Source organism: Mytilus galloprovincialis, chromosome 6 (genome assembly GCF_965363235.1).
Source record: "Mytilus galloprovincialis chromosome 6, xbMytGall1.hap1.1, whole genome shotgun sequence".
NCBI lineage: Eukaryota > Metazoa > Mollusca > Bivalvia > Mytilida > Mytilidae > Mytilus > Mytilus galloprovincialis.
This window is the reverse complement of record NC_134843.1, coordinates 69,737,064-69,809,152: the sequence shown is the minus strand read 5'-3', so window position 1 is coordinate 69,809,152 and position 72,089 is coordinate 69,737,064. Positions and strand designations below refer to the sequence as shown.

Below are 72,089 nucleotides of genomic sequence, written 5' to 3'. Positions count from 1 at the left end.
CGGTTGTTTACTTTTCCATTGTGACGTCAGATATTTTTTATGACAACGTCAAAATTTACGGGAACGTTTGTGGTGATAGCTTAGTACTTGCTAACAAATGCCGTGGACAATTATGAATCATTTTATAGTACAACAAACATGGAGTAATAATGATCATAAAACTTTTCGAATTTTTCAAAATGCTTCTATAGGAAATGTTACCATACATATATATGGAGGTAGTGATGCTGTTGTTGGACAAGTATAGTATATTTGATTCATAATTTAACTTCTTTATAAAGTTTTTGACTGTTTTAGTTATTGCATTTGTTTATTTGCCTTACACAAAACTATTGTCGGAAGTATATGATAAAGCGATTAATACATGGCCTTTTCCATATCAGCCTGGGTATCATCCCTCGACCCATATCAGCACCTCGACTCCGCCTCGGTCTGATATGGGGGTCTCGGGATGATACCTAGGCTGAAATGGAAAAGGCCATGTATTAATCTCTATGTATTTCACTTGGAAATCATTGTAATCAACAGTGTATCATGATATACATTGATGTTTAAACAGAAATAAATCTGAATATACTAATGTTACAAATAAAAAAGAACATTTTTCATTATGGAATTATCTCTCTTTGTTCAGTTGCATGTCAACGAAGAAATTTTCGTAGCCGAAAATGTTACACTGGCTACCAAAACACAAATAGTAAGGTCATAAATTTATTAAATATATGTAGGATTCTAATCGTTGGTTGGGTCCAGATCTATGGCACGTATAACGCCACAAACGACTTTCTTCTGAGTCTAGTTTTTGTTTTCTCCAAAACTATGATGGCAGATTTTTAAATTGCATTATAATCCAGGCCAAGGGTAAATTATAGCGTCATAATTGAAAATCGTCATATGGAATTACCCAGGACTCAAAAACTAATACATTTGAAATACTTTCTGCTTTCTTTCTTTCTTTATGGTTTATACAAACATGTGACCTTTTATCTAGGGAAGGGTCAATATGATCTGCATCGTCCATATCCCACGATGGATAAAGCAACGCTGTTTAGAAGAAAATCTTGCAAGAAAGTAATTATAGTTAATATTGTTGCTACGGTTTGCTAAGTATATACAATTAGGGATGAAATCACAGGATACCAATTTGATTGAAATAGCATCAGTTATTAGAGATTGATCGTCACCAAAAGAAATATCATATAAAAAGGCAAACGGTTAAAATCTGTTCATTTACACTGCAGTTTGGTTTGTTAAAAAAAATCTTTTTTGAATAGTTAAAAATCAAGACAAGACGCTTAATAGTTCCATGCGTCCGATGCGTTGTTTTCAATTTAAATTCAACAAGAACGCTCAAAGCGGAACATTTGAAAGCCGATGATGTATAAGGACGGAACAGGAAAAGAGCTGTTTGACCAAAAAATACGTAAACGGTAGCCAAATCTATCTAGAATCAACTTTGCCTGAGTTACTTGAAACCTTAGTTTTCTTATAATGACTGGGTAAAACAGTTTTCATGCAGAGTAAGAAATTCTTATTTATGTTATCCTGTAGGCACATCATTCACTCGTAGAGTTTGTTTCAGTGTAATCCATTTCCTCACTTAAGAATCCTTATAGCTGCCTTTCCGATTCGGTTTACCATAATGAAAGTCCATTTCACAAATGGTTATAGATATGCACCCATTACAGACCTTTATATGTTTACTTACTAAGGTTTTGTCTGTAAATTGGGACGGGTGCCGAATTCAGATCATGCCATAAATTTCAAATCTAGAAAATCCGCCATAGAATAGGTTTAGAAAGTAGTACATATTCAAGCCAAAATAGTTCCTACGCATAGCTGTATATTTGTCAATAAGTCAAATATTCGGGTAGTATTGGTATTAAATTCAAAGCTAGGGGCTTTTTTATCACTGTAGAAGTTTATTAAATTATTATAGAAAGGCACATTTTCCCTGTTTTTCAGATCTGAAGTGCAGGTTTTTGTACTATCCAACTTCCGGGAACCTGTACTCTAATTTTTAATTAAATGTATGTTGATTTTTTTTTACCTCTTGTCAGGACATTGTATAGTTTTGACATGAATTGACTGCCATTTTATTTGAACTTTAGACAAAGAAGCCATTCATGCTTGAAATTGCAGAATTCAACATAGAATGCAAAAGGGCTATAAATTAATGGTTTTGTACCTATTGAACATTTGCCATAATTTTGGATTTACACACATCTTTCATAGATTTGTTATGGTATGATATATCCCAAAGTTATATTGCATACAGAAAACATGTTTGCACGGAGAATCCTTTTCTTTAGTTGTTCACAATAAATACAAGTATGGGTAACAATTATGACCCTTATTACAAATCTAATAGGCAGATATAAACATTTCATGTTTTAACTATATATAATAAATCTATAAATGATGACGCCTGTATTGAATTCGCGATACAAGGTAACAAAATATTATACAAATGTCATGACTTTAATAATCTCGTTTATTTTGACCTTGGTTAATAAAGTATCTATGGAATATATATATATAGACGCGTGTGTGTTTCTAATATGATAAATACTAAGTACAAAGCATATATAACACTTACATATTGCATGTGATTCAAGTGTTTGAATTGTCACATTGTCTGTATTATCACTCTTTCCTATGACATTAAGTGCATACATGTAAACTAAATACTTCATATTTTCTAGGAGACCTTGAACCTTTTTGTGACGTTCATTAGATGAAATTGCAATTGTTGTCCAGTTTTGATCCATTATTGAACGATAGTTTATGGTAAAACTTTGAGGATATCTACCATTGAATCCTGCATTCCAAGTGACTTCAAAACTAACTAGTAATGGTTTAACGGTTAAATTGCTCGGTTTATCTGGTACAGCTTTAAAATATGACACATTATATTAGTAATTGCAACCATTAAAAATTAAGCAATAAGGATGTCTTAAAGTCTGTTCTTATATTTTCTTCTTTGGCAGTAGTGAAGATTAAATTCCTTAATCAATTTAAATTTTAAATTATCTATAATAGACGTCTTTTCGTCATGATAAGAAATCTCGTCGTATGAATTTCTGCTATTGGCTTTGAATATATTAGTTAAACCTACAATGTATGAGGATGGGTGCATCTAATTGCGCCAAAATAGTATTTTTAATGCAGAATGATAGTTTTCCATAATTTCGAAGGGTTTCTCTCAGTGATTTTACTATTTCATTGAAAAGCATAATAAATGCAGGGTGTTTCATTTAACGACATTTTTGGTGTAAAAATTATTGGAACAAATTTAAGTTAAATAAAAATTCATTGATATGCAAACTAAATATAAAATATATATATGAATACTCACTGCCTTCTAGTAAGTCTTTTGAACAACTTGAATTTCCGTGTTTATTGGACAAATAAACTGTGTAAACAGTATCAAAGTCTGTGTCTGTTAGATTATATATTAGCAGACCCACAGTTAATGTTGTTAGATTTACTAATATCCCATGTATTTTAACGGGTGTACTTGTTTGCTTTTTCTGATATTCGTATTTTGGAGAACCCTTCAACTGTAATCGACCTTTCTGCCATGTATAATTTACAGGTGTTCTGCTATACACAATAAATGTAATCGTAACCGGTTCTGTTCTTTCCCTAATCTCTGTGCTTTCATTTTGAGGAATACAATAGGGCTTTCCTACAAATATAGAAAACAAACATACAAAAATACACATTAAACTGTGCTTTTTTTAAATAACTGGCACTTTATTATACAATACCAATGAAACATTCTCCATAAGACTTCTATCATTTGATGTGTTCTTGTGATTGAACTTCTCTCCTTTGATTGTAGATTTAAAGTACTTAAATATATTTACGGAAAAGGCGTGTCTTTAAAATAACTAAGTTGTTTTTGAAAATTTCCTTTTGCGTTAATTTTCAAAATGTGTATGTCATTCTGATAAATTGCCTTATTGTGTAATATTTACCAATCAATTATTAGGTTTTTTAAATTCTTTGGCTGAAAAATCCGAAAACTGATGGGTTGATAGTTATTTACCTTAAAAGCTACATTTGTGTATTCTACAATGATTTTCTTTAAATATAGTCCGATCTTTAAAAACCTCATCTTGTATTCATGTTCATGAAATTTTGTTCTTAATCTATCAGTTATGCTATATATACAGTTTTAAACTTAAAATGCTGGAAATTTCCAAATAACTTGTACAGGAACAGATTGTAAATTACGTTTAAAACTTACCTTATGCAGACAAGTTGTTGATGATAATTACGAATTGGAAATATTTACAGATATACTTTACGTGCATGCACAATTCAATTGAAATGGATGTAGCTAAGGAAGAGTCAATATTACCTTATGCAAATAAGAACAGTAAAAAGTGTTGCTCTACGTATTATTATATATAATCATGATAATGTATTACAAGTATAAACATTAGACATATTTTGGGATATTGATCGACAAAGCTGTATGGCCATACATAGCATATTCTGATATAATTTTTACTAATAGTGTAACATTCAGCCTACCAAGGCCGGTGCCACGTACTTGTAGGAACAGATTACCCGTATGGACAACTGAAATTATCCCTGTATTTGGTTGGGTTAAAGATCTCATTCTTTGATTTTCTATCTTGTGTTTGTATACTATTGTTTGTCTTTTTACCGTTTTTATTTGATTTTTTTATTTGCAGTTTTGATTATCCTTTCGTATTTCTGGTTTCTCTTCTATATAGATAGGTAGCATAACGTAATTATTGATTATGTCTGGAAAAATCAATATGTTATCAGGATCAAACTGGAATTATTACGAAATTGCTAGACGGAATATTTCCCAATACGTTGAATGTAAACATTCATCAGGTAAATATATTTATACGAAAAATTACAAATTGTATTAAGTTTAAACGAAAGAAGTTCGAAGAAGAGCTTTGGAATGAACACCATCTCATCTCATTTGAATCACAATCACCTATAGATATATTATGTTATTCAAGTCTCAGACAGATTGTGACGTGGTATGATGGTTTATATAGCACTCATGGACACAATAAACGTAAATAGCATACATGGTTTATTTTTCATAGGAAGTAAGTATATTAAACTCTTCAATGTATAGCCCTTTATAAAAGGAGTACTTATTTGAATAAGCGTTATAAATTTTTACCTTTTAACTTTTTGATATTCAACTGTTCGTGATCTAAGCTGGCAATGGCTTTTAAGCTCTAGGTCTACCACATTCTAATTATTTTGACATAAAAAAAATCATTCCTGCAGTGATTCATTATGTCATAAGTGCATATATAGCTAGATCACATGCGATTTTCCTCAGGAAAAAAAAATCGAGATATCTATTTATACAGGAAATTTTGTTTCTGAGATATCCGAGATAAATGCTTGTGAACTAGATGGCGTTTAATATTATAATTTTAAAATAAGTCAAGTTTAAAACAGTGGCAATACATTTAACAATTATACCAAAACCATTGCTTCTTTACAGTCTTACCAGGGAAATACACATCTGTATATCCACGTTGCATTGTAATGTTATGTTCATCGGGAATGCCATTGCTGACTTTACAAACGTAACGGCCATCAAATGTGTAGATTGGATTATCACTCCCATCGATTTCAAAATTAAGTAAATTCGTTGCATTGTTTATTAACCTTAAACTGTGTCTATCTATCGACAAATGTTCCCAGTTTGAAAACGTGTAATTATTCGGAAGTCCAGTGGCATTACAAAAGAGTGAGGAATTTGGAAGTAGTTCAACATGGACTTCAGGGGCATCTGCAAATACAAAATCGAAAGCCATTGGAAACATTCTACCTTGCATTACATAAAATAATAATGTTTGCTTTTTAACTGCTACAATTAAAGTGCCATAATGATTAACAATTAAATGGATAAATTAGCAATAAGTTTACACTCAAAGAATAATTTTTAATCATCGACCAATAAAAGATCGCTCTCTTGTAAAAGTACAATCAGAAAGAATAATTATAATATTCTTCCAGGAGTTGATGTTAGGAATAGAACGTTTTTTCGACGTTTTTCGTTTTATTTTCATTGCAGTAACAGTTATTCTTCTACTTTTCAGTTTGCAAATTTCTTTAATATCTTCAACCTCTCTATGACTGGACGTGCATCGCCTTCGGTTAAACTATGAAACTGTTTCACAATGAAACAAGGAAAGAGTGATTTTTTTTCATCACGACATTTGTGTATTTTTTTTTATCCTTGATTACCTTATAGGATACGTCATCTTCATAACTTGTAGAGGTTTGTATTCTACCAAATGACACAATGTCGGTAAACAAACTACTTCATTTCAGTGAAATAATCTTGACGTTAGATTCAAGAATCGGTCATCCGTGTAATTACTCTGTCCAACTAATTGATAATTTATTGTACAACAAACAGTGATAAGATTTATTTCCATAACTTAACTTAACTTTGGTGAGGTTCGTGTTGTTTATTCTTTAGTTTTCTATGTTGTGTCATGTTTACTATTGTTTTTCTGTTTTTCTGTTTGTCTTTTTCATTTTTAGCCATGGCGTTGTCAGTTTGTTTTAGATTTATGAGTTTGACTGTCCCTTTGGTATCTTTCGTCCCTCTTTTAAAATTCTTGATATCTTCAATCTGTAATAACTAAGCTATAAATGTATATTTAGTCCGATTCCAATGAAGCATCAAAATTAATAGAAAGCCTGCACAAATACCTGTTCAGTTGTCCGTTGAAAGTTCCTAAAGTCGATTTCACAAAAAAAAAATTACGACTAAGATTAATCGTAAGTATACTGATTTGTTCATGACTTAAGACCAATCTTAGTCGTAAGTTTTTTTTTTGAAACCGACCCCAGGATTTTTCTAACTAAATCACTAGAAATAATATTATTTTTTTATAAATTTTGTTTATTATTATGTTTTTATTTTATTTTTTTTCCATAAGGTTTAACAACACTGACAATGAATTTCAGAGTTGATGTTAATGTAAAACATATTAATTTTTTTTATCTTTGAAAGAAAAATAAGACAAACAAAGAAATGAATTTGCTAGTGCATGTAGTGACCAAATGGTTTCAATGTAAGATAACTTACAATATCACTGTCGATTATAAATACTAATTATTTGCATTTCAATGAAAGATACTGTTTGTGACAATATGTTATCTGCTAATATTATTAATTCGTATATTTTAACAAATTTGATTCGTTTAGGGATCGTCACAAGTTAGCCTATATCTTCGAAGGTAGAGAGAAAACGGCGGATAGCAAAAAGCATATTGCACGGTTATTTTTAGAATATCTAAAAACCGATATACTTTGTGACGTCATGTAAGTTACGATCTTAAACGTTTTGAAACAAATGATATATGTGATCGATTATTTGATGAAAAAAAAATTCAAATACATAAGATGAAAAACAAAAACAAAAAAGCAATTGAAATAACAACTAATATTTTGTTATTGTCAAGGAGACAATATGATATCTATAAATTTCCAACAAAATCAAATGATGATTTTGATACACATATGGTCGGGAATTAGTAATATAAAAAATATAGCCTTTGTATGAGGTCAATACAGGATATATCGACCCAAAGAAGTATTTCGACCTCGGACTTCGTCCTCAGTCAATATACTTCTTTCAGGTCAATTTATCCTTGTGTCGACCTTATACAAACGATATATTTGTATATGATCATTTATAATATACCTCCCTCAAATATCAGTTTTTAAAGGGGCACTAGTTACAAGATAAATAAACATTTTAAATATGATTTTTGTTATTTTAATCATTAAAAAAAGATATATAATAAAATAAAAATTTGCTTTTAGCGGCTGGTATTTATTCAGTTTTGTCAAAAAAAAGCAAAGAAACATTGACTTGTAAGTGAAGAATTCGACCTCATTGAATCCGTATGCACGTTAACTTTAATTTAACCCCTAAGCTAGTGATGTATAAGGCTTGAATTGTGCGTGTTCGGTTATTTAAAGGAAAAGAATGTCAACATTAAAAGTGAAAGAAAAATACTTAAATCATTTGCTTGACTCATTCGATCCACAAAATGTTATTCTTATACAGCTAAAAACGATGATTATGATTAATTATATATTTTAAATCTTTTATATGAAATTATACAGATATAGAAAAATCCAATTGCACGAGATTTTCTATCTATACTTTTATATCGCTTATATGACCATCGGAGGTCTTCGGAATCATTCCGATATATATACTTAGATAGCGTAAAATACACACGTATCGAAACTACATATACTCGAGTCCATGACCTGTAAATTATTTATTTTAGACTTTTTATACTTTTGATAAATGTTTTACATTGTAATTAATCAAATATGAGAGTTGGAGTCACATTTTTGACATCCATTTGACAGCTAGTGTCCTTTTAAAGCATAAAGAATGATTTTTGAAATCAATAAAGATCTGAATAAAATATGTCATTGTCTGTGCATGCAATCAATTACTTTGATAAGGAAACAACGTTCTGTTAATAAAGGCCAATACAAATAAGCAGACTTCTAGCTTGTTATCTTTTTCGTTCTCTTTTTTATGTAATCCCTCAAATGTTAGAGCACATACATCTAGTGATGTTTACTCAAAGGACAAGTTTAAAGTTAACATATTTACAGAAAAGTTATTCCAAAGTTGCTCAAAAACTATTTTCAGGAATGTTCATATTATATACACGTATCGTTCACTCTACATCAAGGGATATGGTAAATTTATCGTTTCTTTTGTTGGCTAGTATACAGTTATTTTGTATGTAAGATAATACAAATAAAATGGTAAGTGATAAAGGCTTACAGGGAATACTTAGCTTTATTTCATCATCTCCAGATCCAATTGAATTTTCGACCTTGCACTGATACACTCCATTGTTTCTTCTTGATATATTATATATGTAATATTCAGAGTCACGTTTTACAACTATGTCATTGTGTATCCATATGATAGTTTTTGGTGTAGGGTTTGATTCAAACAGACAGGTAAGGCTAACTTGGTCAAATTCATTCAATTGTGATGATGGGATCCTTTTCACTTTTACCTTTGGCGGGTCTGAAAGAATGTTTGTCATTAATTGAGATAATAAAAAGAGCGAGAATTCTTAATATTTAATAGTTTTAAACATTATTGTTTTCATCTATTAGCCAATCAAGGTAATATCCATCTTTGCTAGCCAAGGGTTACGATACACTTCCCTTCTCTCCACCCTTGGCAGATTAAGCCAACATTTGTGATAACAATGTGGCGCAATCTATCGGTAGATTAAAGTCACGACCATTCCAAATACATTATTTTTGACCAAACGAAAATATACGTTGACAGTCATGCATTTGTGCAAGAAACATACACAAGAACTTCTATTAGTTGATTAAAAACATTCAAATTGGCACTATATATAGTCGTATGTTTAGGGATGTAAAGACTTATTGCACAATAAGCACGTGGCACGTGTTTACATACGCTTTCTACATTTACACGTGATCATGTTATAGGCGCTTTTTGATTAGATGCAACGAGTTTCGACTGCAACCAATGAAAATCATTACCTTGTGCCTCCGAAATTCTATCTCAATCCGCCAAGGAAGTCGTAAAGGGAAGTGGATCATAACCCCTGGCCAGCGAAGATGGGCAATATCATACTACGGTTCCCTTTCTTCAAATTATATGATGAAGCTTGGAATGATTTTTTAATCACCAATACTATGTCAATAGAAACTGATTCTTCAATATTAAATAAAGGACGACACCAATAAAATTACTGAATAAAAGACAAGGATTTGCGTTAAGCTGAATATGATATCATGTTTTCAATAATCCTATTCATGAGGGTCTGAATGGGATTTACAGAGTAGAAAAATAATAGCAGGTCATTTTTACAGAAAAATAGGCCAAACAACCCATTAGGGAACAATAAGTCTAAAACTAAGGATCGGATGGAGGATAATCAGTTTAAATTCTGTCATACTTTGTTATTTTGGGGCAGGCTTTTCATGCGATATGAGTTTTGCTCATTGTACAGATTGTACAATGACCAGTTACCTATAGCTATTTACATTCATATATAATGGGCTTTGCTGGATAGTTGATAATTGACAAACATGGCACTTCCAATGTTTTTTTTACAGTAAAAAAAACAAATATTCAAATTGTAGCTGTAAAATTAAATTAACAAAATCTCCGAAGAAAATTAAAAACGGGAAGTCCTGATTTATGTCTAATCAAAATTAACGACAAAATCAAAAGCTCAAATATATCAAACGAATGGATAACAACTGTCATATTCCTTACTTGGTACAGGCATTCTCTTATGTAGCAACTCTTTAAAATTATATTATTTTCATAATTTGTGTACTGTTTCGTAGGGGACTTTTGTCCCCTACGAAACTGCTTCTAAACACACATATTTTTGCAATTTTAAATGTTTCCTATAGACATTCCAGTTTGTTTACTTTATATACTAGAAAATCTAATTTTTTTCTGAATTGGAGAACCATTTTTTATCGATAAAGATTAGACAGTACTTCACATATGAAGGTACAACTCATGTTACGTAGTGGACATTTTGATGCGTTTCGTAGTTAACAAAACCGTTTCGTAGTGGACAAAAAGTTTCGTAGTTGACATCAACCCTATTCTATGTTAATAAAAACATAATAAAAATTACATGAAACTAACCTTTGTTATTTGCTTTGCACGAATATAATTGAAAAAAGAGTAAAAAAAGACTGCATGGTAGTGGTAGTGTCCACTACGAAACGTTTTTCTCCCAAACTTGTTTCGTAGGTGACCGTTTCGTAGGGTACGTATTCACATGTTTTATTTTTTTCTCACAACCCCTATATTACAATAGTAACAAGACGGACTGTATTCATCAAAGCGTTATTAAGCTGTACACTGATATTTTTTTCATAATTTTAAAACCAGTTACTGAAGGAGATTTTACCCGTTTCGTAGTGGACATTTACAAAAATACGGTATCACTCTGGTCCATTTGATGTGCTCAATTTTTCTTACCAACAGTTTAATTGCCGTTATAAAAGCATCACTTCTTTTGTAAGACCCTAATGTTTATATCTCTTGCAAACAAAAAATTACATTGATTTTATAAAACTGTTTATAAGCAATTTTTAATGACTTCGTTTCGTAGTGGACATTGTGTTAGGGACACACCTTCTAAAATAAAAAATCCTATGTTAAAAGCTGTTTATTAAAATATGTTGGCTCTAAACATACTTTTGAATTATTAAAGAACTTATATTAAGTAAAATTAATATTTATTTCTACATTTTTTTTACGATATTTGAGAGTATGAATGTTGAACAGGCGGTCTAGGGACATGCCATTTTGGTTGTTTTGGACCATTCAGGAATCAATATCTTATCAATCCCTCTAAAAAATAAACTGTTTTTTTTTGCTTAAAAATGTTATATATCTAATTCAATGTACTGACTGCACAAAAAATTACTTGCAAAGATCAAACACATTTTTTTTTAAAGTGGCTGGGACAAGAAAGTACGTTTTTATTGAAAAACGCCCAGCTATGTCGTTATAACGACAAAGTGATGTCGTTTTATGACATGTTATGTCGAAATTACGACATAGTGATGTCGAAATTACGACATAGTGATGTCGTTATAACGCCATTTTATGTCGAAATTACGACATGCTATGTCGTAATTACGACATAATTTTTACGACATTTTTTAAGGCCCTTATCGGCTTCCGTAACTATATATACTCTCTACTTCCTGAAAAAGTTTTTGCCTCCTTTTTTTCTAAAATTTGACATTTTAAAGCAAAATGATATTAATCTTCTACCTCCTTTTAACAGAGGGGACATCATCTTTTTCAAAAAGTAATTAACGGTGTCTACCCTGTTTAATATTTAGACAACTATCACTTTTTCTTATTTTAATAAAATTTTGATATCATGTATCGGTCTTAATTTTCTTTATGTTCTTAGTCTGTTTTCATTTTGGTTATTCTGGTCCTAAAAAAGACTTTTTTCAGAAATCTGTATATATCTTTCAGCTATTTGTTTTACCAACAGCATTAATAAGACATGTTTTTTAGAAAGTATTTTGATTTTCTAATACATGATGGAACCCTTTTCTGAATTTTTTTTTAATTTGACAGCAAAACCATTATTTAAATTTAAACTACGTTTATAGGCATTTGAAGCATAACTTTCCTTTTTTTTTGCATTCATCAAATGGCACCAACACCCTCCAGAAGCCTTCATAGCATCAATAGCAATAGGTAACATAACTGTTTCTGTTAGAACTGCTGTGTTAACTGCAGCTTTATTCACAACAACAAGACATTCACCAAATTTTGTTTGAAAAAATTTGATGGCAAAAAAGATAAATATCTACATTTTAGACTTGCATTGTCTTTATAAAGTAACATATAAAGTGCCCATATGTCACTGCAATTCTAAATGTGGATAATATTAAGTTTATCAGAGAATAAGATCTTTCTAATGCAAAACATTGGCGTTGAAGCTTTTTTAAACCGATGATTAAAAGCAAAAAAGAAAGTTCCTGCAGGCTTAAATAAAATACCCAAATATTTATATTCATTGGTCAAATCAGCTGTCTATTCATTAAATTTAAAGTTATATTTTTTTTATAATTCTATCTGATTTATTAAATATCATAACATTAGTTTTGATTAGATTTACAGTATAATTACACCTTATGTAAGAATCCTGGGTTTTGATTAGTTGAAAGCCAATGTATTTTCACCAATTTGCTGTTATCAAATGAGTATCGTTCATTTTTAACGCCGCCAGGGTATATGCAAAAAGGACATAAATTATATGCCTTTTTACCCTCTCTGTCGTGGTATTTGCCGAAAAATACTCTATCCGACTGGACGCTTGTAACGTCACGACCATCAATGCGTTTTTGAACGTTAACATTCAGTGTAATTAAACAGATATAACATGTTCTTGAGGAGTATTTGCGAAAAAATTACAGTCTTGAGAATGGATTTCCCTTACCTTACGGCTCGCGAAATTTAACATTCTCTCGACTGATATTTTTCGCAAATATCCCTCCTTAACATGATATATCTGTTCAAAATTCCAGTTATCGAAGTAAGTGTTAAGTGTGTCTAAACATCGTGGTAAGCCAGACTCTGATTCAGAAATGAACACCAGGTCATCTGCATTTATAAGCACGATACATTTTATCATTTAATATAGTAGGGTCACAAGATTTATTAAATATGTTAACTAAGTCATTTGTGTTACCTTAATTAAATTACCATTAAAATGCACCCTTGCTCTACACCAACAGTTGAGCTGAAGGATTCTGTTAATCCTTCACTAAACTTTACAGAAAATAGAACCTCCTTAAACATGTTTTGTAAAAAATTATAAAGTGATCCATTTATATTATAAGAATACAGATTGTGAAAAAGTGCATTTCGATTAATTGTACCAAAAGCTTTTTTTACGGTGGCATGGGTGTTTTTCACCATCTTGGATTTTTTTTTAAAAACAGAGAATCTAAGGACCAGATTTTCAATCAAGTTAGCAAAATTTGATGCAAGAATGCAGATAACTAATGTGAATTTGCATTTAAAAGAACAAATTTATTAAATTATAACTTATAAATCTTAATATTTTTACCAGTGTTTATTTTTTTTTTTGCTTGATTTTTATTATTTCAAATTGGCAATTTAAGGGGAGGTAACTTTGAAATAGAGCTTTTTCTGAAGGAATCTACATGGAATTGTGCTATTTTGTATTTAAGCCGGAAAAAACGCACGGTGACCCTATCTTTTCTTTTGATATTCTCAAAGCATTTTCTAAAAGGTATCTTCTCGTATTTTATTTTACGATTCTATCATTTAGTTTAGCTTCTAATCACATAATGATGCTTTTTCCTACAGTTTTATCCATACAAAATGTGTCATTTTGTCACAACATGTAGCTTGAGAAAATGCGCGGTGACCTATCACTTTTGTTATATTTTTGAACATAATTATACCAATAAGTACTACGTTTTGACAAGTATGAACAAATTCTATCATTTTTAATTTAGACTCCCATACCCACCTTAAAGTCTACAAAACAGACAAAAAATATTGATGATTTAAAAGCTTTGTCAATAATTGAGTATTAAAATATGATCACTCGTTCTGCAACCACTTCTAAATCCAATTTGTTCATTGCAAACTATATTATTCATTTCAAAAACTGTTCTAATTTATTCTGTAAAATTCTGCTAAAATATTTCCCAAAAAGCTTGATAGGGCTTCTCCTCTATAATTTGAGGGATCATTGAAGCACCCTCCTTTAACAATTGGCGTAATAAAAATATTTCCCAACCAGCGAGATAAATCCCAGATTTTTAAAATATAAGATTAAATAACTTCACTTACATATCTGTATCAACTGAACATGATATTTTTATCATCTCATTTGTAACACCATCAGCTCCACAAGATTTATTATTCTTTATTGGTTTTAATGCAAGTGTCACCTCCTCAGTTGTCATGTCATAATTGAGAATATCAGAGTTAAATTGATCAATAACCCTATTATCTTTTGCATGTGTCCAATATGATATATAAGTACAAGTGGGCTAATCAATCGCTAAAAGTATATGTACACAACTGTCAATAACAACGGTATTTCATGTGACTACTTTATAATGATATTTGTAATTTGTCATACAGTCATATATACGTATAAATATGTGTTTGCTCTTTGAAATCCTTGTATAATACTTACATGTAACATTGAATTGTATGATTCTTTCAAAAGACATGTTCATACAATGAACAAATCCTCTGCATGTATGGTTTTGTCCATGGAGATCCAATGTTACCAATACTGTCAGATTTAAGATGTTCGTGTCTTTTGCATTTTGAATAGTACTATTTGAAATCCAAGAAATCGTCTTCAATCCTGGAACATTACTTGGAAACAGGCATGATAGAGTGCTATTACTTCCTTCAAGTGTGTTTATCACTTTGCTTTCATTTGGAATTATAGAAATATCTACGATTTAAATAAACAAATGACTTTCTTTATTCAAATGAAACAAAATTTAGCTTTAACTTGTTACATAACCTTCTTCAATTCAAATCGGGTAAACATATTTTATCTTCCCATCTACTGTGTCCCTATGTACAATGACCAGAAAATGAGAATTATGTCATAGAAAAGTTTACGAAAGAATTGAAAGCTTACTAAAAAGGTAACAAGACACAAATATAATTTTCAGCCACAAAATGTATGTGCATAATTATACTAGTACCTTAAATAGATATATAGAATGGATATTCTCGTTTGATATTATTTACTACTCTGTTTCAAGTGCGAACATAATAAACAAATGTGACATTTATGAACGAATACCGAATCGTTACGTGTGCCAAATTTTCGAGAGAGAAAAAAAGTAGCGTTTCTTCAGGTTCTACTTGTACTACTTTTGCAATTTTATGTTACTAGACTTTAGTCAAGAAAACAACTTCATAACAGATGACTCAAGTACGCCTTGTGCTTGTCTTCTTCTATGATTTCAATTTTGTGAGATGATGATGTGTCGAGATTGACAATATCGAGTATGCCCCATCCGAAATCCACGGAGGGATCAGAATCTTTAGGATTGCAACAGGATTTGCAAGAAACATTTCAAGATCCGATTCAAACGGAAAATTTGTCTGATCCAGAATTCACTTCCCCATGCACCGATTGCAGTAGCCTGTAATTGCTTTTCGCGATTAGGATTCTCCACGGATTTCGGATCCTGATATGTGTTGTCATTGTCCAAATAACCAGTAAATAAGGATATTATTGTATGGAAAGTAAGGAACAGTATCAGTAGATATTTTTTAAACATTTTAATCGGTTAATTGTTCTTTGCAGACACACAAATTTGAAAATAGATACTGAGGTATTATAAACGTACTTACCTACTAAATATAAACGTGTGCAATTTTCAATAGACGTATATCTATAAGTATTGTCGCAGCAATATTTATCTTCGTCAGCCTTCATCAAATTTGATATCTGTAAATTGAATCCGCTTCCTCGAAGACCTTGTACAATTTTTAATCTTTTATCAGGTTTATAAATGATGTCACCATAGGACAGTGCTACACCTTGACGTGACCAGCTAGGCACACTGTCTAAATTGTACATGTGGCATTCAAGAACAATTGTGCTTCCAATACTAGAAAACACATTCGTTATATTTTCATTTTTCTTGACGCATGTGTTGCCATCATTCGCTGCTATGTATACAGCTGAAACATGAAAAAAGACTTTGAAAAGAAATCAGACACGCCAATATTAATTAAAATGAACTCAATGCATCAAAAGTATTTAAAAAAAATTGTTAACCCAGGGGAAACTGTTCGACAGTGTTGTACCAAAGGGGAATGTATTTCCTCACCAAGTAATTCTACTGAAAATCTAGAAATGTATATTTTCAAAAAAAAAGTGTTTTCTGAACACATCCGATGGTCGTATAAGCGATATAAACATAAATATAGATAAAGATAGAAAGCGCACTCGTGATATTTTTTCTATGTCTATAAACTTTCATATTATAGTCAAAAGATAAAAAATATATGGATAAAAAATATATGTTAATCACCGGTTTGATATATATAAGAATATTTTTTTGTGGATTGAACCAGTCAATCAAATGATTTACCCTTGTTTCACTTTCAATTTTTACAATCGTTGTCGTTAAATAACCGAACAACCACAATGAATGCTTTATCTATTATCAAGCTAAGGGGTTAAATTGAAGTACACATGAATACAGATTCAATGCGGTCGAATAATTTGCTTTCAAGTGAATACATCATTATCAATGCTTAATGTGACAAAATTAAAATATTCTATCTGCTTAAAGCGAATTATTTCATTTATAAGTTTCATAAATGATTTAACAAAAAAACTGAGTCATGATACTTTAGATTTTTTTTTATATATCTCAAAAGTCATATGTAGCTAGTGCCCCTTTAAACTATGTCCATGATACACGAAGCAAATATTTTGATAATCAAAAAGTGGATTAAAATACAGTTTTGGATCCGTGGTTTTAAATGAATGTTTTAATATTAATTATTCATAGTGTGTGTTTTTAATTTCACTGTCTGGTCAAATTTCTTATTATGCAATTTTTTATTCGCATTGTGTAATTTCAATGTTCAGTATTCATTGCATATGTGATCACTTTTTTCTCTAATATGACTATCAGAGACTGACGATTTTCCTTTAACTTTAAACATAAATATCAAAAAGCGACAGAGTGCATTTTGATTTCACTATGTCTGTTTGGTTCATAAATTATAGTTTAAATACAAAGTTAATTATCGCCTACACGTGTTTAAGAATGATGTTTTTATGCCCCACCAACGATAGTAGAGGGTCATTATGTTTTCTGGAATGTGGGTCCGTTTGTTCGTTCGTTCATTCGTCCGTTCGTCCATTCATCCGTCCGTTTGTCCTGATTCGGGTTTAAGTTTTTGGTCAAGGTAGTTTTTAATGAAGTTGAAGTCCAAGCAACTTGAAACTTAGTACACATGTTCCCTATATGATATTATCTTTCTTGTTTTAAATGCCAAACAAGAACACACCCGCGTAATCGCAGGCATTGAGAGCTTGGTCAAAAGTAAGTTAAGTGTGGTAGGGAGAATTTTGTAAAAGATTTAATGACTGGAGAATTTCAAGAAAATTATCAAAAGTCATAGATATTGGGACAGGAAAATGATTTTTTTTATCCCTCCTCCTTTATTTCCAAAATTTCCATTTTTGTTTTTGTTTTTTATCAAATTCAATATGAACATACATTAAGAATGTTATGTATATTTCTATAAACTCCAGTTTGAACATACATTAAGTATGTTATGAACATTCAATTCAGGAGACTGTAATTCAGTAGTTGTCGTTTGCTTGTGTGTTACATAAAAAAATATTTGGTTTTCGTTCATTTTTTGGGGAAATACATAAGGTCGCTATTTTTCCCGTTTGAATTGTTACTTCGCTGTCTTTTATAGCTGACTATGGTCTATTGTGGAGAAATGTCTCAATGGTAATCATACCATGCATACCACATCTTCTTTTTTTTAATTAATGATTTTTTGTTAAAGATTTAATGACTTGAGAGGGTTTCAGAAAACGTATCATTAGTCATGGCTGTACTTTGGAACAGGACAATTGTTTTTCTAGCCTGGCTCCTCCTTTTTTTCCCATAAAAATCACATTTTTTTCTAATAATTCTAATAACACATGAATAATTTTAGAGGTGGTATAAGATAAACATTCATTACTATAAATAAAGTGTATTTACTTCTTACTTACAATTATAAGTTTTCTAATCGATCCATGAGCCGGCGGTCATTGATATATTATACAGACCCTCTCTATAAACTCTGTGACCGCCGTGGATCACTGGGGTAAAGCTGATGACCGTAACTGCATTCACGGTCATCCCAAGATGTCGGATGAAAAATTAGGTCAGTTTCTGTATTGTCTGTTAAGTGTTTCTATATCATTTTCTTTACAAATCATACATTAAAACGATGTAAATTTATAAAAGAATCACTCGAAAATCACTAATTTCTTCCGAGAAATGTGCATGAAACGGGAAATTCGATTTGAAAAAATCGTTAAGATGACCGTAAATCATAATCAAAATATTTTCAAGATGACCGTAACATAAAACAAGGATGACCGTGATTGGTAAAAAGATGACCGTAACTTGTAAAGGATGACCGTAATTTGTAAAGACTGACTGTAATTTATATAGGACGACCGTAACTTTTATAGGATGACCATCAATTCTAAGAAATATCCGTATTGTATTCAAAGCTTTTTTGTTGAGTTTGTCGATCTCAATAAGGGCTCGGTTAGCGGATATAAATATGTTTCATAAATTTCATTTTAACCGAATTTTTGTGACAAAAATGTCGGTTATTGATTTGGGAATGTACGGCGGGCGAGCGGGCGGGCAGTCGGGCTGGCGGGCGGGCGGGCGGCAATCAAATGTTGTCCGTGCATTAACTCATGAACCGTTCAACCAAAGCTTTTAAAATTTTAATATGTTGTTACTAACATTAAATGAAGGTCAAGTTCAATAATGGCGATTTTGACTTTTACCGTTCAGGAGTTATGGTTCTTGAAAGATTGAAAAATGGAGTTTCCAGTCGTGTCCGTGCATTTACGCATGCACTGTTCTACCTAAGCTTCCCAAATTTTAATATGTTGTTACTGATGACAAAATGGAGGTCAAGTTCAATAATGGCGATTTTGACTTTTACCGTTCAGGAGTTATGGTTCTTGAAAGATTGAAAAATGGAGTTTCCAGTCGTGTCCGTGCATTTACGCATGAAATGTTCTACATAAGCTTCCTAAATTTTAATATGTTGTTACTGATGACAAAATGGAGGTCAAGTACAATAATGACGATTTTGACTTTTACCGTTCAGGAGTTATGGTTCTTGAAAGATTGAAAAAATGGTGTTTCCAGTCGTGTCCGTGCATTTTCTCATGAACCATTCAACCAAAGCTTTTGAAATTTTGATATGTTGTTACTGATGGCAAATTAGAGGTCAAGTTCAATAATGACGATTTTCACTTTTACCGTTCAGGAGTTATGGTTCTTGAAAGATTGTGAAATGGCGTTTCCATTCACGTTGTTGCATTTACTCATGAACCATTCAATCTAAGCTTTTCAAATTTTAAGATGTTGATACTGATGACAAAATGGAGGTCAAATTTGATATTGACGATTTTCACTTTCACCATTCATCAGTAATGGTTCTTGTGATATTGCAAATAAATATTAATAAATCCGGTTCGCTGTCGTTGTGACAGCCTCTTGTTTTGAACTATAATATAATTGGCCATATTTAGGATTTATAACAATGATAGTAAATTGCATATTTCTCGTAAACAATGAAATATTAATTGATATCGACGTTAAAATTTTAACACAAATTGACAGCGATACGACGAAAATTTGAAGAAACATGAATGTATCCCTAGTACACGGATGCCTCATCTACACTATCATTTTCTATGTTTAGTGGACTATGAAAATGGGATAAAACTGTAATTTGGCTTTAGAATTAAAAAGATCATACCATAGGGAAAATGTGTACTAAGTTTCAATTTTATTTAACTTGAAGCTGGACAAACGGACAAACAAACTAGGGTTTATAATCTTCAACCACTGAAAATGTTTAGTCTGCCCTTCCACGAAATATTTAATTAGAATTTTTTTAAATGCTAAAGAATTTTCAAAAATTCCATCTGACATCCGAACAGACAATATTTTTAAGTTGAATCAATGCAGACAAGATCATTAACTAATGCTCATTAGCTAGTAGATACATTTGTCTTTAAAAATATAACTGACATATAACGATCAATCGTAATGGTGCTATGTGGATAAATTTATCAGTTTTCAAGAGCAAAATTGGCAGAGCGTCATCCCTACAATGGCTTCCATTTCTACGATTGTGAGCATGAACTGGCGTAATGGGGAGATAATTTTGAAGAAGTAGAATCCTGACTGTATGAATAACATTTCTGTATCAGGGGCGGATGCAGAAATTTTCGAAAGGGGGGGTGCTAACCCAGGGCAAAGGGGGGTGCAGGGGGGTGCAAAACATATGTCCCGATACAAATGCATTGATCGGCAAAAATAAAGGGGGGGTGCGGAACCCCCCCCTGGATCCGCCACTGTGTATATATACAAATTGACAACGTTCCGCCTTGTGATACGCTTTTCGTACAATACTATTTTAAGGATCTACTTTGCTGGAGCTCACCTTCACTAGTTTATTCGAATGATATTTTCAAAATATTTCTGTTATTTTATTTGCACGACAAAATGAAAGACGATATAAAATCAATGGGTGTACATGCAATTTTTTGGCATTTTTAAAAATGTGTATTTATTATATGTCATTAAAAGGAATCCCAGAAACAAACAAAAATCTTTTGTCGAGCAGTTGAAGGCTGTGTACCCCATTTTTTTTTATTATGCTTGTAAGGTGTCATTTTATCGCGCTTTTGTGGCAGGTTTTCCCTTTCTGTTCATTTGCATGTCTTTTAGCAATCATTTGATACAAAAAGATAGTTATATAATTACGGATATTTCTTAGTATTGAGGGTCATCCTTTAAAAGTTACGGTCATCATTTACAAATTACGGTCATCTTAAAAGCAGTTACGGTCAGCCTTGTTATGAATCGCTGATTCTGTTACGGTCATCTCGATTGTGATTTACGGTCATCTTGGCGACTTTTTTCAAATCGAATTTCCCGTTTCATGCACATTTCTCAGAAGTAATTAGTGATTTCCGAGTGATTCTTTTATAAATTTACATCGTTTCAATGTATGATTTGTAAAGAAAATGATATAGAAACACTTTAACAGACAATACAGAAACTGACCTAATTTTTCATCCGACATCTTGGGATGACCGTGAATGCAGTTACGGTCATCAGCTTTACCCCAGTGGTGGATAGTAAACTTGAAAATGATAGCAGGTAGAAAATACAATTTATTCGTAGTATATGTAGGATCCAAGTATATATGTATATATATATATATATATGTTACAGTAAATAGGTGAAATTAGAAATTACATGTAATTACTAAAAATTAGGAATTGCATGTAATTCCTGATGCACTTAGTAAATACCAGTAATTCCTGAAACTTCCAAGTAATTACCAGTAATTACCAATTTTAAAATGAACTTTTACACCTATTTACTAACTGTTTAAACAATGTTGTAAGATGGTCAACTGATCAAAAGTCATGGTACAATGTAATAATAACTAGAAAATCAGTGAGTATTCAGCTATCAAAATGTTAAGGGTTTTGCAGAACCCAGTGTCTCGCCTACTTTTGCTGTGAGTGGCAGGCTCAACAAAAATAGGAAAAAAAATATTTAAAAATTTCCTCTAGACATTATCTTTTGACTAGTTCTGTAAGAAGCTTCTGTCCAAATTTGTTAAAAATTCAGGATGGTTTATGAAATCTAAACTTTAACTGCAGTGTATGGTATGTTAACTGATGAAAAAAAAATAGTCCGTTTCAATAAGTAATATACGAAAAAGGATATTTTTTTTTACAAACTTTACTTCTAGATAGTATCTTATGATCATAAAAAAGCTTCGGTTCAATTTTGGTAGAAATCCAGGATATTTTGAGAAAGTTATAAAAATTTAAAAAAACAATTAACCACAGAGTGAATGTAATGTTATCTGGCATAAAAACTTAGTCCATTTATAAGTAAAATACGGAAACACTCGATTTTTTTTTACAAAATTTACTTCTTAGAATTTATCTTTTGATCATAAACAAGCTTCTGTTCAAGTTTGGTAGAAATCCAGGATAATTTAAGAACGTTATCATAATTCAAAAAACAAAATACAGAGCAAATATTTGTGGACGCCGCTGGCAACGGAATTAAGGTTTTTTTTTGCCATGTCTCGCTTTTGCGACAAAAAACGCCGGCTTGCCAAAAATGAAAAGAATGTCAACATTGAAAGTAAAACAAAAGGGATGGATCATTTAGTTGACTTACTCAATCCAGAAAAAGATCATTCTCATACAGGAAGAAACGACGATAAAATTTTGTTGGAGGCATATAAGCTTCAGTTCGGAGGTCTTGCAAAACTCATAAAAACATGGAAATATGAAAATGTTATTCTTAACGCAATCAATTTGTATGAATTTGTTTGTGAAGAATGTCAGCTTCATCGCAAATGTCTGGCAAAAGAACTCGTACTTTGACCTATTTTGTAAAAGGAATTTAACTAATGTCATTGGCCAAGTTGATATACAGAGTATGCCTGATGGAGATTTTAATATAACAATATTATGAGATTTTAAGAATTATCAAGATCATTTAATCAAAGGAGTAGGTCCGGTAAGGACCGGTTTTGGCCTCAAATTTCAAGTTTATCTGCCGAATAATCTTGAACACCTTTTAAACACTTAAATGACTATTTTAATTGATTCAATTACTTTTTGTGAAAGACTTTAACTGATTCACTCATTAAAATCGCTCCGATTCTAGCTTAAATACCAGAAATCTGTCAAATATGCCAAAAACTGTCACTTTTCAGGTGTTTTTTTGTCAAAAATGAAAGTGGCCGTATCCGTGTTCATCCTCGACCTTTATATATGTTATGTATAATCATTAAACACAACTTACTTTCAAAATCAAGAATGAACACGAATGCGGCCAGTTCCGTTTAAGACGTAAACCGTCTTAAATCTAACTAAAAATGCTAAAATTGTGTGAAGATTTCAGTAATTTAGCATGACTTAATGATGCAAGTACCCGATATATGTGCATTGTAATGCCAAAAAATAGCTCATACTTATGTAGCAAAGGCATTATACTTTCCTAAAAATAACTAAAAGTTTACATTTAAACAATTTTGTAAAACTGCTTTATTTTGGGGCCAAAAAGGGATCTTACTGAACCTACTCCTTTGCCATAAACTTATGTCTATCTTATAAAAAAGAGCTGGCTAAGTTACCTATAAATTTCTCAAAAATGTATTTCTCAATTTTAGATTGATATCATTGTCTTGCATGCTAAAAATTATTTTAGGGAGTTTCAAAACTTATAAAACAACCATTTTCCAGTTTCAATTCACAAACACTGAATGGTATGCACTTTTAATGTGCCTTATAATCATAGATCCTTAAGTGAACTCTGAAAATCCCTACCCCTTACTTTCTTGTTTGATATCTTGAATTATGTCTTCAATTTTTAAACAAAAATATCAAGTTAGTGAATAGCTGTAAAAATGACAAAAAAATCAGTAAATACCAGTAATCACTGAAACAACTAGTAAATACATGTAATTACTTAATTGACTAGTAATTACAGGAATTTACTGAAATGTTTAGTAATAACGTGTAATTCCTAATTTCACTTATTTACTTTAACATATATAAGCAGTTCGCAGGGTTGAAGAACTTCAGTTGTTCCACCTGTTAGTCAAATCAGTTTTGCTTAAATATACTTTTTCACATTTTTCGTCTTTTGGAAAATGTTGTTTGTGCTGTATTTAGACCCTTTTACAACAAAATTTATTTGAAATGCACACGTATAAAAATGGCGGTTTTTATCCAACGTTTATAAACATACATATATAATTGATAGTCACAAATTTAAAATAAATGGTTTGTTCTGTGGTAGTTTGAAAATAAATTACCTGACTTGTAGTGTATTGCAAACTCAGCAGGTATAATCGAAAGTATGAGATGACACCAGATTCTTCATAAATTCATCTTTTTTCCACAAAAAAATCGGGAAACACTTCCCAATTTTTTTTAATAATAAAAGTATAAATATTATTTAAATTTACTTGAAATTTCTGAAAATTGGTTTCTCTTAACTTGAGGTATATAGTCTCAGGAAAACTTTAAATACCTCACTTTTATTTTAACAGGGCCATAACTACTACATTGATGCAAATACTGCTTCATGTAGGAAATTTCAAAACCAAACGCTTGTCTCCATATCAAATTGTGTTCACGGGGTGTGCATTGCAAGAAGCAAGTTCTGTTTTGCCCGTCAGACGTAGCCCTGATTTTTTAGGGATCAATGTTTCTTATTCATTTGTCTTTTGTTCATTGATTGCAATACTGTATCCTGTAAGTGTTTCATTCCTGTTGTAATGTAGTAATTTTGTTATGAACTTGATCATGAATTTAAAAAAAAACAGCAGCCACATACTTAACTATATGAATTCCAATATCGCTTTATCATGCACATTGGCCTTTTGATGTTGTTCCTAGTCTTACACTGAATTTGTACATTTTGCGTTGAGACCAAAATATTGTAAAAAAGATGTTAAATCAAAACTTGCATTTTCAGATTATGAATGGGTAGTCGGAACAACCAGAAAGCATGATTTTGCATCGTTTGTTCCATAGCTTCTTGGGCCTTCAGTGGCTTCAAAACCCTTCAAAAATAAATTTTCCCCGCTCCGCTCGGCGAAATATTTTTTTTTATGTTTGCCAATACTTTTAAAAGAGGCTAGTTACAACCAAACTTCAATTCTATGTATGTATGCTATACATGTATATGCAGTTGGGAATATAAAAAATTCACTTCTGCAGATGACGATGATTAATTCTGATTAAATGGTACACAATGACTTGACTATAAATGTATTGACTATAAATGTATTATTTGTAATAAACAAATCATTTTCGAATATCATAAATATAGTTGTGAAAATGAATAATCAGTCCCTTGTTTTAATGAAAATAAAAATTCTTGCTTTAATAGTGCAGAAAATGAATTATCTGTCCTCTTAGTTTACAAAAATAAATAACCGATCTAAAACAAATCCTCCCCCCCCCCCTTTCCGAATATCAAATGGTCGTCCCCTAATCATTTGAATGGAAGACAAATGCGACTATGCACTGTACCTATATATAGGACACAGAGATTGCAAGGGGTACAATCAAAATCACGTGATGGATATACACACATCGGAAGTAACAGTCGAGCAGACCGCTTGAAAGGTAAGTAGTCGTATTTACTTGTTTATATCAATAAAATTTAATAAATAAGGTAGTGCACCGAATGTCGAATACTATCTAGTTTTGAAATACACAATTATCCTTGCTGGAAAGTGTGCAGTTAATGCTAACACTTCGACACAGTTCCAAAATTTCACCAGATAACTGTTTGCAATAACTGCACGCTTTCTAGAAAAAAAACAATTGTGTATTTTAAAACTACATACTATCACGGCTGGTAATCTACACACGCAGAACATTTGGTTCTGCAATGAAAACCGTGAGAGGATTTTCCGGTTGTGCTTGAGTGGAGCAATTGTCACCGCTTCGAAAGGTATATACATTTCTAAATCGCAATTTTCTTATTCGACTGATCAAATATTGAAAATCGGAGAATGATATGCTGTGGTGAATACTTGAACAAAAAGATACATGTATCATTTACTGTTGTACGTGGAGTTGAACTCCTACAAAATCAGTTGCCGCACGAGAATTTGCCTAAAAAAGTGACATTTAAATTTTAAAATGGTTTTAATTACAGACCCTCAAGTTCAAATTTACTTTTTATTCGATCAATGGGAATGAATGTCGTTTTGGGCGGCGTGGACGCTGTCCGGTGTTGATAGACATCTTAATAAATCAAAAAACCTCATATTTTCATTTTGTCATGCGTGTGGGGATTGGTTCTGATTGAGGACATCGTGAATGCGTGAGGGGACTTGAAATCATATCTTTGTATACAAGCTATCAGTCGTTGAAAGTTGCCTTAATATGGTTAGATTGTTTATGAAAAAAACAAATTTGTGTGCATAAATAAAAATTATGAGATAGGATTTTGAAATAACAAGAAATGACCATGTTTTCTTTTTATGAATAAAAGTCTAACCAATAAATTTCAAATATGTGTCCAAATTCGTGGATTTGGGCAAATAATCGGTATAGTTTACTACCACAATTTGATATTAATTAATATTGTAATTTTCATTGTTATTGATAAATGTTATATCAGTAAATCTAATCCTGAGTCTGTCTATCCTATTTTTTGGGATATTGGTTAAGAATTTCATATATTACGTCACTTTGTGCGTTTATGGTTTTGGCTAACTTGGCTGTAAATTTTTATGTGCTGGTTTAGGTAATTTTGTGTATCCGTTTTTATTGTGTAGTTAGTCATCACTTCGATTTTATCATGTATATCTATTTTATAGTCATTTTATAAAACATCACTGTTTGCAAAATTATGAATTATTCGAAATAACAAGGATGTTCTTATTCCAGACAGAAACCCTAGCCGCATTAGACACAACTTATTGGAACTTTTGGTCCTCAATGTACTTGTCTTGGCTTTCGAACTTTTTTCATCTGAGCGTCACTGGTAAGCCTTGTGTTGACGAAAGACGCGTCTGACGTATAAGTGTTTTTTTAAACCTGGTACCTTTTGTTAGCTATAATTGGAGTGTTTCTCTGTCCTATATGTTCTATCATTTATTTGTATTGTAGTCCTGTCATGTAATGTTGTATATAACTGATATATTTACCATTGCCGTAGAAGCGGGAGGTTTGGCATGTCACAAAACCGGGTTCATCCCACCATTTTTTCTTAAAATGTCCTGTGCCAATTCCGGAAAATGGCCATTGTTAAATTGTAATTCGTTTCTGTGTGTGTTAAAGTTTAATTTTGTGTTGCTGTTGTGTCGTAGTTTTCCTCTTATATTTGATGTGTTTCCCTCAGTTTATGCACACAAATGTGTTTTTTTCATGAACAATCTGACCACATTTAGGCAACTTTCAAATACTCATAGTTTGGCTATAATATTATGATTTTACGTCCCCTCACGCATTCACGATGTCCTCAATCAGAACCGATCCCCTCACGCATGTCATAATGAAAATATGAGGTTTTTAGATTTATTAAGATGTCAATCTACACCGGACAGCGTACACGCCACCCAAAACGACATTCATACCCATTGACCGAATAAAAAGTAAATTTGAACTTGAGGGTCTGTAATTAAAACCATTTTAAATTTAAATGTCACTTTTTTAGGCAAATTCTCGTGCGGCAACTGATTTTGTAGGAGTTCAACTCCACGTACAACAGTAAATGATACATGTATCTTTTTGTTCAAGTATTCACCACAGCATAGCATTCTCCGATTTTCAATATTTGATCAGTCGAATAAGAAAATTGCGATTTAGAAATGTATATACCTTTCGAAGCGGTGACAATTGCTCCACTCAAGCACAACCGGAAAATCCTCTCACGGTTTTCATTGCAGAACCAAATGTTCTGCGTGTGTAGATTACCAGCCGTGACTATCCGACATTCGGTGTGCCAACTTATTAATCAAAATTTAATTGATATAAACAAGAAAATGCAACTACTAACCTTTCAAGCGGTGAGTTCGACTGTAACTTCCGGTGTGCGTATATCCATCACGTGATTTTGATTGTACCCCTTGGGTTTGATGATTAATTTATTGTGGAAAGAAGAAAAGCAACACACAAAATGAGGTCTACTCATTTAATAGTATAGATTAAAGTTTTCACCCAAATTTCACGGTCCACTGCTCATAGAAAATGTGGGAGCGGGGCATCTGTGTACTTGGGACATATTTTTGTTTAGGCTCGAATTAGGCAATGGAATGGATTACCTTTTTTTCACTCTCAATTTTGACATTATCTTTCTTTAAATGCATTACCATGATTTATACATGCGTAACCAATCTTTAGCTATTGGGTTAATTGAAGGTCACATGAACACGGATTCAATGAGGTCGAATTATTTACTTGAAACTGAATAATTCATCAGTGATGTACCTTTGCTAATTTTAACAAAATAGAACCATATTGGTTGCTACAAACGAATGATTATATCATTACGCTTATATCAGACAAAATCATATTCTAATGGTGTTCATATCTCGAAGGTAATGCCCTTTAACAGTTCAAGGGAGAAACTATCGAAAACTTTTCTGAGTTAGAATTATCCAAAATGTTCTAGGATGAAAGTGTCAGAACCTGTCATAGATTAAAATTGCAAAGGTGTCTTAAATTATATTTGCCCAAAGCTGTCCTGGGGTAAATTTAAAACCGCTGCTGTGAGGACCTGTCTAAAATAAGATTCTGACAAAAATCAAGTTACGTTAAAACTGCTCCTGGCGCTGATTGATATAAAAATAATTGGACTCACAAAATATCATTAAATTTGAATTTTCTTTTAGGTAGATCAAAGTTTAAATTATGAATATTAGTGATAGCTTAATGAAAAGGCTATGTTTAATTTGTCTCCGATATTTTAAATGTCGTAATCCGTGACAAGAAGATCATTGATCAAGACCCTAAACCCATGACTTATGATTTTACGATTTGATGGTTTCAGTTGTGGAGTATACTTCTATATTAATGGGACTGTCGAATTGCTTCCATTAATTGCATAAGTGGTCCCAATTATATTTTCCTACCTAATTTAAGTTAACCCTATATGTACTTAAACAATAGCTTTTAAGGGGAACTATCTGTCAAATTCATGTCACCGCTTTGACTCAAATTTTATATTTAATTTATAACCATGTTAAACATCATCCATTTATTCAAATCATGAAAAGTCTAAAATAAACCCTATACAAGGCATGGGCTCGATAATTTGTAGCTATATTTCACGTGTATTTTAGTCCCGACGCCATCTAATTTACTATCGAGTTAACCGTCGAATACCTCAATATAAGCGATACAAACATAATATAGATATAGATACAAATAAAACACATGCAATTGTATTTTTCTACTTCTGTTTCATTTCATAACATAAATTTCACTTTCAATATGGAAATTCTTTGCCCTTTAAATAATGTTGAGTTATTTACTTGCAAGTGAATAATTTCTAATCGATGGTTTTTTTTTAGCCTAATTTGACAAAATGTAACAATACTGGATGGTAAAAGTGAATTATTATTTCACTTTAGTTTTTTATTAATGATTTAAGCAAAAAAAAATCTACTTTTGATGCGTTATATATCTCGTAGCAAGTGCCCTTTAAAATGATATCAATCAATTTGTTCATGGTCAAATCTGACCTAAAGACCGCGGTAAACCGTTATGTAATGGTTTGAGCGAATAAGTTACAAATGTGAATGTAGGTGTGAATTGGTAAAAACAAGTTTTCTCAAGTCAACTAGAAAAAAAACCTGTTGTATTATCTTCGGGTAATAGAAAATGATACATAAAACAAACCTTTAAAAAAAACAATAGGCATGTAGGGTGACATGGCAAACCTGCGCAACAAGTATGATTCTTATAAAACAAACACTTTTAAAAAATAAATTGAACTGACTTTTACAAATGAATTGTAAATCCTTTATTATAGTCTATTCTTACAACGATAAAATGATAATTAAAAAATCATATACATGTTGAAGACATCATTGCGATGTGTAGAGCAAATATTTTGTCAAATCATAAACACAAATTAAACAACGCAAATAAAAAGGAAGACACACAAAACTGCTGAAATGTCTTTCTTGGATAACAGCATAGATCTTGATTAAAAAATAAAATACACCAACCTTGCAGAAGAACAAAGATAAGCATTGTCGTCTTATATCTTTTCAACCCCGCGCAACACAAAAAAACACTAAAGTCTTATTTGTATAAGTTATAATGCCAATAAAAGTGACTAGCAAGTTGAAATACTTTAATAACTGTTAAATGAATAATTCAAAATTAATCGTTTCCTTGATTTCAGAAAAACGCTTTTTATGTTTCTAATGTTGATTTCCGCACTTGATTCAAACAATATATAAACTTAGCAAATAGTAATAGCAAAAGGAAATTACAGTCATCATTTTTAAAATATACATGATTGTTTGATATTTTATTTGAGTTTCCAAATCATCAAACTGAATATGGTATATGATTTTTTTTTCCCCCAAGTTACATGTTTCATGTTTTGCATTTAATGCTATTTAATCAAAGTAGTTTGTAGATTCCTGAAAGAAATACAGAAATCTTTGTTTAAAATACCTATATATATAGATTAAAAAGGAGATAGGGTGGTAGGGTTGAGGATGTTCGCACACTTTTTTGAATGGAAAAAAGTAGAATATTTTAACATAAAAATAACTTTTCTTTAAGTACCTTGGTACATGTACGCTCAGTTGGAATAACGAATCCTTGACATTTTAAAATGTCATTTGAATTACGGTAGGAAACTGGCGAGTCTTGAAAAACTAAAAGCATCAACTGCAATAGTGTTAAGCATGTTATGCTCAACATATGGCCTTCAAAGAGTGCGGTAGTCTACATTACGTTCCAGTCAACAGTCATTTGTGCATGTTGGCATACATGTACAGAGCTTTTGGAACCAGACAACAAAACATAGATCTTCCTCTTCGATCTCTAGAGTCACTTATATTAAATGTTGCCATTCTTTTTTCTTTGATAAATGAACATGTTTTACACATGCATAAACAATCTTCAGCTGATGATTAAATTGAAGGTCGGATAAATAAGTAAATGCATTGAAATTAAGTAAATTATTGACTTGCAAGCAAATGGTACATTATTCTATATTTTTTTCTAGCTTTTTTGGAAAATCGAATCAGACGGACTTTTAAAAATAATTGATGAATGTTTGAAGCAAAGTAAATTGCATTAATTTTTTTATGCACAGTTTAAATCTTCAACTGTGGTTCTGATGTAGGTTGGTTTGGAGATGGCATATTATTGGCTGGGGGCCCACTTTCCCTCCAATGTTGTTACGGTTTTATCTTAAGTCCACAGCTGTTAAAGTATATTTCAAACATGAGAGTAAAGTGGAAAACAAGTGGTTCTAGACATATATTCACTTATGAAATGTGATCTTGCTCGTATCAGTACGATAATATATATAGCAGGTACAACATGTACTGAAGTTAATAGTTCGATACCTCAAGCGCACAAGCCTGACTTCATTTTAACGCCTGTTAACCCATTAGAAACATTTCTTTGAATTTAGTGGTTGGTGGCTATCTCGTTGAGGTATACCCCATGCCTCTTTTATTCTTTCATATTTTAAACTTATCGAGAAACTTCTTCGGATAAATGTTATTGATCTGATATTATTTAATTAAGAGTTATCGTTCTTTGTACGTTACATGTATATCTGTTATTTTTCCGAATAACGATGATTCTATAAAAAGAACAGTAGTGTAAGCATATGCACAAAACTAGTTTCCGTACGAAGATAACACGACAAGCAAAACAATAACCAATTTTGCTGTTACAACGTGTGGTGCAAGGGTGTACATGTATAGTGTTACACGTACTTGAGCGTCCGTCTGACCTTCTGTCCGTCTTTCTTTCCGTTCCATTTTCGTTTCCGCACTCCACCTTTTGTTTGCCTCTTGCAAATTTTATGAAACTATCTAACAAACAATTCTAAAAACCAAAACTTGCAGAGTGAGACAGTCTGAGAGTTCGAATTTTGGCCAGTCAGTCATCTTAATTTATGTTCTAGAATCTAGTATGTCTCTATACAGGGGCGGATCCAGCCATTTTAAAAAAGGGTGGTTTCAACTATATGTCCCCATTCAAATGCATTGGTCGGGTCCAACCCCCCCCTTTCACCTTCTGGATCCGCCAATGCTATATAACATGGAAAATTACAAATTATTTCGTTTCGCACTCCAACTTTAGTTGGTCTCATAGTTCAAATTACTAGTATATGAAACTCATACAAAATGCTAAGACTCACTAAACACAAAATGTTTTCGAATTTGGGTTGCGAGTCTTTCGTTTTTTCGCCTTTTTTCGCCTTTTTTCAACACAGTAATGTGCGAAATGCAATCTTAATAATATGCAGCTTCTTTGGCAAACAACTTTTGGACGTCAGAGTAATCTCATAGTGCTGACAAGCCAAACTAAAATATCCATGACGATCATGGTACCAAAATTTTATGTTGGCATAAACTGTACTAAGCACCGTACTTTATACAAAATACCATCGAATAGAGGGGTAAGTGATTATTTAAGCTGTTACATGTACATAGGCACAAATATATATTTCCGTGTGATCATTCTTGGACTGCAAATTGACCAAAATACTCGAGGATAGAGGTGTAGACATTAATTCTACAACGCATTAACACAGTCAGAACTCTAAAGGTATCAGTATCTGTGGTACGTTGAATAGCGGAAGCAATGCAGTTATACATATAGTTCTATTGTCTTAAGGGGTTATATATATAATATCCCAGCTAGCAATAGTTGCGGTAGGCTACATGACCGTGATATACTTGTAATACCTCCATCTAATCCATCTCGCCAGGAAAACATCTGAAAGTCTGTGTTTTTTATTGTATGGTACACAGGACGAGAACCAATGCATACGTCAACTTTAAATCATTCGCTTAAAAAAGAGTTCATGGCCACCTTCTTTTTAAAATGAATCAACAGTGTGAATAAAGCTTGTAATATGCATGTTTATGCAGGTAAAAGTCATCAAATTATGTTTCGTCTGTGTGAAGTTAAAAAAAGTTTATCAATAGACGACTTCTTTTTATAGGTTGCCATTCATGTTTGTATTTTTTACAAATCAAATGCAATAAATTATGCAGCGGCGGATCCAGTCATTTAAAAAAGGTGGGGTTCCTAACCCGGAATAAGGGAGGGGGTCCAACTTAATGTCGCAATTAAGTGTATTTATTGTCACCAAACAAAGAGTTATCCAACCCCCGGACCCCCACCCCTTTTTGGATCACATACATGCAGGGACTCGGTTAGCAGATTAAAATTTTGTTATGTTAATAAAAAATACGGATATGGATAGTAAACTTCACATTGCTAGAAAACAAAGAAATAGTAGTCAAATACGTGAATTCAGTATATTAACACAAATAGACAGGAATTACTTCAAAAAATTAAACAATGATGATTAACAAAAAATCATTCTGCTAACCAAGTCCCTGTGCTCTGGATCTGCCAGTTCATGATTAAAATTCACTAAGATCTGAACTTTCCCTATTATTATCATGATTATGTTAGGGGACGACCATTTGATTTTCTGGGGGGGGGGGGGTATGGAGAATTTTGAAAATAAATAACTCAGCCTTGATAATCACAACAATAAATGGTTTGTTCTGACAGTGGTAGTTTGAACATAAATGACCTGACTTGCAATGTATTGAAAATAAATAACTCAGCAGGTCTAATCGAACGTATGAGATGGCACCAGATTCTTCATAAATTCATCTCTTTTTTCCAAAAGAATCGGGAAAGACTTCCCAAATCTTTTAATAATAATTATCTAAATATACTTGAAATGTCTGAAAATTGGTTTCATTTAACTGAGGTATATTTTCTCAGGAACACTTACCTTACTTTTATTACAGGGCCTTACCTACATAGAGGCAAATGCCTCATATAGGAAATTTCAAAACCAAACGCTTGTCTCTATATCAAATTGAGTTCACGGCAAGTGCCTTCGTGAAGCAAGTTCTGTTCTACCTCAGACGAAGCCGCTGATTTTTCGGGATCAATTTTCTTATTTATTTGTCTTTTGTTCATTGATTGCCCTTCTGAATTCTATTAGTGTTGCGTTTCTTTTGTAATTTAGTAATTTTGTTATAAACTTGATCATGAGTTTAAAAAAAAAACAGAAGCCACAGACTTAACAATGTGAATTACATTTTTGCTTTATCATGCAAATTCGTCTTTTGATGTTGTCCCTGAAACTTAAGTCTTACACTGAATCTATACTTTTTGCTTTGAGACCAAAATATTGTCAAATAATTATTAAAACAGAACTTGCATTTTCAGATTAAGAAAGGGTCTCCGGGGAACATCCAGAAAGCATGATTTTGCATCATTTGTTCTATAGCTTCTTGGGCCTTCAGTGGCTCCAAAACCCTTCAATTTTTTTGGCCTCGCTCCGCTCGATACATGTTTCCCAAACTTTTAAAAAGTCTAGATACAACCATACTTAAAAACTGTGAATGTATGGAATACATGTATATTCGGTTCAGAATAGAGAACATTCATTTCTGCAAAGGGGGAGGATTAATTATGAGTAAATGGCACATAATGACTTGACTATACATGTATTGGTTATATAATAAACAAATAATTTAAAAATTGTATGTTTTCGAATATTATAAATCAAATCAAATCAAATCAAATCAAATATTTTATTGTCATACATACTTTACAGTTTGTGACCAACATATATTAACACAATAAACACAATAAACATACACAATAACAACAGCATCAATTTTTTTTTAACAACAAGCAAGTTGTTAAGAGTCCCCTGTCCTCAGTTCTAATGACTTTTTCAAGAAGGATCCTAACTTATTTGTTTGTAAAGGCGATGACGGATTTAGTAAATATTGATTTTTTTCTTCTTCATTTAAATTATTGAAGTTATTATTTTCAGTACATATGTGATGAAAAAAATCATTTCTTAGAGTTTTAGTATACTCACAATAGAGTAAAAATGTTTCTCATCCTCTAGTATTTTACATTTATGGCAAAGTCGTTCCTCTCTTGGGATTTTTAAATATCTCCCCTTTTCAATCAAGAGGGAGTGACCCCCTTCCCCCTCCTAGAATATCAAATAGCCGCTACCGAGAGAAAATATTGAAAATATTCAGGTACTATGAATTAAGTACTTTTGAGTTCTACGCATATGATTATGAATTAGGGGCAAAAAGGGGGAAAACAAGGGTTTCCTGGTTAATGAATAATTACTTTAGCTTTGTTTCTTTATGTTGGTGCTTTTTGCTTTTTTTTTTGCTAGTTCTACTAGTATGATTTTTTTTAAACTGTTCCTAGAAAATTATTATTGAGATTATTAGCTGTAATTTTATTTTTAGAAGTTACAATTGATTAATATTAATTTTAAACATGACTGTACATGTACATGTCATTTGATATTTTACTATTTTATGTTCTACGCATGCCGGAAACACATAGTAGAGTTGGTTTCGTCCTATGAGGGTATTTATATCCTCATTCGTCAATTACTCTTCGTGGAACATACACCATATGAAAATTTTGGTTAAAAATTTTGAATTTTAAACGATTTCAATATTAAAACGACTTCTCATGAAACACAAATACACAATTATGGTTATATCTTAAAGCATACGTAATTCATGTAACACCTTTAACGTCTTAAAATAGAATATCCTGACCTAGTTACAAATATCTGAAGGTGAGTTTTGTATTAAACATATTCAAATAAGACTAAGTGATTAAAGGCCAAAAAGAAAAGTTTGATATCAAATGTTCTTCCTGTTCAATAAAAATACAAGAAGGTCACTTATTCCATAGTTATGTATATTTCCATAACAAAGCGTTAAAACAGGAAGTTAACGACTACAAATATTTTACATGACACATCATCAATCAATAGTACTGCTCTGAACTTGTGTATTTATAATAGAGGGTAGCAAGGGATTTATGTAAAAAAAAAATTGAAATGATAAGTAAAGCAAATTAAGATATATTTGCTTTAAAACTATATTTACGTGGCCTAGGCTGAAACTATGTCAATTATGGTCTAGTTGCAAGAAATTACTAAATAAAAAGAATGGCAAATAGAGTTCCAGTTAAAAAGAACCTTAAACTGTACCCACATGTTGTTTATCTTATTGAAAATTTAAGAAAAAATCATATGGGTATTTGTTTAGGTGGTTCACGAGAGAAAGGTCATAGATGACATACTCGGTTAAGTGCAACTGCCAGAGTTGAGTTGCATTTTTATCAAAATAATAACTGTAGAAACAGACAGTATTGATTAGTGTAAATTGTTAATTTATTATGGAGGATTACATAAAAATTTTCAACTGCAACATAAATAATAATTTTTATTTATTTATGAAATGCACATGATTTATATATATACAGTCCGCCAAAAGTTAAGCACCACCGAAATATAACTGGCAATATTTTTATAACTATTGCGAAAAAAATATAAATGTTTGGTTTTATGAATTACCTTCAACATACATGACATACCCTAAGAAAATCCATTACGACCAAAAAGATTGAACTCCGATAAAGCAGTCAAGCAACCTCTTATCAAAGGTCATCTGTTCGTTTTCAAATACACTGTTTCTCCAGGTGATCCTGTTAGTGTTCGTACATTGGTCAGTCGACTTCTCAGAGGCAACCGAAGAGTAAGTCTTTGTGTATAGAGACCTGTACTTACAGGTAGGCACTCTGCCGTCAGGTTTTAATGGGATAATGACCATCTATGCTTGAACACTCATTGTTAAGATGGTAGTAAGTTTCTTTTACTGCCAGTAGACGCCATAATACGAGTTTCACGGGGAAACAAAACGGCCTATGACCAAAAACATTGTTTGCACAAAGACTGCATTTAGTGCTGGTGGTGTTCCAGTACGGGGTTGCTTCTTATACCCTTATAAGCTAGGTACGTATATTCTGCAGGGTAACATAAACGGACAGACATACAGAGATTTGGTGCCAAAAAACATTGTAGTCCCTCATTTTAACAATCCCCCACTTACAGAGATCCACCTTCACAATATTTTTTCGATTTAAAAGTGGAATTTGTTGTTTAATGCAACAAGTTTTTCTAAACTAAAGCTTGAAAGCTTGCACCGAGATTAAATACGTCGTGCTATGAAACTGTACCGGAAGTGAGTTTTTTACACATGCTATTGACTCAAATATTGACATTAAATTTGCCGAACATACCAAAGCTTATGTGTAGAAAATTTTAATAATATTGGGTGATCAATTGCTGTAAAAAAATAAAATCACAGGGAAATAATTTCATAGAAATTGATCCACTATCCACCCATTTAGGTGCGAATCATATCTCTGGCCTTACATTGTTGATTTTCTAAATTTGAAAAAAAATCTATGCAATAAAAATAGGTGGTGCTTAACTTTTGGCGGACTGTATATAATACAGTCAGGAGCCCATCTGGGCTTTGTTAGGTCTTGTATTGTTTTTAATTATAGTTTCTTGTGTACAATTTGGAGTTTAGTATATGGCTAGTGACTAAGTCAAAATAAGGATAACGTCTTGAAAGGCTATTATATTTTTTTTCTTTGACTGTAAGGCGTCAAAGTAAAAACTATAATAGCCTTTCAAGACGTCATAATTATTTGGACTAGTACATGGCGTTCATTAATTATCACTGAACTAGTATTATTTTTGTATTATATTTGTTAAGGAGCCAGCTGAAGAACGCCCCCGGGTGCGGGAATTTCTCGCTGCATTGAAGACCTGTTGGTGACCTTCTGCTGTTGTCTGTTATATGGTCGGGTTGTTGTCTCTTTGACACATTCCCCATTTCCATGCTCAATTTAATAAAGTATGTATAATTATATTTTTTACACATATATATATACTTAGGCCGAAATTTTTTTGGGAGGGTATGAAATGAATGGTGCAAAATCCTGCATTCTAGGCATATTTAGAGAGTTTGATAATGTTTTGAATTTGGACATTTTTTATATACATTTTTCATATTTTAAGACTTTAACTAACACCTTTATATTTAAATTTATATGTTAGATAATCATCCAGATACAGCCCGTAACAGAGTAGTGATCGAATTCGCGTTTCTTTACCGTCAGAATAAGTTACGTTATCGACAAACTTATTTCATAATTTTATTTTCTTCATCGACAAAATATTTTTCATGTCCAACGTGTAAGTTTTCATTGTTTAAGTCGAAGTTTTTTTAACACAGTAAAACATTTTTTATAACCAACCTCTGTCATTGGCATTTTCATTTTAACGGTAAAGGATCAAATACGGGATCTCCGAAATTTCTATCATTTGTTACGAGGAAATCATTATTCAATCGAACATATGTCTTTGTTCATGACACATATTATGAAATACAAAGGGACCCAAGACCACAATTAATGATCCAGTTCCCTTTAATTACAGTGTATTTTTTCTTTATTTTTTTTCTTTCCCTTTCTCATATATTTCTTAGCTTTTCTGGGTTGGAAATGAAAGAAGAGAGCTGAAATAAACTTTTGGATGTTTTATTTTAACTGACTTTAATATGGAAATAGTGATTAGGCAAGGTGCAAAAAGGTGATATTTACAGTTTTCGGAACATCTCTTGACTTGTCCATAGGGGTATGGATGTGTATTGGTTAAATTTGTAAAATACAGCAGAGCAATCTTTCTGAATGTTGGATATATTTTTGGACTAGAACTGTACTTTACACACACACAAAAATTGACAAAAAGATTAGGTGTATTTTTTTTTAATTCAACAAAACGTTATAAAGAACTAATAGAGAATTTAATTGTGGTCTGTGGCCAGGAGTTGAAATGATCAAATACTTTCGAACTGACGGAAACAAAAATACATAATCTAGAATGTGTGTTCTGTCATAGACATTGGCTTCGTCGTGCGAATCGACGAGATCATGTTACATGTAACTGATCTTAGCTGTAGAAACAGTTGGTGCGACCTCGATAAAATCTTTATCAATTTGATATAAGCGATAAATATTCATGACTACAATGGTAATGAATTTATTGGAGTCACATCCACTGTTTCTACTGTAAACATGAACTCGTCGGTTAGTGCAATGAAGACACTTTTAAAGATTGAGATTGTTGGTTTATTCATTACACCTTCGAGGTATTAAAATTATTTCAGTGTTTAAAGTTAAATTTATTTTCAAATCTCTTCTGTTTAAAATTGTCGAAACTTCCGTTTAAGATTTCTGTTGTAAACTATCTATTCTATAGTTAGGACCATTTTTATAAAAGATACCATTTTGTACAAGAATACTTTATTTATAGAAGTATAGATCTGCTGGTTATAGATTTTGTTTTATAACTTTCATTATTGTGACGACGCGCTATGAAATTCAGATTAATTTATAAATGAAGTTGTGTATAATAAATTTTTGGTCATATATATAAACACAAATCTTTTAAACAGTTCGACGAGTGCGTCAATGTTACAGTAGTCTGTTTACAGTAAGTTACTAAGCTTGGCCCGATTCATCTGTCATTTATGGAAACTAATTCACCACTTTCTGAGACATTCATTTTTATTTCACCATCAGACATGGAGCTACATTTGTAACTAAAGGAAAACTCTCAAATTAAAGAAATTTGACATGATATACTGAAACTTTCTTATAATCAATTAAACGACTGCTTTTCTTTGATATGTGATTTTTCATGGTCAAACTTTTTTCATTTTAAACGGACATTTTGAGATTTTTTATTGTAAAAAAAATGGTGTTTTTTTTTTAAAGAAATCAACAGTCAAAATTTAGAACTTCATGAACATATACTGGAAGCTGAATTATTGCACATCTATGTACTACTTAAAATTGTACTTCGATCTGTTGCGTCCTTAAAATGTTCTGACCGTCCTAAGATTTAATGTACGGAAATGTTCTAGTTTTGTTCGTTATTTTGTCATATTAAAAAAAAATTCTCAACAAAATTTTCCCGTTTAAACTGTACCAGAAAAAAATTTGGCATGTGAAACGGACGAAGACATATTCTAACAGAAGTACAAATACCAGTCCTCCCTTTTGTGTATACATATGAGAAAACATTTTAAAGTTATTGATTGAATTCAAATCCATCACACATACGGTACACATTCAGTCCGAAAAAATAAAGGACTTCATTCCTATTAAACACATTTTTAATACACCTTATCGCTATTAGCCTTATCGGCCTGCCGACCCGGCCGCTTGAACTTTTGACGCATACAACAATCACTTTTCCATTGTGGCGTCAGATATTTTGTTTTATGACGTCAAAATTTTACAGGAACCTGTGTGATATCCAGTAATGGCGGACAAATAGCGATAAGGTGTATTGTTTACCAGTATATTTCTTTTAGTTTTGGGTAAAATTGTAAATAATACTATCAAGACGTCCTTCCATAAATCTTTTTTTTTTCTGTTCTGACTTTGAAGAAATGACTACTTTTCGCCCAATCGAAATGGTGCATGGACATATTTTGTTTCATATTATTAGAATTATTTTCAATATTATCGGTATTAAACTTGATTATAGACACATGAAAGTTTGTCAGCATTGTCAATCTTTTTAACGTTAAAGTACCAATAGTTCGGTCACTACTCAATTAAGTTTGTCGATAACGTAGCTAATTTTGACGGTAAAGAAACATCAATTCGATCACTTCTCTGTTACGGGCTGTATCACATGATTAGGGTCTGCTGCCAGAACATAGAACAAACATCGATTCAGTAGAGTTTGCCAATTTTTTCTATGGCCGGTTCAGTCAAATCGTTCCAGAATCATAATTTGGTCTGCTGATATTCTTATCGCGATGAACATGGAGCATGGCAAGACAGCACAATCTCTCGCCACTCATGCATGCTCTTTTCCAAGTTTTCTGTTGTTTCAGGGCGGTCTGTGTTTCTAAAGGTAGCACATTATCATCAACACAATGATCAATGTCTTCTTCCAATTCCTTCTCCATCAGCAATTCGGTAGCAGCATCGGTAGTAACAGTTGTGTTTTGCAAAAGGGAATTAGCACAATCATACAGTCGCAGTTACAAAATATTAAACTCCCTTTTATGCTGACAATTGTAGACTAACTAGGATAGAATGAGATAAGATACACATATATATATGATTCTATCTATATAGTAAGTATCTATGATATGGGTACAGGGGAATTGGAATGGAGTTTTTGACGTTTACATGTAGGTCCGTAATTTCAAATTATCTCTGGAAATAGTTGGTAGTATTTTAGTTCCAGAATCTATAAATTTAGGGGTTTGGGGTTGGGGTGTCTGATTCCGAAACCCCGAATATAAAGAAACAAAATTCCGTAGTCCCGAATAAGTAAAGACAAAATCCCGTGTTAAAGGTTCTACCATTCCTTAAGGTTTTTTTTTTTTGATAAAAACTAATCCATGCATGTTTCATATTATTTATATTTTATTTATCTGTAAAGGGAAAGTTCGTGAAATGAATACGCAGACAGGACTGCGATGCCCAGTACTTGATTTGTCAAAAGTTGGTGCAACGGAGAAATGAATACGCAGAAAGGACTGCCTTCCGAAGACCAGTACTTGATTTGACAGTCTACTTATCGTTTTTGGATTGTTCTAATGAAGTTATATGCAATACTCAGACTCCGTTCACAAAAAACTAGTTTGCTAGAATTATTCCCTCTTTACCTTCAGTGTCGCTTTTCCTTTTTCTGCAAGAGCCTGACAGTGTTTAACTAGAGATCCATGATGATTATCGTTACTATTAGGTAAATGTAATCGAGAAACATCACCCGTTGAGATACTGAGTTATATCCAGGAAAAATAGTTTAAAAGGAATGATGACAAGTTATAGAAATTCAGGTTGAGACAGAACAACAATGACTATTATATTAATATGTATGTGAAAAAAAAATCAGTGTCGAAATTTTAGTGAATTGCCTCACTTGCCTCAAGGGTAGTTACGGCCTTGAATTATAAAAGTACCTTCTTTGCGATCGATTTTTTGAACAAGCAAACTAATTTAGGAAAAGTTCACCTTTTCCTCGGTTGATAAATGAATATGGTTGCACATGCATACATGGAAGCCCCATGGAAGATATGATAAGAAAAATAGATAAATTACATTTCAGTCAATTTGCACAATGCACAATACATTCCTTTAGTCTAATGATTTTTTTTTCATAGTAAATATCCTTTCAAGCTAATTCATTAGTATGTCAACTGCGCATGTATATCCACAATGGAGCTGAATGAATATTGTCTATAATATATTTCAATTCAAACATTTGTTGTACATTATGACAGTACAGTAAAGTTTACTGTCGCATATGCACGAATTGAAAAAAAGTGACTTTAAATAGTAGCAAATAATAACTAACCGCAATTATTTACATAAAGTAAAGGAGAAACATTAATGTAGTCAAATTCTTTCTCGTTTCTCGATTTTTACTCACCAGGCCCAAAGGGCCATGTGAGCTTTTCTCATCATTTGGCGTCCGTCGTCCGGCGTCTGTAACCTTTTTAAAAAATCTTCCTTTTTGAAACTACTGGGCCAAATTTAACAAAACTTGGCCACAATCATCATTGGGGTATATATCTAGTTTATAAATGTGTGGGATGACCCGGCCATCCAACCAATATGGCCGCCATTGCTAAAAATAGAATATAGGGGTAAAATGTAGATTTTTGCTTATAACTCTGAAGTCAAAGCGTTTAGAGCAAATCTGACATGGAAAGAAATTGTAAATAAAGTCAACATCTATCTATTCACCATCACCAAAACACAATTTTGTCACGTATCCATCTGTGTACTTTGTTTAATATGCACAAAGACCAAGGTGAACGGCCTCTAGTTATATAGATTAGACCAATGTTTTTCCCGTTTGAATGGTTTTACATTACCAATTTGTGGGGCCCTTTATAGCTTGCTGTTCGGTGTGAGCCAAGGCTCCGTGTTGAAGGTCGTACCTTGACCTAATATAATGGTTTACTTTTATAATTGTTATTTGGATGAAGAGGTGTCTCATTGGATATCAAACCACATCTTCCTATATCTCTAAACTAAACTGCTGGTAATAACACTGTTCTATTTTATAAGGCCTGAAACTAATACAGTCAGCAAGTCGTGGCGTAAACCTAAATGACAAACATTGGGAATCATAGCACTGTTGACCCTGACATATAATGAATAGTATATCTAGTATATCATGTTGGTTTTGTATTTTTTTTAAATGTACTAACTGATATGGTATTGAAGGCTGTGAAATAAAGCTAATATAAGTCTCATCAGAAAATCGCATATTGTACTAAAAAATAGATTATATTTTAAGTGGAGTTATTACTTTTACTATTTTTGTTTTAATCTTATTTCATACCATATTTACGGCAGAGAATAGTATTTAGAAAAATTAATGATTTAACAACTTACAGTTTAACATGATTACTTGATACTTTCTTAATAAATAGACAAACCACCGTTAGCTTCGCTCTATTTTTCTTCATAACAAAATGGGTATACCTATAACGAAATTTCCTTTTGATAATATCCAATCATCACTTTGAAGTTTCTAATCAGTGAAAACATAAATATTATTTTCAATTTTATTTTATTCATGTACATGTATTTGATTTATATTTTTTCCGCGTTTTGATAAAACAACGGATATTTTTACAAATTTTGGAGTTGGAGGGTATTTAATTACAATCAAGAACCCATTAAAACGTTTAATCCCGCTGCAAATGTTTGCACCTGTCCTAAGTCAGGAATCTGATGTACAGTAGTTTATGTAATATATACGTGTTTCTCGTTTCTCGTTTTGTTTATATAGATTAGACCGTTGGTTTTCCCGTTTGAATGGTTTTACACAAGTAATTTTGGGGCCCTTTATAGCTTGTTGTTCGGTGTGAGCCAAGGCTCCGTGTTGAAGGCCGTACTTTAACCTATAATGGTTTAATTTTTATACGACCGCAAAATTTGAAAAAATTTTCGTCGTATATTGCTATCACGTTGGCGTCGGCGTTGTCGTCGTCGTCGTCGTCGTCGTCGTCGTCGTCGTCGTCCGGCGTCCGAATACTTTTAGTTTTCGCACTCTAACTTTAGTAAAAGTGAATGGAAATCTATGAAATTTTAACACAAGGTTTATGACCACAAAAGGAAGGTTGGTATTGATTTTGGGAGTTTTGGTCCCAACATTTTAGGAATTAGGGGCCAAAAAGGGCCCAAATAAGCATTTTCTTGGTTTTCGCACTATAACTTTAGTTTAAGTTAATAGAAATCTATGAAATTTTGACACAAGGTTTATGACCACAAAAGAACGGTTGGGATTGATTTTGGGAGTTTAGGTTTCAACAGTTTAGGAATTAGGGGCCAAAAAAGGGCCCAAATAAGCATTATTCTTGGTTTTCGCACAATAACTTTAGTTTAAGTAAATAGAAATCAATGAAATTTAAACACAATGTTAATGACTACAAAAGGAAGGTTGGTATTGATTTTGGGAGTTTAGGTCCCAACAGTTTAGGAATTAGGGGCCAAAAAGGGACCCAAATAAGCATTTTTCTTGGTTTTCGCACCATAACGTTAGTATAAGTAAATAGAAATCTATGAAATTTAAACACAAGGTTTATGACCATAAAAGGAAGGTTGGTATTGATTTTGGGAGTTTTGGTCCCAACAGAATAAGGGGCCCAAAGGGTCCAAAATTAAACTTTGTTTGATTTCATCAAAATTGAATAATTGGGGTTCTTTGATATGCCGAATCTAACTGTCATGACTGTGTATGTAGATTCTTAACTTTTGGTCCCGTTTTCAAATTGGTCTACATTAAGGTCCAAAGGGTCCAAAATTAAACTTAGTTTGATTTTGACAAAAAATGAATCAGTTAGGTTCTTTGATATGCTGAATCTAAAAATGTACTTAGATTCTTGATTATTGGCCCAGTTTTCAAGTTGGTCCAAATCGGGGTCCAAAATTAAACTTTGTTTGATTTCATCAAAAATTGAATAAATGGGGTTCTTTGATATACCAAATCTAACTGTGTATGTAGATTCTTCATTTTTGGTCCTGTTTTCAAATTGGTCTACACTAAAGTCCAAAGGGTCCAAAATTAAACTTAGTCTGATTTCAACAAAAATTGAAATCTTGGGGTTCTTTGATATGCTGAATCCAAAAATGTACTTAGATTTTTTATTATGGGCCCAGTTTTCAAGTTGGTCCAAATCAGGATCTAAAATTATTATATTAAGTGTTGTGCAATAGCAAGTCTTTTCAATTGCACAGTATTGTGCAATGGCAAGAAATATCTAATTGCACAATATTGTGAAATAGCAAATTTTTTTTTAATTAGAGTTATCTTTCTTTGTCCAGAATAGTAAGCAAGAAATATCTAATTGCAAAATATTGTGCAATAGCAAGATTTTTTTTTAATTGGAGTTATCTTTCTTTGTCCAGAATCAACTTAAATCTTTGTTATATACAATATACAATGTATATTCACTTTTTACTACCAACTGATAAATTATAATAAATAACATTCAGTGATAACAAGCAGTTTTTTTTACATCTTAATATTTTATGATGTATTTAAATGAGTAGTTATTGTTGCAAACTCCATTAGAAATTTTAATTGAGATTAGTTTTGGAATAAGGGAAAGGGGGATGTGATTAAAAAAATTGGGTTCAATTTTTCTCATTTGAAATTTCATAAATAAAAAAGAAAATTTCTTCAAACATTTTTATGCCCCACCTACGATAGTAGAGGGGCATTATGTTTTCTGGTCTGTGCGTCCGTCCGTCCGTCTGTCCGTTCGTTCGTCCGTCCGTTCGTCCGTCCGTCTGTCCCGCTTCAGGTTAAAGTTTTTGGTCAAGGTAGTTTTTGATGAAGTTTAAGTCCAATCGACTTCAAACTTAGTACACATGTCCCCTATGATATGATCTTTCTAATTTTAATGCCAAATTAGAGTTTTTACCCCAATTTCACGGTCCACTGAACATGGAAAATGATAGTGCGAGTGGGGCATTCGTGTACTGAGGACACATTCTTGTTTTGAGAGGATTAATATTCAACAGCATAGTGAATTGCTATAAGAGAAAACAAAAATTTTAAGTTCATTAGAACACATTCATTCTGTGTCAGAAACCTATGCTGTGTCAACTATTTAATCACAATCCAAATTTAGAGCTGAATCCAGCTTGAATGTTGTGTCCATACTTGCCCCAACCGTTCAGGGTTCAACCTCTGCGGTCGTATAAAGCTACGCCCTGCGGAGCATCTGGTTAAATTGTTATTTGGATGGAGAGTTGTCTCATTGGCACTCACACCACATCTTCCTATATCTATTAACCCCGCCACACCCTTTAAGTGTCTGTCCAAAGTCAGGAGCCTGTGGTTGTCGTCGGTTCATGTCTGTCATATTTGTTTACCGTAAACTGTTTTGTTACAAATTAGGTCATTAGTTTTCTCAATTGAATTGTTCCATATTTTTCATGAAGGGGGGCCTTTTACAGCCGAACACACTGTAGGTTTTTTTCTCTCGTTAAACCGTATGGTTGCTTACAATTGCTTACATCAATTTCATTTGAACTTTGTTGGAGAGTTGTCTGTCATTGGCAATCATACTACATCTCCTTATCTTTATATTATACTTAAAATACTTCAAATTCAGCTTTATTTATCTGCAGTATTTGTCATGCTAATTATTGCATTTGTTTGTGTTATTTATGCTATATATTACAATTTTCGTTTAGTTTCTAGTCTGTCTCAAAACGAAAAACGTTTTTGAAACAAAATAAATGGAGCTTGACAACCGCCTATTTTTACCATACCAGAGTGATTTAACTGCCGCATGTATAACAGTCAAATTACGAATCTTTTATTTCTACATAGCCTTCACTTGAGATCTTTTTTTTGTTCTCTTGTTTCCTTTTCGATTTCCTATTATAAACCTTGACATTGAGGATTGAGCGAGATTTGAATCTGTGAGCTCTGATCACATATACTCAAGCTATAATACATGTACATGTAATGATTTGTTTTATATACATTTATAGTAATGACAAAACCATTTCAGATCATTGAAGATTATAATGGCAATATATGAGGCACTGTTTTTTCTAATGGTTTCAACAATAGTAGCTATAGCAAGTTCGTCAGATGATATGAATGAAGTTGACAGTGAAGATCCAGCTCACAACTCTGGCAAGTACAATTTTGAAAATATTAAAAAACAAAAAATCACTTGAAATTGTAGAACTTGTAGCAAACATTGACACATCAATTCAATAAAACTAAGCTATGGTTTAGAATTCCTGTCTCAAGTTTATTTTACTCTTATAATCAGTAAAAAAGGACAAACAACACATTTCAAATTGCCAACAGAACAGTGTGGAACATATAGATAGAGAGAAAATGCAAACATATTACCGATAGTACTTCACATCTCAATGATTAAAGTGACTATAGTTTATATACATGTAGACCTGTCCAGGTGTATTCTCCCCTTTATGGAAATTTCAAGATTCGCCACTGAATGTGTTTGAACATTCATATCTATGTTATATAATTGAGTATCCTGTGGATAATTGAGACATTGGATAGCATGCATTTGCCAAACGAGAACTCAACTCACAAATGTTTATTTGATTTTGGATATTATTGATCATGATGATGCGTCTGGTGCATGGACAACGAACACTAAAACACTATTGTTAAATCATAATAAGCTTTCCGGTTCAGATCCAGAATATGAAAAAAAGCCCGGTCTCACTGTCGTGTGAAGAGTATAAAACTTTAAAATAGTATCGGTATATGTATTGTTTAATGTTATTTTTGATAACAAATCCAGTACATGTATATATAGGAAACGCAAACGACATACAATGCATATAAGTATCGGCATAAAAATTGTCAATTACGTTCATCGCAACTCAAACTATAAATCATGTACATGAATTATACAAGTAAACATATTTTAAAAATATTAAAATGTATATACATTAAAACATGTATTACAAGCGACAAACATGTACATCAGGCTACATGTAAATGTCTCAAAATACCAAATCTTTGTTTTTATTTCCATTTTATAACGTGTGCAGTTCCTTTGCTCAACAACCTAACAGAAAGCCATTCATCTTTTATGTTTGATCAAAATAATAAAAAAAAAATATATCTATTTATCTAACTTTTTTGGGCCGAAAATAAATAATCAAAAATTAAATGTATATTTTAAATATTGAATTAAATAAAAAAAATGTTATCTTGTCGCTAAATAGTATTCTTGACGCTTCTTGGCGCTTCTTGGCGCTTCTTGTTGTTCTTGACGCTTCTTGACGCTTCTGGTCGTTCTTGACGCTTCTTGTCGCTTCTTGATGCTTCTTATCGCTGATTAGTGAGACCAAAAAGCCCCTCACTATCTACGCAAACAAGGTAACTACATGTATATACTTGTATATAATTCTATTCATTTATCTTTTTACTGTATAATGATGGTCATTTGTAAATGAATAAAATAATTAATTGAAACTAAATATCATGTATATGACTTACGTTTTAAATTATATCTCTACTTTTAGTGTATTGGATAGTTGAGACAAATCCCGTCATTTTTGGTCGGAACGTTACTTTACGTTGCATAACAGCAAATGTGGAAAATATATGTATAAAGTGTCCAGAACGGTGGTATGGAGGCAAGGAACTTTCCCTTTTATCATATAATGGCTATCCATCAAAGAATACGAAGTTTGTTCCAAGTACCGGCCATAGTGGATTTGGGATCATAATAACGCAATTTGACAAGAAGGACCTTAATGTAAATTACAGTTGTTCCTTTGGTCCATATTTCGACAAAAAAAACTTAACGGCAGACATGTTGAATATAAAAGAAGAATCATGGGATGGTATGTATACTTTGATATACGGGTAATGATTATTAACATTTAAAGCTTTGCATCGGACATAAACACATGCAGGCGACCGTTCAAGGTCGTCAAAAACTTCCATTAATTTTGTTGAACACATGTATTATGAAAACAGTTGTTGGCATGCTATGGGTAATATTCTTCTCATATATTTTATGATGATATAATACTTAACCCCTAAACAGGAGGAATTGTACTTGATTTTCATATGATGAACGATGAACACGTAATCTTTCTATCAGTTAAATTGAGGTCTGGAACTGGCATTTCAGTAACTGATAGTAGTCCTTTGTTAATTTATGTATCATTGTCATTTTGCTTATTTTCTGTTGTTACCTTTTTTGACATCGGACTCGGACTTCTTTTAAAGTGAGTTTTACTGGTGCGTATTTCTATGTGTTGCTTTATTCTACAATGGCTAGAGGTATATGGTGAGGGTTGAGATCGCACAAAACATGTTTAACCACGCCGCATTTTTTGTGTCTGGCCCAAGCCTCCTGTATTATATAGCCTTGTATGGTTTTTTTTTAATTTTTAGTTCATTCGTTTGTTATTGAGTTTCGTGTGACGCCAATTTTCACAAAACTTGTACACAATTTTATTTAGGGGCCAGCTGAGGGCCACCTCCGGGTTAGGAATTTCCCCGCTGCGTTGAAGACCCATTTGTGGCTTCGGCTGATGTGTGCTCTTTGGTCGGGTTGTTGTCTCTTCAACATATTCCCAAATTCCATTCTCAACTTTTTTCATTCAAAAATAAAGGCAAATGAATGAACCTCACAGAGACAACAACCTAGCAATATATATGATGACAAGTCTTTTTCTATTTCTTTAGAACTAAACAATTGATTGCATCAACGTTACACTGTATTATAATTTATTATTCCAGGTGACTCGTCAGAACAGTTAAATACTTTTTTGATAGCGGGTATTATACTGATATTGCTCGCAGTAGTGTCAACCGCTGTATGCTTAGTGATGTATCGACTGGTATTTAGAAAAAATCGACCGCATAAAGAAAGTAGAGAACATAAATCTGAAGGAAAACTGTTTGTAGCAAACATTGCAAATTCAGCAAATGCAAAACGTTACTTGATGACAGATAAGGACTCAACTGAAAAGTTCTCTCATCAAAACTCAAAAGATTTACAATTTTTCCCAACAGACAAACTTTTGATTCAGGAAAGAGTTTAAGGAGTATAGTTTTATATGTTGATGCCAATACTCTTGAATGTACTTTACAAAATAAGAAAGAATATGAAAATTTAGGAAATTTATACGAACTAAGAACTTTTAAGAGTCACTAACCAACTGAATGGGTTGTGATCAAAGTAATATTGAAAACCTTGTTGTCTCATGTGTACCTTATACATTTTTATTGGAGTATAATAAGATTGATAAGGGTACAAAAATGTTGTCACCTTTAACTGTCTGTCAGAGAATCCTTGGAAAAGATGGATACCTGTGACTAATTATGAAGATTGTATGAATACGTATTCGCATGCGACAGGAATTGGGGCGTCCAATAGTCTGGAAGTGAAATGTTTAGTGACCGATGGCACACTCCGCACATAAAAAAGTACTTACAATATGTTGTCGATATGTCAGTAGTGTAGCAAGGCAAAAAACATTGTTCCGCTGACATTCGTGATTTTTCGCATGCCGACCTTCTCTGCAAAACCTATCTACATGTATTGTATAACTTTTTATATTAATTTCTTCTCGTCCAGATTACGCATGAATATTAGCAGCTGGAGATTAAGAAAACATATTGATCTATCATACATGTACATTGCATATTAAAACGAAGCATTTCATTTCGTAACAGAAAGAAACTACGTTTTTACAAAATTTAAAAAAGCGGGAAGCTTCCTAAATGTCCTATGGTTCACAAATTCTCAATACTAATACCTTGAATTTTACCTTTAACTAAAGACACACACAGCGTTTATGTAGGTTGATGTGTCAACTCCTAAATAAATTAACTTGTAGCTTTTTTGCTCTCCATATAAAAAGGTATGTATCACTATATTTGTTAGTTCTACGAACTTTTTTTTTTTTTTTTTTTTTTAATGTTTACAAAATCGTTTATTATTTCGATTCTGGAACATTGTAAACGAATATAGCTTCAGTCATACATGTACGTGTGATAACGTATTTTCGTCGTTTGCAACATTCATTAAAGGATTTTTTGACAGAACATTCTTAATAATCAAATTACAGTATCCAAGGCTTACATGTATGTTTTTTAACTAACCGCGCAAATATCATACACACATTTTTACCTGCCCAGAACTTCGTACGTTCTGCCATATTTATTTTATTTTACTTTTTAAAACTAAAAATCATTCTATAGCTGTAAAATTTTATATTCGTTGCACACAAAGATATGCTTTAATATAAAACTACTTCTTTTCAGACAATTGACTTCTTAGGCACGAAATAAATGAAATTGTTGCATGAAAAATGTGGTAGAATTTGATAAAGTTCTCAAGATGTTTTATTGTGCTTCTCAACTGCATTTATCATATCCAACTTTATTAATTTAAGTTTGAAAATATGTGACAGTATACTGAACACATTCCAATTAAAATTAATTCTCCACAATTGCTCCTCATTTTTCTTTCAGTTGTTGTACGTGTCGCGCGACATATCAAACACCCAAACGAAAATGAGGAGCAAGTGCGGAGAACTAATAGTCATTTATTTAGATTGATTCCAATATTGTTGTAAACAAACAGGATTGTGTAACCTCTTGCATTCTTTTTGTGTCTGTCGGGAGCCTATAGATAGCCCAGTGCATAGGCGGATCCAGGGGGGGGGGGGGGGGCTGGGGGGCCCGGGCCCCCCCTTTCGTGGGAAAAATTTGGTTGATTATATAGGGAATCATTGAAGCATGACTGGAGCGGGCCCCCCTTAGGTCAGTCAGCGGGCCCCCCTTAGGAAAAGTTCTGGATCCGCCACTGCAGTGGTTTTCGTTGCATTGTTGCCGTTATATCTTAATGTTATTTGCATTATTTCTTTCATTAGTCGTTCCTTTGAAATGTCTCCCTTTCTTTTATTCATGGTCACCATAATATCTTACTATACGGAATAAGTGTTGGTCATCAATGTAGTTCATAAGGTATCATTTACATTTGTACATCCTCATACTTTATTCTATGATTGATTGATATCTCAACAGCAGCTTTACCACAATTTTTAAAATTATATTTTCTGTATACGGTTTAACTTGAGCAGGTGTAAAACATACACTTAATCCCTGTTATTGCAGCTCCATAAAATTCTGATTTCTTTGACATCGAATCTATATTAATAAGAAATATTGATTAAGGTCATTACTTTTTTTTATTTTATGTTTTAAATTATGGATAGGGTTTACTCATATAATTGGAAGAAAGGAAAAGAAAAAAGAAATTGTACTACATGTTTACTTAAATAATTATAATTATTACTTAGTCTTTAGTTTCCTGTGTTGGGTTTAGTAGACTGTTGTGTGTCTTTTGTTGCGTTTAGTTTTTTGCCCGTTCATTTCAGTTTATTTTCAAGGTATAATTTGGAGTACCCCTTTGATGTCTTCTGTCATTTTTTTTTTATACAATTGTAAAGATTTTGGGATATATATATATATATTTTTCTTAATTTCCCAGTTTATTACACCGTGTAAACGGTATATTGCCGTCCTATTTTAGAATAATGTAGATATGACTATTAAATTATTGTGTATTTCAATCATTATCTATGTATAATTATTCTATGAGTTGTAATGCTTACGAATAAAGTAATTATTATCATTATTATAGTTTTCTTTTCGCATGAATCATGTTTTGTCTTGTAGTATTATTGAATTATAAAACAGTATGCTCTCTATAGAGATCATATTAACACATTGATTAGTTAATACACTTACTAAATTATATTGTTTTGTATATGGATTTTTTTACTTGTTTTCTAAATTTTAACATCCATGCTTAAACATTGAGACGATAAAATTGAAAACGAGGAGCATGTAATAATAATAATACTTTATTCAGAAGCAATACAGCTTATAGAATATACAATTTTACAATATCTTGTATCAGTGAAATATAAATACAATGTATTGACTGTGAATGTCCGTTATACGACGATCTTAGAGACGAACTGTATTAGATTTTAAACTTTGAAAAGGAAAATTTTAGTCTATTGCCGAACTCTTTGAAACTTTCATTTATTTTAGCGAGTGATAACATTAATGTGATACAAAAATGTGCCAAAACCTGCAAGCTAATTTTAGACCGTAGAAGACGTTTTTTTTATAAAAAAAGATGTAAATATGTTTTATGCGTTAACTTTTGTTTTATAATTGCTTTTTGAACATTTGTAAATACTAGTTCCTTTTAATCCGTCTCTCGTAATTCTTTTAGAATGGCATTAATAATTTTAAAAAGGTTTACTTTTATAATGTGAAATGTGTATACTGTATTATTGATGGTGAGACGTTAATAAATTATTATTGTATTGCATTGTATTGTATAGAAAATCGGGTATAAGTTTGTTCAATTGTCCATATGTGTCATTCTTTATTCAATTGATCGGTGTACGAACACAGAGCAAGCTAATCATCACTGTATATTAACAAATTATTACTTACAGTCTTCGACCGACGACGCTATCATAGGAAAATGATAGCGTGAATCATTTCGGGAATTTTTGTGCAACAGTATGCGAGACATAGGTATTTCTGCATTTTCAGGCGGCGACATACAGCATAGGAGATATACGAGTAATTGTATAAAACTTTATAAATTTCAAAAGGTACAAGAACTAAATAATCCATACATTATTGTTTTTTTTTAATTTGAAGTTTTTGTGTTTTGATCTGCGTTTCAAACATTATAAGCAATATGTCAACTATATTTGCTGTATGAAATTATTGCATGGTAAACACGACTGTCTACAGGCATAATCTGACTTTGAGCTTATGGTAACGGATCTTTTAAACGGTTGAATTTTTATTGTGTTTTGGTCTGCTTTTCAATTACCGCAAACTATTATAGGTTGCACTTTGTAAATACAGTTGTTTCTCAAAACACGCCTCTTTTGGGGAATCTTGAATATTCATAGAAAATTAATTTTGTTTTAACATTGGTTCCCAGTTATGATCTCTGTGTTCCATCTATTATAACTCCACTATTTTTGGCGTATGAAATAATTGTAAGGTGTACATGTCTGTCTGACAGGATTTATTGGACTAGACCTCGTGGCCATAATCATTAAGTTTTTGGTTTATTTGATACTTGTAGTAAAATCTTCATCTTGAAGACTTTTACATTAAATCAATGGTCAGTAAAACAGTATATGCTTGTTTTTGTGTTCTGTAGTGATTCAGTTTGAATTTAAGAAGGTCTATATAATTGGCCCTTTTCAAACTATTTTCTGTCTTCCCGCTCCAAAAGGTCATTGAATTCGAGACGAATTGATTATAATGCGATGGCAAAACTGTTTGAATAAAGGTTTCATATTTCAGTTGTTAAAAACCCTGGATGCTTCATGCAGAAACCTTATGCAGTGGCGTAGCTTGCATGTATGCTCAGATGCTCAAGCATCCACATCATTTTGACAAAAAAAAATAAAAAAATAGATAAATGTATAATTGCATGTGTTCGCAGCAGAAACACACAGATGTACTAGTATCTAGACGTAACAATAAATTAATGAGGATATGAGAATAGCGTTTAACTTTTTTCCGGAGCAGTATACGTGGTCTTTCCTTTAGGCTCATTGTTTGTTTGTATTTTTTTTTTCATTTTTAGCCATGGCGTTGTCATTTTGTTTTAGATTTATGAGTTTGACTGTCCCTTTGGTATCTTTCGTCCCTCTTTTAGTTTATGGATAAATAACTGAAAAGTGCTCTCGACTTTTTCGTTAGCGCATCGTCGGCTACGGCAAGTTCAGAAGATGATGATACGCAGATCTGCGGACATGTTTGGTCTGAAATTGAGCCAAGCAGAGCGATGACATAACAACGTTATTAGTTAACAACTAATCAATCATATCCTGGTATCGTTTCCTGGGACATGAAACATGACTAGTATTTGATAACGGAGTTTGATAATTCCTGGACTTATAAATTCCCTTTTCCATCTAGGTACAAATATTAATTTTATTTTCAATAAAAGAACGATAAATGTCCTCCCATTGTTCATATTTTATCTATCCAAGATACAAGTGAAATAACAAAAAAGGATTTTTTTTAATTGTTATTAATATCTTGAGAGAAATAAAAGCTTCAGGCCAAATGCAGTCGGATTTCCGTTATAATTTATATTTCAAAGGTATTAATTGGTTAAAAATATTCGATCAGGACTTATTATCGCAAGAGTCAAAAAAATTGCTGATGATATAAATATCACAAAAATATGGCAAGAATTGTACACATGACAGGGCTAACAAGTCCGGACGGACGGACGTCCGATATTTCCATTTCACCTGCAACGCGTTAAGAAAAGTAATCAAAAACCTCATTTGGAGGCTCGAATTCCAACAAAAGGGAGTCAATTCGGATCCTTCGAGAAACATATATACTGGTGGGTATTTTGAAATTAAACAAAAATCTAGCCAGTGTCGGAATGTAGGGACGTACACATGCATACAGGGAAAAGAAAATGTCAAAAAAATATATTTTGCATAAAATAGTCCAAAATGTTTTTTGCGACAATTTCTCATCCACATCATATGAACCCTGGCTACGCCACTGTTATGCGTCGACATCTTCGTCTGTCACACATCATTCAAAGTGCTATGATCTCATTTTCACGATGCAGCAACTGCTGGAAAACATTGTATTTGTTTCTTCCTTGTGATTTTCACACTTATGACAAATATAATAACTATATTTGGTATATATGTTTGTTGCGAGGTATACATGCCAGTCAGACAGGGTCCACTAGACCTTGACGTAACTTCATTAATCAGTTATCGATGTATTTTTTTCGTGGTCAAGTCCGTATCGGGTCAATTACATATGTAATTACACCTTACGTAAGAATGCTGTATTTTGATTGGTTGATAGCCAGTGTATTCTTCGCCAATTTACTGTTATCAAATTAATGTCGTTCATTGTTTAACGCCGCCGGAGTATATGCAAAAAGGATATGCCTTTTTTATCCTCTCTGCCGTGGTATTTGACAAAAAATACTCTGTCGACTGGACGCTTGTAACGTCACGATCATCAATGCGTTTTTGAACGTTAACGTTCGGTGTAATTAAACAGATATAGCATGTTCTTGAGGAGTATTTGCGCAAAATACCATTCTTGAGAATTAATTTCCCTCGCCTTACGGCTCGTGAAATATAACATTCTATGACTGGTATTTTTCGCAAATACCCCCCTTAACATGATATATATGTTCAATATACAAAACAATGTATGATAGCCAATGAGACAACTCTCTACCAGACACCAATTGAATAGAAGGTAACACCTAAATGTCACCGTACGGCTTTTAACAATGAGCAAAACTCGTAGCACATAATAAGCTATAAAAGGCACCGAAATGACAAAGGTAAAACGATTTAATTGAGAAAACTAACGGTCTGATTGATTTACAAAACAATGAACGAAAATAGATACAATGTATGGTATAAAGCAACAAACCGCTGAATAACAGGCTCATGACTTGGGACAGGCACAAAAAAAAGTCATACAGAATGTGGCAGGTTTACATGTTCGCTGGAGCCAAACCCTCCCCATAAACTGAAGCAGTACAACGTAAGAACACACGCAGTTGAAAAAAACTTAACTAACGATACAAAGCAGACAACCGCTAACAGATAAACAGACCGGACTTGGCAGGGTATTGGTTCATCCCCTACAATAACAACTATAACTCAGCTAAGAACTACTAAAGTCATGTATCTTAAATGGAAGGGATGTAAGGATTGATTGTATGTGTACATGTCAGACTGAGAGCTGATATCATCTGACCTTGTCCTCTTTCTAAAGGTCCTTAGATTTTTGTGTCTGATCAGTTTTTATAGATAGTATACGAGTATGTAAAAACGCCATTTTATGCATATTTGTTATACTGAACGATTGCAAGGTGTACATGTCTGTCTTTGCAGATTTATGTGACCTTGACCTCATATAATTGGTTCATTGGTCAATGTAAAGTTTTAATGGTTTTGTAAGTCTATATGTAGTAGTACTAATAAGCAATAGCTAAATTATATTTAATGTATATAATGATTGTCAGGTGTACATGTCCGACTGGAAAGGTTCATATGACCTTGATATGTTTTTATTGCTGATTGGCTAATACTAAGTGTTTTGTTTTTTTCCGTTTATCAGATACTATAAGCAATAGGTAAACTATGTTTGGGGTATTGAATGTTAACTTTGTGAATGTATGTGTCCATTTTGCAGGGTTCATATGACACTGACCTCATGTTCTTGCTTCATTGTTCACTTGTAAGTGTTTAATGTTTTGTTTATCAGATACTATATATGAGTAAAAGGTAAACTTTTTGTGGTTTATGAAATGATTGTTTGGTGTAAATGGCCTTCTAGCAGGGTTCGTAGGACCTTGATTTCATACTCATAGTGTATTGGTCAATTGAGGAAGCCAGTTTTGGGGTTCACTGTTCATAATCTAATATAAACTATGATCCCTTATACACTGCGATTTTCATTTTCTTTGAACATCAGAATACAAGATCAAGACTGTACACTATTAAAAATAGTTAACGATATATACTATTCAGGAAGGAAACGGAATATCCAACATATTGCAGACTAAGTTCCAACAGGAATACTTTATTTGCGCGCAGTTTATCAATCATATATTTATGTTTTCCAAAAAAGGTCGGCAATAGATTGAAATGTGTAGAGCATAATCAACGACACAATACATATACATGGTAAAGGAAAGGAATGACATAAGAAAATAACTGGAAAGTTATCTGAAAAGAGACGAAAAACGAACTAGTCTGTTATACATTAAGCTAGGTTCACACTGCCGACCAGATCAACTCGATCAAGCCCGATCAAGACAAATTACGTGATCGGGAGAATGGTCTGACTCAATCGACAAGAATGTTCGGGATGGTCTACCTTGCTCGTCATCGATCTGACTTTCTACCCGAGAGTTTTTGACATGTCAAAAACATTCGAGTAAGGATCGAGAAGCCAGTCACTCGAGAGGAGGTCCAGACCTCGTCGAGCAGCGGTCAAATTGATCGGGAAAGGATCGTGTAGAGATCGAGTTTGGTCGGAATACAAAATTTTTACCAATCAGCACTTGATCATTTCGACCTTTGCTAAACTAATGTCCGATCATTTCCAGATTAACTCGACCAATGCCCGATCGCTTCCAGATCACTGCGACTTGTATATTTACATTGTCCCAGATCAATTCGACCAATACCATATCCCTTCGCGACCACATTCGACCACTCTTCGATCTCTACCCGGCCATAACCGAGAACACATGACTGCTACACGATTCTCTAAAATTGTGTACAGATCTGATTAACTCTCATAACTATGCTTCCGCAAAAATATGTTGGCAACATTATTTTTAACTGCACAAAAATTTCTCAATGTACAGTACGTGTCTTTACTTTTGCAAGGAAATGTAACATTTTAAAAGAGAGACAAAAGACACCAAAGGAACAATCAAACTCAAAGGTCGAAAACAAACCGACACAGCCATAGCGAAAAACGGTAACCGACGAGAAGACAAACAGCAGTCCACATAACATAGAAAACTGAAAAATTAGCAACACGTAACCCATCAAAACCTGGGATGATCTCAGATGTTCCGGAAGGGAAGAAAATCATACAATTTTGGCAACGGCGGATTTTTCAAATATTAAAGTAGTTGTGCAACAATATTCATTGTTAGACTGCTGATGACTAAGTTATCTTTCAAAGTTGGGTTATCAGAACATCAAGATTATTATGCCCCACCTACGATAGTAGAGGGGCATTATGTTTTATGGCCTGTGGGTCCGTTCGTTCGTCCTGTTTCAGGTTAAAGTTTTTGGTCAAGGTAGTTTTTGATGAAATTTAAGTCCAATCAACTTGAAACTTTTATACACATGTTCCCCAGGATATGATCTTTCTAATTTTTATGACAAATTAAAGTTTTGACTCCAATTGCACGGTCCATTGAACATGGAAAATGATAGTGCGAGTGGGGCATCCGTGTACTATGGACACATTCTTAGTTTACCTGTTTTATGGGCAATTTTCTGTTTTGTCTGTCCGTATTTTCCGTTTGTCCCGAAATGTGTGTAGCATAAAAAAGAAGATGTGGTACAATTGCTAATGAGACAGCTCTTCACACAACACCAAATGACACAAAAATTATCAATAACAACTATAGGTCACCGTACAGTAATTTTTGTCGAGCCTTCGACTTTAGTCGAGAAAGCGAGACTAAGCGATCCTACATTCCGTCGTCTTCGGTGTAGTCGTCGTCGGTGTCGTCGTCGTCGGCGTCCACAAATATTCACTCAGTAGTTAAAGTTTTTGAAATTTGAATAACTTTCTGTAAGTTTGCATAAACTTTGAGAAACTATTATACACTCTCTGCAAATGCTTCTACAGTTTGTCGTTCGTCGTTTGTTAGTTCAAACGACGCATACAATTTCTTTCTAAATTTTTTATAACATTAAATCAATTATCTAAACGTGTTCTTGCTTGTCATAACTCAAAACATTGTCTCAAATTTAATGTTGTCAACGGTTAACCGTTCGAACGACCGAATACCAAAGACGCTAACAGGTTAACTGGACTTTTTTTAAATTCTAATAGATTTGATACTTAAATTATCAAATAATTGCATTTGTTTCAACTTCTGTTACGTTTAACAAACTATAACAAACGGCACACAACGTTTACCAAACTTTGGTTAGACAGAAATGCACTCTTGATCTCTTGATAGATATATGTAAAGTTGTGAACTGTTTTAGAAAAGGTATCACTCCAGAGGATTGAAATTTTACTTTGGGTCAAATTTTGGGGAAATATGTGACATCTTTGCCCTCTTTTTTAATTTTTTTTGGCAAATACATACAGGTTGTTGCCATACAGTAAAAAGAAAATAAATATATTTAACCATTCAACTACTGGATATCAAATCTATGAAAAATACTGATTCCATATGTATGCACATATATTTAACAAACAGTACGCTTTTATTTGTAAGAAAGCAAGGAAATTGGGATGGTAAAGTTTATGTATATTGCTATCTAATACCGCAGTCCCACTAGGCCACGATCGCACTACAATCTGTGAAAAAAATGCAAATTTTGATGATCGTTGTACGATCGTGTAGATCGCAGTAAGGTCGTATCACGGACGTGGTGAGGTCTTCAAGATCGCGAAGAGCGTGGCCAACTTTGAACATGTTCAAAACAATCGTGGTGCGGTCGTGTCGAAATCAGGTCGTAGTAGAAGCGTAGTGAGAGCGTACTAAGATCGCAAAGGTCGCTGTACCATCCTAACGAGAGTGTAACGAAATCGTGATTCTATTCGGAGAGACTGTGCTACGATCTCACAGCGACATTATTACGACCTCACTACGACCATCACGTTCTCACCTCGACCCAGCTACGCTTCCACTACGACTATACCACGATGTTCACGACCATAGTACGATTCTAGCACGCCCTTTCCGTCCTCATCACGCTCTTCTTACGACCTGACTACGTTCATACTACGACCATCATTTTCACAAAAAATATATTAAATCTCTCCAGGTTTGTTTGTCTGTATGATGTAATTAGGACTTCTTGACCATTTTCTCTAACGGCTCAACCATGCTTCTCGTTTTTATATAGATAAGACCGATGGTTTCCCCGTTTGAATGGTTTTAAACTACTAATGTTTTGGGTGCCTTATAGCTTGCTATTCGGAATGAACCAAGGCTCCGTGTTGAAGGCCGTACCTTGACCTATAATGGTTTACTTTTATCAATTGTTATTTGGATGGAGAGTTGTCTCATTGGCACTCATACCACATCTTCCTATATCTATTGACACATCTGTGTCATCTCTACTATCATTCACTAAAATATCGTCATTTAAGCTTTATAGACCAGCAATAGCTTATTTCGGTTGGATTGTTCGGTCCGACATCTCTGTTTGATCAAGATTCGTTACTTTCAAAGCTCCATCTGCCTCTACATCAATCCCTACAACCACGCCCACGTGTTCTAGTAGATATTGTTAGCTTGACTGTATTGTTTCCGGAAAATTTACGTATTAATCAGAAATAGAAGGAATGGAACTGTATTGATATGGAACACGATGTTGACGTTATTGCTGAGAACGTAGTAAGATCGCGGTATGAACGTAGTATAGTCGTGGTAAGAACGTGATTTAATCGCAGTAGAAGCGTGGTACGATCGTGTTGCAATCGGATAACTCGTGGTATGGTCGTAGTGAGAACGTGATGAGCGTAGAAAGATCTTGATACAAAGCGTAGTGAGGTCGCAGTATATTTTCAATGGCTTATATCTCTAAAACAAGCACACGGACCTTCCATTTTTTCCTGCTTTTTAAGTTTCTTTATTTATATACTACCAATTCATAACAGCCATGTAGAAATCTTGTTATTTTTAAACAGAGTAGCGAACATCTTTAACCTGTCTCTCTGAGCTCTTACCACCTTGCCCACAAATCGATAATCCAACTGCTTGATTTCTATGTAGATATTTTAAATGTATGATTTTACTCGGACCTTCTACTGAATATAACCAAACAAACGGAGAATGTGTTCATGGGACACCAATTATGCCCCAGCTAGCATATACAACATTATAAAGGTTCATGTTGGGACGTACGTGCGTACGGACGGACAAGGGTAACACTAAATGCCCACTCCGAAGCGGCAGGGAATAAAAAAATCTGACGTTTTTATACTACAAATGTGCATACCCGACCAATTCCCGCTTATCGCTACGACCCATATACGATCAGGTCGATCTGGTCTGGTCGAGATCAGGCTTATATCGTGAATAGTTGATTTGGTCTAGCTAGTCGAGTAAAGATCGTGTATAGATCGTGAATTGATCGGATATATCGAATAAGTATTCATTTTGTTGTCGGGATGGAGTCGTGATGGAGTCATTAAGGAGTTGTGAATGGTCGAGTTAAGGTCATGTACAGCCGGATGGCGGTCGGGTAGAAGTCATAAACAAACCCGATCAAGAATTTTGTTGAGCTTGGTCGTGGAAATTTGGACAATCGGGATCATCGAGTAGATCTGATCGGCAGTGTGAACCTAGCTTTACATGCGCTAGATGTCTCGATGGCAAAGCTTTCTTGAGCACATTTTTTCCACAGTACACACTCTAATAACTTGTGCGCACGAGTTACTATCTTGTGCGTACAAGTTACATTACTTGCGCACACGAGTTACTAACTTGTGCGCACGAGTTACTATCTTGTTAAACTTTGTCCTTCTCTGTCTGGAGTAGAACTCACTCTTGATCTCTTTGGTCTGATAGGTGTCTGTTGGGAATTCATGAAGCACTTCATCTTTGTCAACTGTCACTAACTCATCATTAGCATATATTTTTTTTCACGGATGATAACTACTTTCTAATTATTTTAACGTTCGGCTATCATGATAGGATAAAGTTTCCGTCTTTTTCTTCAATTTCAGCTGGAAATTGCTGGTTCATTCCATAATGAGAACCTTAAGGTTTTTTCCGGCACGTTTTGCTATATCTAAATCGGATATGTACAAAAATCGTGCAATGATTGGTCTCGGTTTGTCCCGGATACTCTTCCAAAAACGATGAACATTGCCAAATTCTAGTCTATGTTCTCACTCATTTGACACAAAGTTGTTGTAGCTAGACGTTATTTAGAACAGCAGGTATCTCTGTTTATTCTCCTTACAAGACATTCCCACTTTCCTTTAGAATCTGCGTTGTCGATTTGTCACCCTTTTTTATCTTTCTTGTCTCCCATTTTTAGTTTACTCTTCTAGACCCTCAGTTGTAAATTGTACATCGGATCGGAACGGGATCACAGATTATCTCAAATACACTAACTCGAATAATTCAAGCCCTTTCCGTGTCCGATTTTCTCCCACACGAGGCGTTAATGTAGCCTTCGTAGATCATGCAGCGGAATATAACGACTGAATTATTCGGGTTACAAATACACAATAATATTTTCTCACGGGCGTTGAGAGGATAAGACCGTCACCCCAAAACTTTTAAATAAGATACATACGATCTATTGTGTGAAGTCAATCATTAATTTAGATCCATTTTTATAAGAATTTATATTGAGAGCTTAAAAAATTCAAAACATCGGATGTCCGTGAGGGCATTCCGGTGTATTGTTGACACAGAAATTTGTACCCGCGTGACTTTCGTGTTTGACTGTTAACAGAACGCAAAATAAAATTCAATAAATATTCATGAAAATATTTTTTTAAGAACATAGATAAATGATATGAAAATGTTTTGCGGTGGGAAATATATCTGCTAAAAACAAATCAAAATTTGTGTTAACGCATGCGGAAGAAAATATCTCAAGAATGTTTGGTGGAAAAATATGAAAGCCTTCTCAAATTCAATTTATTAGAAACATCGAAATATTACAGAAGAGTGTTCAATATGTACTTGCACTGTACTATTAAAAGAATAGAAGAATAGAATGATATACAAATGGATAAAAATTATATATACATGTAACTGTTATATACAAATAGAAAAATAATATATAACAACAAACCAGAGTATACTGATTGTAGCACTACAAAATAATCGTAGTAATTGTGGTGAGGTTAAATTCCCTGTCATTCGTTTATCATCCACGCAAGAACTTTTAGAAAAAAATTATGTGTATGTACACTAACCTCACTTTCAGTTATAGAGATAATATTTTTATGATTTTTTTTCTTAGACAAGTGCTTGTCACGATCCACAAGAACTTGCGGTCATCCGATGTTCAGTATTTCAGTACTTTGAATATTATTATATTTAGGAATAAAACATGGTAAAATAATCATTTTTTTTTTAAGTATTAACAAATCATATGGTATGAAATATATGTAATATAGATGACCCACTTTGAAAAAAAAAAAAAAAAACGTTCACTTTACTTTTATGCATGCACCTAAGATAAACCTATACTGTTGTGAAGTAAAATACACAAAGTCTTATCATTTCAGGATAAAAACTATTTTCTTAATAGTGATTTAAAATAAAATCGGAAAGAAAAACCATGCAAAAATTTCCCCTTAAATTCATTCTTTACTTTCTCACTGATAATCTTCGTACAAGTTTGGGAGAGTTATTTTATAAGCTCAAGTTTCGGGCACGTATTTGTTGTCTTATAAATATCTCATTTAATTCACGTGCTGTCATATTGTCAGGCAAAAGAATTGGGAAGGTTGAAAACGATGGCTTGCTATTGCCACTTGTTTGGCCCCTTAGATTTGAGAGTAATCATTACTAAGAATATTCCCGAGATGGTCATACTTTTTAAGATAAAAAATATGTTAGACATTATAGTATTTTTATTTACCATGATTTTTTTTCTTTATATAAAAGTTCTTACTTTACATGCAAAATAGCAAATCTTCTACAATAGCATCATTTTAAGACCTTGTCAGTAATATTTGTGTGACAAAATGTGTTTATACATTTATTTATTAATGTATGTGAAATATCTGTTGTTTTGTATAGCTCTTGCTCTTGTATATTTTTGCTAAAAATTGTCTGTTAAGATACAAAATGTAATTTCGAAATGATAATGTTTCATAATGACATCATAAATTTTCTTACTGCACTATAAAATTGAGAATGGAAATGGGGAATGTGTCAAAGAGACAACAACCCGACCAAACAAAAAACAACAGCAGAAGGTCACCAACAGGTCTTCAATGTAGCGAGAAATTCCCGCACCCGGAGGCGTCCTTCAGCTGGCCCCTTAACAAATATATATACTAGTTCAGTGATAATGAACGCCATACTAATTTCCAAATTGTACACAAGAAACTAAAATTAAAATAATACAAGACTAACAAAGGCCAGAGGCTCCTGACTTGGGACAGGCGCAAAAATGCGGCGGGGTTAAACATGTTTGTGAGATCTCAACCCTCCCCCTATACCTCTAACCAATGTAGAAAAGTAAACGCATAACAATACGCACATTAAAATTCAGTTCAAGAGAAGTCCGAGTCTGATGTCAGAAGATGTAACCAAAGAAAATAAACAAAATGACAATAATACATAAATAACAACAGACTACTAGCAGTTAACTGACATGCCAGCTCCAGACTTCAATTAAACTGACTGAAAGATTATGATTTCATCATATGTACATCAGGCACAATCCTTCCCGTTAGGGGTTTAGTATCATACCATCATAACATATATGAGAAGAACATAACCCGTGTCATGCCAACAACTGTTTTTAGAATAAATGTGTTTAGTTCCGACGCAAAGACCTTATCAGTGACTCAATATTAACGCCAAAATATGCAATCTTTAATGACTTGACAACAGTATCGTAATTATATCCCTTCTTAATAAGTCTATTCAAAGGTTTTTTAAGTTTCTGAGGTGAATACTGACACCTTTGTGCTTTATAAAGAATATTTCCATAAAAAATTGGATGTGAAATACCTGAACGTATAAGAAGTCTGCATGTTGAGCTATATTTACGAATGATGTCTTTATACCGATGATAAAATTTAGTAAATGTTTTGACTAGTTTGTGATATCGAAAACCCTGGTGTAATAATTTTCAGTTATACATAAATTATGCATTGCAGATTTAAGCAAGTAGTTCAATTATCAATAAATCTAGCATAATGTTGGAAGGCTTGAATAAGTTTACCGATTAACATTTTTAGGGGTTCCGTCGATAATTAAGGACTTTTATCATACCCTCTCTTTCACTCTATGTCATGTATATGTATATTACATATATAATGAAGTATTAAATATATTTGTCTGAATATAAATATAAGCACATTTATAACGTTAATTTGCTAAATTTGGCATTATTAGATGTTTCTAATCAAAGACTCGATTACAAGTCTAAGACTATGTTTTCGGAACAGAGAGAAGAGACATCAATTGGATACTTTTTGGTTTCTCCACTGCAGATGTCTAACGACGCTTCGTTCAATGTTGTTTCCATATATGGATGCTCACAACTATCGCCATCTATATGCAAAGGCTGGTAAGGGTTCAGATACTCGGTTTCTTGATTTTCTTTATATGCGTCAGGTCCACTTTCACTACTTGCAGACGAACGTCTCTTTAAAAGTTGTGAATCACTATTCTCAATCAATACTTGTCGTAAAGCACCTCTTATCATTTCTAACTGAGTATCCTTAATCACTTGTGTAATAGTTTCTCTAAGTGCTTGTTTGGAAATATCACGCATCGCTACGTCAACAGTTTCTTTTATCGTTTGTATAGAATTTTGCAGCAAAACTAAACTTTGTTCGGCTTCTCGCATTTCTGTGAGTTCAATTTGATTTCCTGGCGATAAACTATTGTCGATATTCATTTCCAAAGCGCCATCAATTTCCTCATAGTGTCCATTGGTATTGACTGTATAAACTTGATTTCTCGCTGATTGTGAAAGTATCATATTTTTACGATAATTTCGGGCAAAAAGACAACACAAGATAAAAGTTACAATTACAAGTAAAGTCGAAGTTAATGAGATCAATAGCTTTTCTGATATGTTGTTGAATATGTTGTTTTCTGGTTCTTTATTTCCTGCAATTTAAAAACACATTATTTTACAATAAGACATTCAATAGAATAAAAGTACAATAGAAACAAAATATCCAAAGAAATCAGATCTACATCAGAATCCACTTTAAGTTTATTAAACATACTATATATATATATATATGTATGATATGTAATGTTGCAACTCTTCACGATATTTTCTGCTATGAGCGTTGTCACTAAATTTGCAAACTATATTTGTTCGAAGATCTACACAAACAGCTGACAACGAATATGCAAAACGAAACATGATAAAAACTAAGTGAGATAATGATCCTGTATTTCACATTTTGAAAGTAACTCGAGGTCCGAATTTTTAACAGGACTTCGACATATTAAGTATAATTAACTATTAAATTACAAGCCAGATATTGATTCTGTTAGAAACCCTTTTCATATTTATTGTCCCCAAGGAATTCGTCTATTGCTTGACTTTTTGGACAACAGGAAATCTCATACTAGTAATCAGACAAATAATATTAAACTTCATCCAAATTTTTAATTTATTAGGCAACACAATTCAATGAACAATGATAAACGAATGAGCTGCAAACGTTTCTTATCCGAGTCGGAAAGGATTGCTTTGATTACAGTAATATAACACGAGGATAGTGTTATAAAACCCGCCCCAAAAGTGGCGCTGTTGTTACTGTGAACCAAAAAAAATATACGTAGAACATGTAGAAGATGAGAAACGTCAACTGTCAAACTTCAATTTTTACCAGCAATTAACCACACATCCAACACAAAATACTATTCGAAAGGTCAACATCGTCCTTTTATTTTAATTTAGATATGTACGACCAAAATCATATCGATAAATACAACTTTGACTATTTTCTACTTCTTTAGAACGAAGCCAAGGCTGGATGATTCTATATGTTTATTAAATAAAACAAAATTGGCAATCAAACCCCAACTGAAGATTTTTGAATTGGTAGACCATTACTGAAGACCTCATGTTAAATATCCCTCTTTTCCATTCAAGATTTTTATTATACTTGCAACTATGAACGTGTCTTCTTTACAATTTTTTACAAAAATATTCTACAAGACGATAGAATAGCAACATGTGAAGATGTATGAAACAATCGGAGTAACACAAATCCTCCAACTCGGTGCCTCGTTTCACTTCTGAAACTAGAAATGGAGAACAACTACTTCTTTTTCAAGGACAAACAAACACTATCTACAGATAAACGGCATGACTACATCGTATAGGTACAACGATAGCCCCGTCATATTTCCAACATATGGATGTGCCAACTTTAAAAACGCCTCTTGGTGAGTGCTCTATACCAGACATTATCATGGTTTGATTTTTTGATGATATTGATTTTTAATGGACAGATTCACAAGACCATGTGAATGTTTTCCTGGAATACTGTAACTTTCCCCACCATTCAACTAAATTTACACACGAAACATCAAAGGAGACATTTAATTTCCTTGATACTACGTGTTACATGATAACGGATCTTCATAAAAAGAAAACAGCAAAACATCAATTTCCCTCTCCAAAATGGTGGGCATCCCAACAAAACAATTTTCCACCTGTTCGGAAATTAATAATTTCATTTGTGTAATTGCATTAATCTTTGTACAGTGACTGATTAATCCACTCTCCAATTCAATGTATGTTTATGTTATGTGTTGCTTTTGATAGGCACCTATTATACATGTATATATACATGTAACTAGTCGCAATATTAGATCGGGAAATTGGTGTTAGCAAAATAATGATTGTTCTTCCTTCATCGCGATTCGAACCCTTGCCTCTGATACATTTGGTTTAGTAAAGACAAACATAACTTTTTAATAGATGATGCTATTTCAAGACTAGCTGATATTGATGACTTTCTTCTATTTGTGACATTGATGTTAAAACAATAACATCAGAAAATTCCATGCAGACGAAACATGACATTTCACAGTTAATCACTACGTTGAAAAGTCTAAGGGATGTTGTGAATGAAGCAGAACCTCAATGCATGACAACATTTTCGATGAAAAGTACATCATAAACCATTGTTGAAAATCTTTTCTATGAGATGAGAGCAATTGTTAACACACCACTAATGATACAATTCGCTCACAGATTATCAAATGTGTACGAGAAATATAAAAAAAAGTATAATAGAATCACAAATAACGAAAACAAATTCAAGTTATCGTTTGCATTATCTTTCTCCCGAGGTGTCTCAGCCCAAAGAATTAAAACTTTCAGACATAAATATAAATGCAATAAGAGAATGGATAGTAGAAAATGGACAGTCTGTTCGCCAGCTATCGACAAGGAACATGAGGACCAAAGACCTTTTGCATTGTTAATTCAGTGATTTTAGTCTCTGATGCATTTATTGGTTTTGGCTTTCAACTAGTTTTCAGTAACTGCCAGTAATCTCAAATCGTAGGTTCATGTTAATTTGACCTGTTAAACAACTTGTATATAGTTTACGTGTTCAGTATGACGATAAATTTTCACTTCTGTTCTCGTCCCATGAAAAACAAAATTATTTATTTTGTGATAAAAAAAAATAATTGCGTACTCCATGTTAAATCGCGAAAATAACGACGCAATCTTTTTACTAAAAATCTGCTATTAATAATAGACATTTAATTGTATGAAATATCTTTAGCTAAGAAATAATTTTAAACATCCGTAATTTTGATATGGTCTTAGCACACTTTGTATGTAATCCATCTCCTTGGACATTTTTTAAAAAAACCACTGTCACACTCAAAATAGCCATTCATGAATGACTAGAATTTTGAATTTAAATTGGAAATTGAAGGTACACCTTTACTTACTGACTGAATTAGTGTTTACGCTAACAAGGTCAGTGAAACCACTCATGCCTATCACATTTTCTGCATACATGTATATAATATATTCTTTGTTTTTTAATATTCCTTGGATTAATTCAGTATACGTATTGTTGAACCTGTGGCTTGTTACATTTTTAGTTGTCCAGATGGCATCGAGTACATATCTATATTTAATGATAAAGTTTTGATGATATCCACCATTGAACCTGGATATCCAGGAGATTTTAAAGCCATTTCCATGAGGTTTTACGTCAAAGTCATTAGGTTTTTCAGGAGTACCTATACATAACAAAATTTATAAGTTAAAACAAAGCATTGTCAATTAGATGATTGTGACTGCTAGTATCCTTTGTTAATTTTTGTATCATTGTCATTTTGTTTAGTTTCTATTTTTACCAATCCTATTCTGACATCGGATTCGAACTTCTTTAAAACCGAGTTTTCTGTGAGTATTGCTGTACGTGTAATTGTTTTTTCTACATTGGCTAGAGGTATAAGGGAGGGTTAAGATCCGATCCCATAATAACAAGTTTAATCCCTACTGCATTTTGTGCCTGTCCCGAGTCAGGGGCCTCTAGCCTTTGTCAGTTTTGTACGACTTTTAATTTTAGTTCATTTATATATTTCGGTGTTTAGTATGACGTTCATTATCACTGAACTAGTAAAAAAATTTGATTAGGGACCAACTGAAGCAAGCCTCCGGGTGAGGGATCTTCTCCCTATTTTAAAGACCCGCTGCTTGCCTTCAGCTTTTTTCTGCTCTTAAGTTGGGTTGGTGTCTCTTTGACACATTCCCCATTTTCATTTTTCATTTTATACTACAAATTAAGAAATTACATTTTACAAATTAAGAAATTGCATTTCACAAATCAAGAAGTTGCATTTTACAAATTAAGAAATTGCATCTCACAAATTAAGAAATTGCATCTCACAAAATAAGCAGTTACATTTAATAAATTAATCAAGTAGGATTTTTTGGTGAATCTTTCTTTCCATAGTCATGGCGCAGTCTCTTTTCACTTAAAATTGGTGCATTTTCCATTTGTTTGTTTTGACTCCATTGGTTCGTCTTATTTTGTCCGATCTGATCTGATGTGATATTAAGAGCAAAATATACAACCATATGTTTTAAATGGATTAAGAATGTCTACAGAAAAAATTATTGGAACACATTGATTTTCAAAATCTTGGAAAATAAGCATCCTTTTTTTAGATAGAATAATATAAATAATATTTACATAAACATTATTGATCATTGTTAATTATGACATCTTGAGATAATTAATGTTATCTTAGATTTTAATTGTTATCTTTTGGCTGAATGTTGGTTGCAATTATTTATCGATGAAAAATAACAATTTGAACATGTTGAATTATCAAAAATTGCTCAATAATCTGCCGATTTATTGAAAAAAAAACGCCATTTATGTGTCATGGTATGTCTTGTATATAACGGTTAACATACAATCTTAAGAGAGGGAAAAACATAGCACGTCAAATATTGTGAATCTATATGCATATTTTTTCAATTTATAATTCATAATGGTACATGTATTATAGAGTAATCTTTCAAAAACAACGTGACTTAGTTCAAGGAGTAGAAAAACCATACATCTAGAATTCAAAATGTTAACCAATATATTCTGTAGTGACCATCTCTTACCTGCCGCCAGTTTTAGGGACACATGACTTACAATAAAGCTAAGATTTTGAAAGTGTAACTGTAACATCAAATGAGACTTCATTATCTTAACAATTTTAGCAAGACTTTTTTTTACGTTTTTTGGGCAATATAAGGCCAATGATTATTTAAATTTCAAAACAAATATTATTTACACGATGATATATAGAGAATTAATCTTTAACATGCTTGTAATATTCTATATTCTTCCTACAGAGCCTTGATTTACTGTTTGAGCCCTTGTTTTTTTTATAGACGGGGTTCCAATGACACTGTGTATTTTGTCAGGTCTTGAAGCACATACACAGTAAAAATATTCAAGAAAAATTAAGAGACAAATTTAAGATATCTCATCTAATATCCTAAACTTTGAAAAATTTCATAACATATAAAGCTATATATATATATATATATATAGCTTTATATGTTATGAAATTTTTCAAAGTTTATATATATATATATCCCTAGCAACTATAACATTGACCAAATGATTTTCAGTGTCCAACCAGAGGGTCGAACAAAGGAACCAATATACGCTCCGGATCTTTGGTTTTCTTGAATGTTAATAAAGAGATGCGGTATCAATACCGATTTGACAACTATGATAATCCATGAAGGACCTATTGCTTTGACGGCAAACGGCCTTCAGCACTAAAATAAATACGATGCTGTATAGAAAGTAATAATATGAACATTTGTTTTCCAAAATGTTGATCTCCATCATGCTATGAGTCGCCTTTTACAGTCTCTTGATATATTTTTTCTTTTATTTCACTATTTTTGTTTAGAAGAGACAGGAGGGAACTTGTATTCAATATATGTTTACTTTTGAA

General features: G+C 32.7%; 2 long non-coding RNA genes across 2 annotated transcripts in view; one reads left to right on the top strand and one right to left on the bottom strand.

Annotated features, from left to right (window-relative positions):
• Nucleotides 1-5,792, bottom strand: part of LOC143080198 (uncharacterized) — a 9,871-nt gene extending 4,079 nt beyond the window's left edge. The window contains exons 1-3 of the long non-coding RNA XR_012979654.1: nucleotides 5,522-5,792; nucleotides 3,359-3,691; nucleotides 2,600-2,893 (exon numbers count right to left, since the gene is read on the bottom strand). This is a non-coding gene — a long non-coding RNA (uncharacterized LOC143080198). The remainder of the gene's footprint in view (nucleotides 1-2,599; nucleotides 2,894-3,358; nucleotides 3,692-5,521) is intronic.
• A 29,920-nt stretch (nucleotides 5,793-35,712) lies between these two features.
• Nucleotides 35,713-50,249, top strand: LOC143080196 (uncharacterized). Its single transcript, XR_012979653.1, has 5 exons — nucleotides 35,713-35,779; nucleotides 37,776-37,916; nucleotides 47,136-47,263; nucleotides 48,640-48,963; nucleotides 49,871-50,249. It is a non-coding gene; the product is annotated as an uncharacterized LOC143080196 (long non-coding RNA).
• The last annotated feature ends 21,840 nt before the right edge of the window (nucleotides 50,250-72,089 follow it).